The sequence below is a fragment of the Bidens hawaiensis genome, unplaced genomic scaffold (assembly GCF_021521415.1).
Source record: "Bidens hawaiensis isolate Kalapana, Puna unplaced genomic scaffold, B.hawaiensis_p1.1 tig00017942_1, whole genome shotgun sequence".
Lineage (NCBI taxonomy): Eukaryota > Viridiplantae > Streptophyta > Magnoliopsida > Asterales > Asteraceae > Bidens > Bidens hawaiensis.
This window is the reverse complement of record NW_027492707.1, coordinates 1-71,191: the sequence shown is the minus strand read 5'-3', so window position 1 is coordinate 71,191 and position 71,191 is coordinate 1. Positions and strand designations below refer to the sequence as shown.

General features: G+C 38.1%; 4 protein-coding genes across 4 annotated transcripts in view; 1 reads left to right on the top strand and 3 right to left on the bottom strand.

Annotated features, from left to right (window-relative positions):
- Positions 1–2,447, bottom strand: part of LOC143554996 (synaptotagmin-5-like) — a 7,648-nt gene extending 5,201 nt beyond the window's left edge. Inside the window, exons 1-3 of the mRNA XM_077044638.1 lie at positions 2,296–2,447; positions 306–410; positions 165–215 (exon numbers count right to left, since the gene is read on the bottom strand). Of these exons, the coding sequence (XP_076900753.1) occupies positions 165–215; positions 306–410; positions 2,296–2,400 (261 nt within the window). The 5' untranslated portion in view covers positions 2,401–2,447. The remainder of the gene's footprint in view (positions 1–164; positions 216–305; positions 411–2,295) is intronic.
- A 4,800-nt stretch (positions 2,448–7,247) lies between these two features.
- Positions 7,248–17,205, bottom strand: LOC143554995 (calmodulin-binding receptor-like cytoplasmic kinase 3). Its single transcript, XM_077044637.1, has 8 exons — positions 17,085–17,205; positions 15,746–16,106; positions 14,805–15,029; positions 14,247–14,509; positions 12,924–13,089; positions 12,740–12,829; positions 8,461–8,759; positions 7,248–7,671 (listed from the first exon to the last, which is right to left on the bottom strand). The coding sequence occupies exons 2-8, from the start codon at positions 16,005–16,007 to the stop codon at positions 7,462–7,464; spliced, it is 1,515 nt and encodes a 504-aa protein (XP_076900752.1). The 5' UTR covers positions 16,008–16,106; positions 17,085–17,205; the 3' UTR covers positions 7,248–7,461.
- Positions 17,206–43,968: 26,763 nt separating this feature from the next.
- On the bottom strand, positions 43,969–46,478 carry LOC143555004 (uncharacterized). Its single transcript, XM_077044646.1, has 4 exons — positions 46,385–46,478; positions 45,954–46,342; positions 45,414–45,880; positions 43,969–44,986 (listed from the first exon to the last, which is right to left on the bottom strand). The coding sequence occupies exons 1-4, from the start codon at positions 46,476–46,478 to the stop codon at positions 44,347–44,349; spliced, it is 1,590 nt and encodes a 529-aa protein (XP_076900761.1). The 3' UTR covers positions 43,969–44,346.
- Positions 46,479–70,079: 23,601 nt separating this feature from the next.
- On the top strand, positions 70,080–71,001 carry LOC143554994 (uncharacterized; the record flags this gene model as incomplete). Its single annotated transcript, XM_077044636.1, has 2 exons — positions 70,080–70,169; positions 70,237–71,001. Coding segments are annotated over exons 1-2 (855 nt in total), but the record flags the coding sequence as incomplete, so codon positions are not given.
- Between the last annotated feature and the right edge of the window lie 190 nt (positions 71,002–71,191).

Genomic DNA, 71,191 nt, shown 5'->3' with positions numbered 1-71,191 from the left:
TGATTATATGAACCCACCAACCCCCAAAAACAACACGAATTGCCAGTCTAAACCAAACTAATATCTTATTCCCCTGTCATTTTACAGCTGATTATTTAAATTAAAAGAACACTACACAACAAAAGCATAAATTGACCACCGAATAGTGAAGACAATCAACTGACCTCGTCAACATAAGGCCAGATCTTTGTAAGATGGGCATTAAGCCAGTTCAACTAAAATAAAAAACAAAAAACAAAATCAGTCCACAAAAAAATATTCAGCATGAAGTGAAAACAAATAACCATGAAAATAAATAAACTCACCTTCTGTCTCTGTGAGAAAACAACCCAAGACGGGTAGTATTCAGGAGCAAGCAACTTTTTTGAATCTTCAACCGTCATTCTTGCAAAAGCCGCAATCGTTGTCGCCTACATTACATAATTTAACACAAATTTAATTCCATCCAAAATATACAGATTACATAATTACAGATTACACATGTGAAGGAGTGTTGTAAACGTTGCGGATCGCGATTAGTCACGAGTAATTGCTAATCGGTATGCTGCCAATTCGATTTCATCTAATCGACCAACAAATCGGTAGTCGGTCAAATCCGGCCCAAATCATTCAACATCGGTCAAATTTCAGTCAAAATCGTTCAGATTTCGGTCAAAATTGGTCAAAATCTTTGAAGTAATTTATAAATATAAATTACACTTACGAATCCAAACTGATTAATACGTTTGAAAAATTATGTATAAAATTCTAAAAAACTTCGTATGTACATATATATTTGAAAAGTTACATATAAAATTCCTATCCGATTAATCCCTATTAGTCACTAGCCAGTACCCCACTGCCCAACTAGCGCCTAGCGAGGTCTACGGCACTTGAAGTGTGCTTTTTAGCACGTAATAGCACATTGTGTATGTGTGTATCTTAACATAACTTTAGCATACTGCATACCTACATCTAAACTTTTAGGTTACTCATACAATCACGCAATCATACAACTACTATCTAGTGGAGAATGATGATTTCAGCACCTCCAACATGTTTTATGGCACAAATTCAGGAATATGACAATACGCACATTGTGTGTATATATATTAGCATGGCTACATCTATCTTTAGAGGTTAATCATACAACCAGGCATTCATACAAGTACTAATTAGGGTAAAATGATGACGTCAACACCTCCATATATATTAAATTTGTATATATATATATATAATAACAAATATATATGTACATGTGAGAGTGATGTGACACCAGGCCCCACCACTCCCGTCCGTCTGCTCGTTTGAAGCCCCAAGCAGCCAAACCCCACCCACAAACGACCCCCACAACACCCTAGTTTGCCACCTCCTCACTTGTCCCATGCCACAATCAACAAACGAGCATCCACGAACCCTGAGTTGTGGATGCTCTTGGCATAAATGTAGCATACACACATCTAATTTTAGAGGCCAATCATACAATTACTAACTAGGGTAAAATGATGACGTCAACACCTCCAATTGCCTCTTTTACATACAATATTCAACACTTCTAAATCTAAACACACATCATATTGCACAAAACCTACGCTGAAGCTAGTAAAATTAACCTCTTAATTCGAAGCTCGATTAAACTAGATTAAACTACAAACTTACACAAATGCAACTTCATAAAATCAAATCAATTCAATTTACTGATTTAGTTCATTAACGCTTAAGAAGCATATTTCCCGGCTCAGCCGTGGCATGTAAATTCTCAAGGATGCCACTGACCCGTTTAATGGTATTCTCATGACCCGACCCTATGGTAAATAACCGGGCTAACCTGGTTTATGCAAAGAGAAAATGGTCAGACCCGTGAGAACCCACCCGGACCCGTTTAATGATATTCTTAGGACCTGGGAACTGACCCTGTTGTAAAAAAACCGAATTCGGGTCTCGCTAACCCAGTTTATGCAAAGAGACCCGTCTAATGGTATTCTCAGGACCCGGTACCCGACCCTACTGTAAATAACTGGGTCTGATCGGTTCGGGTCTAACCCAAAGAGAAAATTGTCAGACCCGACCCGGGAATCAACCCCATTTGTAAATAACCGGGTCGGGTCTTACCGGTCTCACTATGTTTATGGTCATCCCCACCCCTACTAAGTAGGGTAAAAAACGATGACGTCAGCACCTCCAGTTATGCCTCTTTACATACAATTTAACAGTTGATAAACAGACACATAATAATAATAATAATAATAATAATAATATCATATAGTGCGTAAAACTTACGCTGAAGCTAGCAAAATTAATTAACTGAAAACTTACGAGTGCAGAACGACGCGTAGATCTCGCATTCTCCGACTTGACGAACAAAACTATAAGTCCGATCCCGACCAATAGTCCGATCACCAGTCCGGCAACGAACGACATTCCGATCAAATTTCAAAAGCAGCAGCAACAATAAATATATTATTATTTGAAGCTTCTTCAATCTTCAAATCAAAGGCAGAATTAGTCCGTACAAGAGAAAGCTTTGTATGTAACAGTTTGTGTGTAGAGAGGAAAAGCGGCGACGGGTTGATTTGTAAATTAAGCCAAGATTTTGGGGCAAAAGAAAATTATAAGACTTTTTGTGTAAACTTGTCTTAGATTTTCTTTGTCAGAATTAAATTCATAAAAAATAAATTTGTTTAATCAAATATAATATAATAAAATAATTAAAACAATATTTATTCGGCCTGTAAAACTCAAGTGTTAATAAGACCGAGCGTTGTTGGTAAAACCCCAAGCGTTTGTAAAACTCGAACGCTACGACAATGAGTCGACACGAAATTGGTAGCATCGAATACGTTCGTTAAATCTATAAAATTCGAGCGTTGAAACCCGAATGTTGATAAAACACGAACGTTAAGACGACGTGTCGACTAGAATTCGATAGATATCGATTACGTTAGCTAGAAAATAAACAACATAAAAAAATAAAAGTACACTTATTTTGCATAAAAGAAAAGAAAAACTAAATTGTTCACTTAGATGTCAAAAAGTAGACCAATAGGATTCTTGCGGTATTAAAGTTTGATTGTTTTTATCTTATCTATATTATATATAATACATCAAATAAGGGCAAATTAAGACACCTATTTTTAAGTAATTTACAACACTTGAAGTATAAAGTACATGTGTAATTAAGGGTAAACTTGTCTTTTAAACACAATTCACTCAACTTACAAGTTTGCCCCCTCATCTTTATCCATATCATGTTTTTAGTTTCAACTTTAAACCAACTTCTCACCCACGATTTTTAAACAACAATAAGTTTTTCATACGTTAATATTTTTGTAAAAATATTGCACCATAAAAACGAGTATTTTATTCTCTTTAATTTGTATATATTATTATTATAATTTTTTCAGTTGAAAAAATTAATATGTTACGTATGGGCGTTCAATGCCGGTTTTGATTGTTTTAAACGAAAACTAAACCATTAAAAATTGAAGCCAAACTGTTATTAACGGTCTGGTTATGGTTTGGTTTAAGAGTTTAAGCTTTGATACTAAAATTTGCTTAAAATGATTATTAATATAACCGTATCATCAATTCCAACTAAGTCAAAATATGATACTTGAAAGGATAAAGGAAGTAAAAAAACAACTGAAAGTAAACAACCCAGCCGGGAAACCAAACCAATGACCAGTTTAAACGGTTTCAAGATTTTAAACCGAACCATGAACACTCATAATTGTTACGTGATTAATAGATTACGCGTTCAAAGACCCGCTACATCGCGCAGGCCCTCGTCTAGTGTAATACTTACGTCTATAATTGGTTTTTATAACATGATATCTGAATTACCCTAACGCAAAAAAACACTCTTTCAGCTAAACTAGCTTAACATGGAATAAAATCTTTATGATGAGACTCGAACCGATAATCTCTTACAAGAAAAGTTATTGTGCTACTGTTTAATCAATTAACCTTTGTTAGTTACATGGATATTTGAATATTATTCAAGGTGTTAATTATTTTATAACAGGACACGATAGTGTGTGCCGACAGAGATGGATTTGACTTTATTTGGAGGTGCCACGTGACACGGTCATCATCAGTGGGCTTTTCTTGATAGCAAAGAAATCTTTTTCTATTTTAATAATAACATGTTTATCAATTTTATATGTTTCAATCAAGGTTTAAGAAAATTAAATTAAATATTTTTTATTAGGTCTTCAACTTTGATTGTGGAAAGAATATAAATGTATTTGTATAGATTATGCTTTGAAATTTCAAGTCCTGGCATAATTGCCGTCTTAGACAAGTATATGTATATTTAAACAAGAATTTAAATATTATTAAAAGGTAATTAACAATCTTTGGTTTATTATTCTAAACCAAAGCTTCATATACTTATTAGCTACTCAACTTTATTAATGAAAATTTTGTCGTTTCAATTTATATGTGATTCATATATTTATTAGCTACTCAACTTTATTATTAAAAACTTTGTAGTTTCAACTTATGTATACTCTTTGTTTCCTTAATTTTGGTAATGAAAATTTTGTCACTGTACTTAAAAGTGAGGAAGTTTTTGGTTTTAGGATTACGGGTCATGAGAATAGTATCCGGGCTACGCTAATTGAGGAACAAGAGCGAATCGATATTTATTAACTTTTTTTATGACATTCTTGATGCACGAGAGGAAAGTTGTGTTTTATTACATTATATAATGGTGGTAACTCTTCTGATGAAGTGAAAGTTTATTCCTTCTTATGGGTGAAAAACCGCAACATGGTTTCGTTCACTTTATGTTTGTAAGAGTGGTTGTGGTTCTTTGTTGTGTATTTTAGGTGTTCCATTTTGTACTTTGGGCATTTTGCTTCTTGCTCGAGGTTCCTTTTGGTTTTTTTATAAAACTTGGACTTTAAAAAAAATTATAGCTTTACAACTTATTCCGCCATACTTTTGACACAAAATTGTTAGTCTTTCAATTTTGGCCACAAAGTTTCACCTTTAAACTTTTATTTCCTCTTTGACCACACAAGTTTTAGACTTTTACAATAAAGCCATTCAGACTTTCAACTTTGATCACAAACTTTTACGGTAACAAATCGAACCAATACTGGACAACTACTCGTTGCAACACACCGTAACTATTAAAATTTTATATAAAAAAAAAAAGAAAAAGAAGAAAGAGCCTAATTGAGTCGAGCTCGAGCTCAAATTATCAGTTCGGTTTGAAAACGGAGCGGGCCAGCCCAGCTCGGCTCTTGAACTGCCCATAACCATCCCACTTGTTAATCGAATTTTTGGTATCGCATGGAATGGGTATTGTTCCCCCTCGCCTTAAGCATATGTACGTAGTGTTAACCATATATAGCGGCCTAGAGAAAGAGACGTGGTTAGGCCACGTGCAAAGGGCTTGTAGAGCTCTAATGATTGAGTTCATTCTCGTCCATCAGTCCCTCACCCCTTCTTCTCGATGTTTTTGCGTTGACAAGTCAATTTTTCAATTTAGTATCGGTATCGTAACAAACTTAACTCATACCAACAGAATACATGTAAATACACTGTTACAATGAGACGGGTACAAACCAAGTACCTTAGACAAATTTAAATTACAAATGTCACTAACATATGTCATACAACTTCATTTATATAATGTTAAAACCTTGTTATGTTCAAACTTCAAAGTTTATTACTATTTTTTACTGAATTTGTCAAAGTCAATTATCCATTTTCCACAATATGAGAACACAAAGGCAGCCTTCCTCATATGTAACTCAAATATATATGTCTATATAAAACACAAATATCATGACACATTTCTAACACAAAAATGGATCACTTCACCAAGAATTTATTGCTTATCTTCCTCATACTAACTAACATTCTTGTTTGTTTTTCCACCGCGAATAACTTCCTTAGCGACCGGTATACCAACATCTAGTTCATTTTCATTATTCCTTTCCGTCACGTTTATAAAAAAATTATTCTAACATGTCATGTGTCGGAAACATGCAGAAAGAAGGGACGTGAATTGCTTCCTTCGGGTATAGTCGCGGGTCTGGTTAAAAACTTGCCTAAAGTCGAACAAGTTGCTTATAAGCTAGAGGAGAGTATAGCAGAGCATTATTTGAAAAACTTTTTAAAGTCCGTTGCAGGGAAGTTGTTTGGATCGGGTGGTCAACGTGGTTTTGGTGTCGGTTGGAAAGCAGGAAAACTGTATTATTCGGTTGCTGACAAGTGTGAAAACCGTACAACTGGTTTGCAGTGTGAGACTGCTTCTTACCCTTGCAACAATACTTGTGGAGATAGTGAGTCGGTCGCATGTGTTGTATATTGTGTCGTTGAAGTTTTAAACGTCACTGGTTTAATCGATAGTTGCTTTGAGAGTTGTGGTGCGCCGATAGAAACCCCGTGCTCGTATATGTTTAATGATACTAGTACTTGTGAACCACAAACCTCTTGTAGTAACCTCCCTAATGGTACTATCACTTGTACAAATAATTAACTAATGTAAAAAGTATACATGTCAATGGTGTTTTTTATTTAGGTGTGTTGTACAAAATATACTATATATAAGTACACATGTCAATGTTATTATTATTGTATTTTGATTTAAGTGTGCTGTATCGAATACGCCATATATGATGGTGTGTCGTGCGATCATACCCAATCCGGTATCATAGTGCCATACCGCCATGCACGAGGTAACAACGGTATGTTTGTATTGACCAATAAAATGCGCAAATAAGTTAATCTTCTCGTACCTATTTTTATTTTTGTGCACACTTGTCAACCTAGGGCGGATCTAAGAGGGTCCGGAGGGTCTGTTGACCGACCCTAGCTAGTAGCCAAAATTTGTTTAATTGTTTGTCCATTGATATATTATTTTTAACAAAAACATAAGTTGGACCCTTAGTTGTAACCAGTAGAGATGTCCCGACTAATTTCTGGTACAACTGCTAAGTTAACCTTCTAATATGAATGTACCAAGCGTCATTCCCAAACTCGTAAAGTTTGTCTTGCCCTAATGTAGAAATGATTATGGACGCACATTTATGGTTAGACGTCTTTACATAATGTTTTATAGGTTTATTTTGCTCTATTGCGTGTACATTTGTTACCAGCAGATAACACTGTCGTCGTATGTTTTACTTGGCACCTAAAACCAAAATCGCTCCGCTTGAGTAAAGTTCACATCTAGTAGAAATGAGTGTGCCATCCAAGATTGATCTCTACGCTCACAAGCACCGTCTTAATCAATTTAACAACCAAACGTAATCGACCCATGCAAAACCCTAAATGTAACCGTATATTATAACAACAAAATGTAAATCCATAATACATAATCTATATACACGTGTTACATATCTTTAACGCACAAAATAAACATAAAATGTTTCCAACGAACGAAAATCCAAATCCAACCATCTCCAATGAAAACTCGTACCACATGCATTAAACGCTTGCCACCATACACCAACCATGCATTGTTCATCCTCTTTTTCCTTTTCTAAGATAGTCCATTCTGATGACCCATAACTGCTCTCCAACCGACTTCATGTCGGGCCGGTCGGCTCGTGTGGGGGCCGCACATTGAAATGCTAACTCGAGCATCTTTCCAAAGATTTCACCGTCCAAATGTTCTCTCATTTGCGGGTCGACCAAATCCATAGTTTCGCCTTCATTGTACTTCCCAAATGCCTGAAATTAATCATCAAAACGGGTCAAAACAAGTCGTTTTCTAGTACGGGCCCGAAACAGGTGGAGTCGGGTTTTGTTGACCCGAAACATTTTTGCCCAAGTTATGAAGCTTTTTCAAAAGATTCTTTATAAATAAAATGTTTTATAGAAGGGTTTTAAATGTTAAAACTATTCACTTTGGGGACTATTGACTAGAGGTGCACAAATCAGGTTTCGGGGTCACAACTGGATTTTGGCTCAAACCGGTTCGGGTTGTACCGCTTTATAAGGAGAAACTGGGTCATAACAGGCAGGGCCCGCCCCGAGGATTTAAATACCCCAGCCGAGCCAAAATAAAAAGATTTGTAGGCCCTACCGAGTTCTTTGATTATTATTTTCTTTTAGTTTTCAAATTTTGGTTGGGCCCAAGTGCTTAAATGGATTATAGATAAAAACTAAGTTTTGGGCGCGATATATTTAAGATGATTAAAAATCCATACGTATTTTATATAAAAATATTTTTACTATATAATATATAAAAAATAAAAACAATTGGCCCCCGAAAATTACGGGCCTCGGCCGGTTGTCCGGCTCGCACTACCCTAGGGCCGGCCCTGATAAATGGGTCAGTTCGGTCAAACCTGGTCACGTTGGGTTTTGGCTCAAACTGACTACAAACCTACAGTTCGGTTGGGGTCCAAATCAGGTTCTCTCGAACAGATTTTCGACTCGGTACAACAATCAATGCACAATGTACAACTCAATAATGCACATGCAAATAATTTGAAAAAAAAAGAACACGAAACTTACCCATCTTACAGTCACCTTCTCTTCAGGAGACCTCTTGGACTCGATGGGCCTACGACCCGTTAGAATTTCGATAAGTAAAACTCCAAACGAGTAAACGTCACTTTTCGGGGTGAGTTGATACGTTCTCATATATTCCGGGTCAAGATACCCGACCGTGCCCCGAACTTTGGTCACAACATGTGTTTTATCAGTCTCTGCATCTCCAAGTCTCGCAAACCCGAAATCGGCCACTTTCGCTCTCAGTCTCTCGGTTAGAAGAATGTTGGATGACTTCACGTCCCGGTGGATAATTTGTTTTTCTGTTCAAAATGAAATGAATAATAATTAAGGTTGTAAACAAGCCGAGCTGAGCCACTCGTGAGCTACTTGGGATCGGCTCGATAGAAGCCAAAATCCAGTGGAGCTTAAACAAAGCTCGAGCCTGGGCTTAAATTTGAGCTCGTTTAATAAACGAGCTCGAACCTGAGCTTCGTATATCGACCTTGAATAGTTGAATAGGCTTGTTAGCCTAAAAGAACCTATTATTATTATTATAAATAGAAATATAATCTTTTTTGTTTTTCCAATTTAATACATATATATGATTACATAACAATTATTATTTTACGTATAATTATGATAAAAATAACTATATACTATACACTATGTTATTATTAATATATATAAATTGTAAATATAATATTATATATATGTGTGTGTGTGTGCGCGCACGCGTGTATGTGTAAAATAACTATACGTCTATATAAATAAAAAAACATAAATAATAATAAACAAGCCCAAGAGCCGAGCTTGAGAATTAGAAATAGTGCTCTAAACGAACTGAGCTCGAGCTTGGCTCGTGTACTCATGGGTGGATCTAGAGAGTAAATAGGGGGTTCACGGGAACCCCGAGTTTCGAAATAATAGTGTAAAGTTATATAGAAAAACTATAGTGAAACCCCTTATAAAATAGGAGTGCACCACTTACAAAACTAAACAAGTGGTGTAGCGGGTAAGGCATTCGATTAATAAATTTGTTGTCCAAGGATCTAGTTTTATCTTGTCAATTTTTCGGAAACCTTTCACTGATTTTTTTTAAAGTGATGGCACTTCTTGTTAATAAAGGTTAGATGAATGTTGATTTTGCTTAAACTTTGAAAGTGTCATTAGGTTTGAAATTTTAGATTGAGAATGTTAGGGGTTTGAACAACTCTAATCAAAGTTGGTTTATTGGCGGTGATATTATTTGTCGTGTCTCAGTACTTGAAATCACTACTAATTAGCTTCATTATATGGGTATCTCACTCTAGGTTGCTTGCGGTGCGCGCATATAATGTATATATGTGTGAACCCTCGGGTGGGCAAAAGTGAAATTGCACTAATTTTTACGTTATTTTACTAATCTCGTGAAAACAACGTTAAAAGTGGCGGAAGGTTAATCAGGCATCATGTGGTGGCATTGATAGCCGAAAGACAAGGGTACTTGCACCAATCGGCGGTGTCCCGATGGTTGAGTGTTATGTGCCTTATGTCCAAGGCTTGATGCAAAACTACTATCGAGTCGGGGGTCTCACCGGAAGCAGCCTCTCTATTCCTAAAGGGTAGAGGTAAGATTGTCTACATCTTACCCTCCTTAGACCCTACCATAGCTTTGCTATTGGTGGGATATACTGAGTACGATGATGATGACTCTAGGTTATATATATTCTTTCTATGAGAAGGGCCCTATATTTTTTCAATTCGCTTTAGGCTTTCAAAAACTTCCGACCGCCTTGTGATGAACCTTACTGGACCCGTACCGTCGAACTGACCCGAAATTTTATTTTGACCGGGCCTATAAAAAAGGAACATCTAAAAAACAGTGAACCCCTTGAAAATTTTTTTTTGGAACTGACACAGTGTGTACTGGAAAAGAAGAGAGACGGCTTGTGACATTGAATAAAAGCTGGGTGGGTAATTTGGTATTATTAATTTTGTTTAGATTTTTACATGTTATTTGGTTTTTTTTTTGGAACGACCAACTAAGTAACGTCGGGTACTCCGTACGCGGCCCCCATTGGCTAAAGGTAGCCCAAGCCGGCCACGAGTCCGTACGGACGGAGCCCCTAGCGGTCCACCTATTGAGGGATTCCCCGGATAAAACCTGACCCCCACGCCCGCCAAACGGCACGACAGCGAGGAACCGGTATAACCGGGTGAGATCAGGACTCGAACCCTGGCAAGCCAGGGTCATCCCTCATATCTCCCATATAAATTGTTGATAGTGAGGTTTGAACCCCCTACCTCTCACTAGTAAAGTGAGTGCTCTACCATTGAGCCACATCCAATTTATATTTAGTAGTTGAATGCTATGCTATGCATGGTTCATTGTTAATTTACTATCCTTTGATTTTATTAAAATATATTATATAGATATATAGATGAGTAACCGACTCCTGACGCGTTAAAAAGTGCTGAACGCGCAATAAACAACGCACATGAGGCACGTTACTGGCGCCAGGCGCGCCTAACGCGTTACCAACATCAGAAGCGAAATCGACGTAACGACGATGATTATGCGTAAGCGGCACCGGGCACATAAGAGGAGTGTGACTTGTTACCAGCGCGGGACACATTACTGACACCTGGCATGTAATCAACGTCATATGCCAAACGCGTAATGGCGCCGGAGACGTTTCTAGCTTTGGGCGTGTAACCAGCCCCGTGTGCCGGACGCGTAACCATCGCCGGACACATTATTGACATCTGGCATGTAATCAACATCTTATGCCAGACGCGTAATGAGCCGGAGACGTTACTAGCTTTGGACGTGTAACCAGCCCCGTATGCCGGACGTATAACCATCGCCGGACACATTACTGGTGCTGAACGCGTAGTGTCGTACCGCGAAGTTGGCAATGGCTCCCGCCAAACCTGTGAACCGAACTCGCCAAACCCATTAATCACATTAACCGACCCGTCCCTCAAGGTCCGGGTCACGGGTTTGATATTATCACTCTCACGGGTCCGGTTTCCAGGAAAGTACATACTCGTGTTGTATTATCTCTCCTCCGTTTACGGGCTCCCGACCATATATGAAACCACGACACCTCTCGATTACCTTTCGAGTTTTTATTCGAATGTTAGAATAGTCAAAGTCAAACTGTTAGCTTATCAGCTAGTCGGCTGTTAAACTACAATCCGAAATTCTCTCAAATCTTAGAGCCGAGGGTCTCTCTGGAAGCCACCTCTTTATTCCTTTGGATAGAGGTACGGTGTGCCTACATCCCACCCTCCCCAGACCCTACCTATAGCTCTGCTGTCGGTGGGATTTTACTGGGTATGATTGATTGATTGATTTAGACGTATAAATGCAAGGCGTAAAAAATTAAATGCCGCAGAGTTGCACGGGAAGATATGGCGTCAAAATTCAAATGCAAAGAAAGATGAAAGCGAACAACGAAAACTTGAACAAGAAGATGAAGCGTTTAACTCAAAGCTTATAAATTACCTTGACAACGTGGCTAGTGCTATCGTAGAAGCCAATAAAATATTTGATAGAGCTTATCATCACGAGTACACAGGTGAGGAAATATATAAAGAATTGGAGTCCATGGGTTTGGAACCCGATGCAATACCGAGAGCTTTAAATTTATTTGGCTAACAATCAAGCAAAAGCAAGGATGTTACTTACTTGTCCTCTTAAGATACGAATGGTTGTGTTGAAAGGTATGATGAGTGAGGTAACTAAGCGAGTTCAGAACACGGTAAAAGGATTACTCTTATGCATTTATTTAGTTGCGGTTTTCTTTTTTCTTTTGGTAATTTCGGACAAATATGACATTGTTATTTCTTTTCTTGGATTGTTTATTTTTCGGTTATGGACGTTGAAAACAATCTTTGGTTAAGGGATTAATATTCTTCAGAATTTTTTTGGTGTTGAATATATGTGTTGGTGTTTAATAATGTTGACAGATTTTATGTATTCCCGGGTTGAAAGGAAAAGAAAAGAAAGTTTCAATTTTAAAGGGTATATTGGTAAAATTGTACCTTTTTTTTATTTTTTTAACTCAGGAAAATATGAAAATTTGAATTTTTTCCCAATTCCTTCGTACTCGGGATCAGAGTAGTAAATTATATATTTCTCCTCCCCTGTCTTTTTTCTCCTTAATTCACTTTCCTTTATTTTCTATCATTTATTAAACTCGGGAACATAATGGAAATGATAACTAAAAGAACTCAAAAAATTATAGCAAGTAAAATATTGGATATAATTATATAAAGCACATAAGTACATTATGGTTAGGGTTAAAAGTATTACCGGCATATAGATGGAGATACGTTAAACCATGAGCAATATCGATGCAAATTTCAAGCCGTTGACTAAAGTCCAAATAGTTTGCATGAACACCTTGAAACAGGAAACAACTATATTACTATTTTTTATAAAGTGATATATATGTATGAATAATATTATGGTGTTAAACAAAAATGAAAAGACTTACCATCCAAATGTTCTCTAAGGGTACCATTCGGAACGTATTCTGTAATGATTAAACGCTCGTTGCCTTTATCAACATAGCCAAGAAGCTTAACTAGATTCCGATGATCAATTTTTGCAAGAAGCTCAATTTCACTTCTAAATTCACTTCTTAATGCATCAAAGTGTTCCTACACAAGTTTCTCACGCTTAAAACGGGAAAAGTAAAAAACGAGTGTGGATACTAACATATAAAAAATGTGTGTTGAGTTAGTGTCACTCAGTTGTCGGATATGTAAATAACACATACAGAACGACTGTCAGATACTATCTACCACATAAAGAATAACTAGCGGTGCTTGTTTTTATAAGCATGTCTCACAATCGCATATCCGTTCTTCCCATAAAGCAAAAATATCGCATGACACAGAGTAATTAGGACAATTTAATAAATTTAAATTTTGCCTACCCTAAATTGTGAAAAGAAAGGACTATGATTTGACTTTTTGAGGTCAAACAGAATGATTTTGAAATTTTACACGACAAGTTAGCGACTGTACAAACTTCAATGTAGTTATTAAATTTTTTCTAGAAAAAGAACGGTCAAAAATCATGTATGTAAACTCTGCAAACCTGCAATTGACAATTAGTCGGGTTGACCTAAAAAGTCAACAGTTTTTGTTTCTTTATGAAATACAGGAAGTACTTGCATATTTAATGTCATATTAAATGAAGCCCATAAGTATAAATACTAAATGACAAGGAACGGACCAAGAATAAAGTTGACGTGCACTTATTTTGGCTGCCGCAAACTATACTGCTTTGACTTTTGAAGTCAAGCATATAGCTTTCAACTTCTTATACGGCGTTTATGACAAAATAATAATGTCCACCACTGATTGCTAAAAACCTTAATGTAGTCATTAATTATTTCTAGAAAAAAAATAATCAAAGACCAGATATGGCAACAATGTCGTCGACGATTAGTCTGTTTGACCTAAAAAAGTCAAACCTTTGCTCTTTTTATGGAATATACCATTTAAACATTAGACCTTACCGTGTATGCATAAGTAGGCCTGTAAACGAACCGAACAAACACGAACGGAGACATGTTCATGTTCGCTTATTTAACTTTAATCGAACACGAACAATTAATCGGACGAATTTCTTGTTCTTGTTCGTTCATTAAGAAATGAACATGCTCGTGTTCGTTCATTTTCGTTTGTTAAAAATCTACACGAACAGTTCACAAACGTAAACATACACAAACGAACATAAATGAAAATAACTGAACATTTATAAACGAACACAAACAAAGTAACAAACATAAATGAACAAATGATATTACCTTTTTTGCTCGTTTTATGGCCACAAGTTGACCGTCTGGTAGTTGAGCCTTGTACACGGTTCCAAAACCGCCTTCACCCAACTTTAATGCCGGTGAAAAATTTTGGGTGGCTCTTGCCACTTGGTTCATGGTCAAATGAACCGACCCGATCCTATCAAGTTTTGGAGACATTGAGAATCTATGAGGACTCGGTGGCACGCGTAGTGGGCTTGCCGGAACCTTTTCTGATGCCGAGTTCATTTCTATAGATGAAGTTGAATCCACTGCAAAAAATATATATATTTAGTAATCCGATTAATCAACCAAAATGCAAAAAAATGTAGCTGATAATTAAAAGTTTTGATATAAATTGTTGGCAATGAGAATGGTTTCTACTTAAATTATGTCATAATAATAATAATAATAATAATAATAATAATAATAATAATAATAATAATAAAGTGTAAATTACACTTTTCGTCCTTTAGGTATATAGCACATTTCAGGTTTCGTCCTTTAACTAAGGAAATAACATAAGTCGTTCTTTATGTTTAAAAAATAATTCATAATTTATCTTACTTGAATTCGGCTCCTTGGCAAGAACAGTGTGTGCCATATCTTTCTTTCTAGAACGAAAGCACGGGCAAAGAAAACCGCAACACAAAACCAAGATCCCGACTCCACCCATCACTAAATATCTTGATTTAAATTTGGAATCTTTGTCATCTTTCGTTTTCTTTGACTCTTTTACCTCTCCTTCTAAACTTCTATCATTAATTAAACTCTGCAAAAATCTCCTTCCACCTGACCAAAGATATAAATAAAAAAAATTTAAATCCCACAAGTTCACAAAATGTATAACATAAAACATATAGAGAACTGCAAAAGTTCCTATAATGGAACATTGTCGTTGTCGAATGATGATGCTATTGGCTTGTGTCACAAGATTCATGTAGGTGTGATAACGGTAGTTTTTAGGCATATTAGGAAAAAACAACGATATACAAAAAATGTTTACAACTTTCTTTGTATAAATCAAGATTACAAGACTGAATTCAGCATGAAGAAAAAGACTCAAAAGATTAAATAACATTTTGGCGCATTATAATCGCTAAAAGACAAAAATGTTGACTTGGTCACATGAATCCTTTGTGTGTAACAAAGGGGTTAGATAATTGACAAATAGTCAAAGAGTCAACTGTTAAAAGTTTTCATGGTTGTGTCCCATAAGTAGTATCCAAATTATTTTTTTTTCAATTTTCAAGACTTTTAATGATAACTGCAAATTTTCCTTCAATAGGAAGATCTTAAGATAAAATTACGTATTTACCCTCATAAGTTTATCAGAAGGTTTTTTACAAAAATGTTGCAACTACTTTCATATGACGGATCCGAGAGCGACTACATGCATCTCCTCTTATAGAATGTTCAACAATTTTTTTATAATTTTCTAAGATAAAATTATGTAACAAAGGGTATTTAAGATATTTCACAAATCATCCAAATGTTGCAGCTTTTACCTGAAAAATGATCTACCTCGTAGCAATGACTCCCGACATCCCTATTAATGAAGCAATGATTTGCACGATACAACTTGATGGACTTGCAAAACAAATCTTTGCTTACTGATTTCCCGTTCAAATAAAACAATTTGCTATTAGAATCACTCGAATAGTTGATATGATAAGTCCCACAAGCCTTCAAATGCAAAACTCCCGAGGCAAATATGATTGATGATTGGATCAACAAAAGAACGCTCAACAAGATCACTCCCATTCTCATTAATGAACATAACTATTTCATCTTATCGATAAAGAAGGTTTAACGATTCATTCAAGAATTATGAATCACCTTTTGAAGTCAACTTTTAGTCTTCCACACCTATTCACAAAATGGACAGATTATTTATTGATCTAAATAATGAGTTTTGAATATTAGAATTTATATAACCTAAAAACAACCGAATATACGTATTATAGTTATTTTGCCTTTAACTCCTCACAATTATAATCAGAAGTTGTTATTACAATGTTAATCAATCAACACTTTCACTTAAATTATGGAATCTTATTACATGATATCATATAAAATTCCCATAAATCAAAATCCCTAAAATTCTGAAAACCGAAAAAACCTAAAATTTGTCAAACTTTATCCAAATTCTCCAATGTCATATAAAACATCCTATGATCATCTATAAGTTGTTCAATCAAGATTCAAGCTCCCCCTTGCAAGATTTGCATTAAAAAAATAATAATAATTATAATAAAAAAATACCCTTAATTTCAATTTATTTCTTCACAATTTAGACAACCCCAAGTGACAAATCAAAAAATAAACAAAACCCATCATTGGAAACTCCTTCAATTGCCATTAAATTCAAAAATTAAGACAGGTAAGATTAAAGAACAGTGACCAATCAAAAATTTCATATTATAAAAAAACCAATCTTTAATCAAATTCATCAATGTTGAAACACACCCAGATGACAAAACAAGAAACTAAACCAGACCCATCATCCAAGCCATCTTAAATTTCCATAAAAATGAATCTTTATCAAGAATTACATATTATAAAAAAACAAACTTTAATCAATTTCTTTCAAAATTAAGACACACCCAGATGATAAAACAAGAAACTAAACCCAACCCATCATCCAAACCTACATAAATGATACATTGCCATAAAAAATTAAAAATAATATCATAAAAAAAAAAAAAAAAACCTTAACCAAATCCATCATCCAAACCACCTTAAATTTCCATAAAGATCACAAAAACACACTAAGCCATATCAACAACTATGAATCAACTCAACAAGATTCAAGTCAACATACATAAAAATGATAAAAGTTCAAACCTTTATGAAGCCAGCTGAGTAAAAAGAAGATAAGGATTAAAGATTAGGTGAGTAAACTGCTTAATATGTTTGGTTTCTTGGTAGACTTTGATGAAGGCGTTGGGATGACCGGCGAATTTAGAGAGATGAAAATGAAATGGAGGTGATAAAAATATATTTAATTAAAATATTAACTTTTGTTTTCATAAAAGACCGAATTACAAATTTTGTCCTTTAAAATTTAACGAATTACGGTTCGTGTCCTTTTCTAAGTTTCCTTGCAGGCGGTGTACTTTAAACTTTTTTTTCCTACAAGTTTTGTCCTTTACGCTAACTGGGTTAGAAAAAGTCAGTTAAATCCCCTCACGTGAGGCGTATGTGAGGGCATTTTGGTCTTTTTGCCTACCCTGCAACAACTTCTTCTTCATTTTGCAGATCTTAAGCTTCTGTTTCTGTATCTAGGGTTTCACTCAAAAACAACAGCTTTCATCCTGAGTCGTGGACCTCCACTTTCCTCTTTCACCGGAAACCCACCACCACCACCACCAGCGATGGACTTCCGCCACCACGCCCCCGGCGGATCTCCTTCCTCCTCTTCCACCTCCTCCTCCTCCTCCCAAACCCACCACCGTAACGGCAACCACCAGATCCTCAACACCACTACTACTACCAACAACAACAACAACGCCGATCCAATGCAATCCTGGTGGGAATCCATTTCCAAAGCCCGATCCCGTATCCAGTTACTCTCCACCCTCTTACCCATACCCGAATCCGAACCACAAGATCCTAACCCGATCTCCTCCTTGGCCGACTCCGACAACCCGGCCCACTCTCTACTCTCCTCTTTAACCGCCTACACCGCCGTCTCTCTCTCCTTAACCTCCTCCGACCACTCCGGCTCCGGCGACGACAACCTCTGCAACTGGCTCTACGACACCTTCTTCTCCTCGGACCCAGACCTCCGTCTTGTCGTCCTGTCCTTCATCCCTTTAATATCCGGCCTTTATTTATCCCGTATCCATTCAATTTCCCAAACCTTAACCCCATCACTCTCCGGCTTCGAAGCGGTCATTCTCGCTTTATACTCCTCCGAAACGAAATCCCGAGGCGGAAAGCCGGTTGTCGTTTCCATACCCGACTTATGCCGGAGATGGAGCGTTGGCTGGTGGCGGAGCTATTGGGCGGAGGGTGGTGGTCCAGTGGCGGAAGAGGAGGAAGTGTGCGGAGGAGTAGATGGTTAAGAAGATGGAGAAGAAGAGTGGGAGGTATGGTGATGAAATTGGGATGGTGGGATCCATTGGTGAAACCCTAGATTGTTAATTGATGAATCCAAAGTATGTGTGTTAATAGATACAGAAACAGAAGCTTAAGATCTGCAAAATGAAGAAGAAGAAGTTGTTGCAGGGTAGGCAAAAAGACCAAAATGCCCTCACATGCGCCTCACGTGAGGGGATTTAACTGACTTTTTCTAACCCAGTTAGCGTAAAGGACAAAACTTGTAGGAAAAAAAAGTTTAAAGTACACCGCCTGCAAGGAAACTTAGAAAATGACACGAATCGTAATTCGTCTTATTTTAAAGGACAAAATTTGTAATTCTGTCGTTATAAAATTGGTTTGTAAGTTTGACCAAATATGGAAAATTATTGAAGGTGACGTCACACCCTATGTAAGCAAAGTGAGCTGGTTTTGATGTTCATGTAGTTTGATGCCATCTTGCAGTCAATCGGGTTGACCCGACAATGTTTGCCTCTGTCCATTGACCCATCGCAAGTGATACGGGTTAATGAAATTTTATTTTATCAAATCTATAATTAGAAATTTGAAATTTTATAGTTGGGTTTGGGTGTTATAAATAAATAAATAAATTGTATGCTATGAATTTTAATATGGATAAATAATCTATGATGTTATGTTGTTTAGGCCCAAGGGTATAGATAAGTGGGCATCTCTAGAGGTGTTCAAAAAAACCGGTTATAGAACCGGTTTGGTCGGTTTAACCGAAAACCGGTTAATAGAAAAACCGGTTATTAAAAAACCGGTTAGACCGGTTATTGAACCGCCGGTTAGTACTTCGGTTATTCATTCGTGGACAAAAACCGGTTATTGAACCGGTTAGTAAAAAAACCGGTTAAATTTAAAAACCGGTTATTAAAAAACCGGTTAACCTAAAAACCGGTTAACCGGTTAACGGTCAAAAACCGGTTAACCTAAAAACCGGTTAACCGGTTTTTGACCGTTATAAAACGGCCATATGACCGTTTGGGTCCTTTTTTGCCCGTTTTTTCTTGATTTCTAGCCGTTTTTTTTAACATTTTACCCCCACAAACAACTATATATAGTTTAGGTTGGGTAGGTTAGCTCACACTCGATTATACAACTCTACTAGCTCTAAACGTTTATTTCATACGCGATTATTTTGTTATCTCACACTCAATTGAGTGAACTTGATTGTAGGGGTGCACCTTATTTTGATATGGGTGTAAAAATGAAAGAAAAATTTAGAAAATATTTTCAACAACTACCCGCTGTTTTGACATGTGCTGCTGCGTTAAACCCTTGCATCAATGTTGGTGGTGTTGAAGCTTTAATAGAAAAAATTTGTGATGAGCTTGGGTTAAACGACGATCAAAACCCCTATTATAGCCAAACTTTAAAGAATGCTTTCAACACCACCTTGTCAAACATGTATGATGTCTACCTTACAAAATACGGGTCGTCTTCCCAAATTCATGACTCGTTAAGAGCTGTTGCCCAATCCCAATCCCAAACCGACCTTGAAATGGGGATGTACTACATGATTTGGGAAGACGCCGGTAAACGTCAAAGGGTAAACACCCCAAGCAGTGAACTTGGAAGGTATGGTGGTACCAACTTTGTGAAACACATGACTCCGGATGAATTTAGAAGTCTTGATTTGCTGGCTTGGTGGAGAGGTAAGGAGGATGAGTTTCCGATCCTCGCCGCCATGGCCAAAGATTTACTAACGGTCCAAGCTTCCACGGTAGCTTCGGAGTCTGCTTTTTCTGTTTCTGGCAGGGTTATATCGATTAGGAGGACTCGACTCACTGCACCAGCTATAGAGATGTCGATTTGCTACAAGGATTACTTGGACTCTTTAGATAGGGCACAACATCAACGCTCACTCGAGGGGGAAATGGAGTATGAAGCGGGCTTGTATGAAGACGAGGTCAATGAAGGACACACTCAACCAATGACCGATGAAGAAGCCGCGTACGACGATTACCTAAGAAATAGCTCGGGATCGGGTAGCGAAGAAAATTAGTTAAAGAAACAGCAAACATGGAGGCAAATCATGAGTAAGAAACAGCAAGTTGTTCATGTAATCGTGTCTAAGCATTCTTTTTCCTAATATGTGCTCTTATTTACTTGTTGATTTGGATTTTTCTAATTTAGTTAAAGAAACAGCAAACATGGAGGCAAATCATGAACAAACTGCGATTGGGAACAACAGGAGCATCTGCTAGTTCACGATTTAATGTTTGTATTTTTGAGTTAAATCATGAACAACACTTCTTGGCAGAGATTTCTTCAGTGTTAATGATTTAATGTTTGTATTTTTGAGTTACGAATATGCGATAACGATTTAATGTTTGTATTTTTAATGTAAAAACTATAAATGAAAGTTATGTGTTTTTAATCTTTGGTTTGTTGAAAACACATTCACCAACACACACTCATACTCATCTTCCAAGCAAAGAACCCTAACAACGAAAGCAAAGAATGGCTTCGGTCAGTCCGTTTTGCCTTGTAGTTACCGGTTTGCCTTGTAGTTACCGGTTTGTTTATACTGTGAAAAAATAATGGTCTTCATTAAGTACAAAATATAAAAAACAAATATTCGTATTTGAAACCGCAAAATTTAAAAAAAAAAAAAAAAAAAAAACCGGTTAATAAAAAAAACCGGTTAATAAAAAAACCGGTTTATTAACCGGTTCTAACCGGTTTCTAAACCGGTCCTAACAGGTTAGACCGGTTAGGGTTTTGACAGAAAAAAACCGGTTATTAACCGGTCCGGTTATTAACCGAACCGGTTTTTTTCCGGGCAAAAAAACCGGTCCGGTTAATAACCGAACCGGTTTTTTTAAAAAACCGGTTTGTGCACCTCTAGGCATCTCCACTGATGTGATACGACACATTCCTCACTTAAATAAGGTTAGTGAACACCGCCCTCTCCCGTCTCACTTCATTAATGACGTGAGGCCACTGATGATGGTCACGCATATTAGTAGCCACTTAATTCTTTTTTATTTTTTTTCAATTGCTTATAATATTAAATAATGAAATTGTGGGAATGATCCATAACCATAGTTGAAGGGGGAAGAAGAATGAGGGAGGCAAAGCTGACATGATGAATGTCAAGCCCCGATCAATCTCTCAAACCCTAACTCGATTTGACTCTTGAAGAACTCTAACTCGGTTACATCTAACTCACTCTATAATGTCAAACTATTCCTCAGTTTATATAGACTAACCTAACTTGTTAGTTAATACATTATCAATTATAATAATTACAATAATAAAACAATTAGGAAATATGTTGTAATCAAACATAACCAACTATGACCGATTTGTCAATATCCGCCCCTCAAGTTTACCGACTTGTGACTTAGAGTCTGAAATTACGTCCAACAGAATAAGAGGGAATGGTTCAAATGGACCATACCCACTAGCAAAAAGGAGTAAATTAAAGTACACTTATAAACTAAAGTGTAAATACTTAAATGAAGAACAGATGCAAAGTTATAACCTAAGCATATTGAAATAGAAATCAAAATCATATATGGAAACCATGTACTGATCGATCTTTCAATTGATCATCCTCAACAATGAATAAGTAAAAGGGAGGATGATGAAAGAGGGCAAAGGAGCACTAAACAAAGAAAACCTGCAATGAAGATTTGTACATACAACTTTAAATTTGTACCAAACAGCATAGACATGTGTACGTCGTGTGGATTTGTGCATTAAATGCTAGTATTAAGAGCAAAAATAAGTACAAAGTTGAAGAGTAAATATGTGAAGGGGAGTATTATCGCAAAATATATAAATAACTAGCGCGAATTTACGGTTTGTCTGACCTCTATCTATAGCCATCTTAAGTTTAAATATAGAACGTGTGCGTGACGGCGTAACCATTAAACCGTATCAAAACAGACTTGAAAACGTCAAATCGAATATAAATTTAAACCATAAGAGTATGTTTGGTTGGAGGTAATAGAATGAAGGGGGGAATGAAATGGAAGAAGAAATTAAATGAACAAGAGAATGAAATAGATAATTACCATTCCTTTATATTGTTTGGTTAAGAATGTAATGAAATGAGTTATTAAATGATGTTGTTTGGTATCCACAAAATTATAGGAATTAAATAGAAATGATAAAAATACTCTAATCCAAAAATAAAAATAAAAAATTTGCAATGTTGGTGGTAGCTCCGGCAATGACCAGGGGCGGACCCACATAGTGTGGATCGGGGTCCCGGGACACCAATGTTTTTTAAAAATTTATTAGAAGCGGTATATTAAATTTTTTGAGGACCCCATAAGATTTAATACTTGGAACCCATACTATTGATGTTGATGTGGTCTGGTGGAAAGTCCCTTGTTTTATCTTTGAAAGGTCATGGGTTCAAATCTTACAAAGCTCAGTTTTTGGTTTTTTGTGTTAATTTTTAGTGTTAATCAATCATTTGATTGCTAATGTTGCAATGATAACTTTGGAAACATTCAAACACCTCTAAAATACATATCATTGTTTTCAACTTTATGCATGGTTTTCTTTAGAAACATTCAAACACTTTAAAATATCAGTTTTATTTTTCACTAGTTTAAGTTAATGGTTTTCAACACATGCTTATGAAAGGGTGGATCTAGGTTCTATCTCAAAAATGTTTAAGAAAGGGAAAACAAAGTGTTTATGTGTCAACCCGACCCATTTTGACCCGTTCAGGTAGTGATGATTGAAAAGAAAGTTTTATTATGATATTGTTTTTTATTATGTTCTTCGCCTCGACCCGACCTGAACAACGACCGACCCGAAAAATTTGAATACCAAAAATATGGGACCCCATTGGCAAAAAATCCTGGGTCCGCCACTGGCAATGACAATGGTGTGGCGGGGGCGACGGTGGTGGTGGTTGTGGGGGTCAAGCGGCATGGAAAGTAGTTGCGATGGCGATGGTGGTGGTGGGGGTGACGGTGGTAGCATTGGTGGTCAGGTGGTGATGCCAAGAGTAAGGTGGCGGCGATGTTAGTGGCCGCGATGGTAACGTTGACGGTGGCGATGGTAGTAGTGGTGGTGATGATAACAGTGGTGACGGTGGAGGTGGTTTTAAGGTGGTAGCGGCGACGACAGTGGTGGTCGTGATGGTGGTCAGGTGGTAGTGGTGGTTGTTGTTAAGTGGTTGTTGAGAAAGTATGGTGAAAGATGAATGTAATGAAAAAAAAGAGAGGGGGAGGGGGGGGGGGATAAGAAGGAATGATTTTGATGGATAAGATTCCATTTGTAATAGTTGATTTCATTTAATTAAACAGCCAAACACTATTTTTTTCATTTCCTCACAATAAACCATTCAATTCTCATGTCAAACATTACCTAACTGTGGATATATATGTAGTGAACTAATGTGAACTTGTAAATTCCTTTGAATTAGTTTTTATCATATACGCATGTTAAAAATAATTTTGTTGATAGAAGAAAGTTAATTAAATTATACTATATATTAATTTGCAACTTCTTATCATGATTCTGTGCATCAACTGTTGTACTCCTTGCTTATAGGGTTGTGAATTATGCTTTAAAGGTTGTAATTGTGGTTTCTTCTATTGTACACTAGGTTATAAACCCGTGTGATACACGGGTTATGTATAATAAATTAAGAAATTAAGAAAATTTTATAATAAATACACACGCATTATATTTGAAAGTCAACTTGCAAGTAATATACTAACTTCAAAACATTAAATAACTTAATAAATTTCTTCCATGTAAGTCTTGATTCAAATGAAAACTAATTCATGTTTCATGGCCCAAATAAAAAACAAATGACCAAGCTCATTTCAGTTTACTTTTATAGCCATAACTCATCTCATTTATCCAACCCATAATTGTTAATTAGGCCTGACAAATAATAATTAAACCATACCCAAAGTCTTTCACCATGGTTCATATCCACACAATATCACTATATACCAGCCCAACAATAACAGTACCCAAAGGTACAAAAAATCGATTAATGTTCTGTATATGAATCAATGAACAAACAAATGAAACTTATCTAGTGAATGCACATTAATTTTGCATCACATTCAATCAGCCATATGCATAAACTTATCTTGCGAGCTTGTTTAAGTTTGAACTTGAGCTAGCATGACTGCATGAGCTTAAATGTTGACTTCAGCAAGCTCGAGTTAGAACTTGATCATCTGCATCCTTATTTTAAACATCTAAAAGAACAAATTTATTATTCATACTTTAGTCATCTTGACTGGTTTCCTGAAGGACATTTGTAGAACTAACATAGTATGCGAATTACATTCATTATTCACCTACGAATTGTCCCTCCTCTGCAACACGCCTGCAGTGGCGGGCCTGTTCAAACAACTTATATTCATCTGTATAGTTAAAATCTATAAGATGTATACATCATTAACTCATAAAGTGCATATGTGGTTGGTAAAACTTAAAGGTTATTCCAAAACATTATATGGTAGTATAACAAATATTATTATCTACCTAATTAAAGATTGAGATCCACAAACCAAGACACCGTATAAAAATCAAAATGTGACAACTTTAACTTATTTACTCGATCCTAGTAAAAGGACTGCACATAATCTAAACAAATGATACTAAATGGAAATAACACCTTTTGATAAAGGTTAACTATAAGGATCAGATGAAAGAAACCTGCTACAAGCGTATAACACAGCCAAGCGATGTGATCTTTTGTATCAAGTTTTGACATTATCTCCATTTATTCTTCCAGTACCAAGAAGGACCTATGTTATATATTGACATACACAGTTAAGTCGCATACAATAATGAGTAACAAAAAGACATTAATGTGCAACCATAAATCAGAAATGCACCAATTATGTGTAAACATTAGAACTTCAAAGAAAGAAAACATAAACATAACAGTTTTAACCTAAACATTCCGAACTTCAAAGAAAATACTCCAAACCCAAAAAGAAACATAAACATAACAGTTTCCACATGCTGCATTATTGCCCCACGAAGCCTATTAGGATAGTATAATCGATGCAAGGAAATGAAACAAACTAAATGGCATTATTATCCCTGTAAGCCTCAACTTTAATGACACCAAAGTTAACCAGGTTAGATGGAAGGACCATCATTATTCTATCCAAGACATGTTTCAGTTGACCACAAAATATTAAACTATTGAAAAATGAAGAAAAGGCCAATTTAATGCCACCTTACTAAAACACCAGACAATATCTTTCCATCTTACCCAACGTGAATTTGTTCAACTTGAACCAAAGACTAAATCTTTTGATATAAAACAAATCCGATCAAATGATGTCCATCACAAGTTTGAGATAACCCTACGCATTTTAAAAATCAAATCTAAGAAGCATTCATTAGAGAAATAAAACCTTATCGTCTGATCCTATGCCGGAAGCATTTGACGAATCGAGTAAGAGAATTGGATAAACATTTGTAGTTGTTTTTGTTTGGTCCTAATTTTATTTCATTTTTGTAGTTCATAACTTTCATCTTTTCTCCATTGTTTTGTTCAATAATGTGTGAATGTCTTTGTATTTAGTTAAAAGTCTCTAATTTACAGGTGTGCATCTGTATCTGTGCCTGAAGAATTTTAATTTTCATCCTAAGGTAATGCCATATTTATTTCATTTTCTCAATTTGTCAATTGTTTGTAACTGCTAAACTAAAAAAATAGTTAAAAAAGAGATACTTCAAATGAATTCACCAACTTGAAAGTTGCTGAAAGTGTATTCCAAAAAGCATAATCTCAAAATCACTATATTATAAAATCATATAATATAATCTTTTTTAAACATATGACACTTTATAAAATAATCTAAAACCTTTGGACAAGTGACGTAGTGTGTCAAAAGTTGTATTTGCCATTTAGATTTGCTAATTTGTTTAACTTTTTAACATCAACTCTTTTTCTAACTATTGTATTTACTTTTTTGCTTAATGCAGCTGCAATCATGGAGGGAACATTGCCTCTCATAGCTTCAAATGAAAGTCATCCCCATCTCAGACCTCTGAGCTTGGCTAGGTTGAAGTGCCTCAAACTGCTGAGAACTTGGCTATGTAACTATGTTGAAGTTATGAGACTCAAAACATATTATAATTTTGGAAAATTGGATTTAAATAATCCCACCGGGTAATGGATTGGCCAATAATAATCTCACATCCGGTATTTCCCGCTGGCAGTTTCACCTTTTCTAGGTTTTTTGTTTTATGATCCCCGTTAAAAACAATTAACGGGGTTAAGTTTTTGCTGATGTGGCGAGTGACATGGCTTTTTCAATATCCTACATGGCTTTTCCCTTTATATCCCCTCCCCCCCCCCCCCCGATTACTTACGTGTAATACTCACCATATAAACCCCAAAATTAACTATTAAGCCCTAATTAGCTATTGAATCCGATTGAATCCTCACCCACGACAAGTGTCCAACCCGATCTCATTATACATGCAAACGACCATATTAAATCATTTGAACGTAGCCTCATAGTCCTTGTTCCATCGCTAAGAAAACCCCCGTATCAAATTGGATTATGTTCATCCGCGCAACGTGTTCTTGTTGAACTTCTGTCGTCAGCAATTTATTCTAATTAACCATTCAATTAACGTATTTTAAGGTAATTATTTGTATGTTTCTTGTCGCCTTGATTTGTTATACAAGAACCCTAACCTTAATTGATCAAACATATAGCGTTTTATCAGATTGAATTTCTAGGGTTCTTGTATAATTTGGGTTATCTGGTCTGCAGGTTATAACTTATCAGTATTGATGTTTAGTAATATGAAACTTTAATAAATTATTTTAAAATCTTGATTCCAGTCAATCTCAAAAATAATTAGGTTCAATAGATAATTTTGGGGGTTAAATGGGTGAGTATTACACGTAAGTAATCGGAGAGGGGGGGGGGGGGGGAATAAAGGGAAAAGCCATGTAGGATATTGAAAAAGCCATGTCACTCGCCACATCAGCAAAAACTTAACTCCGTTAATTGTTTTAACGGGGGATCATAAAACAAAAAACCTTGAAAATGTGAGACTGCCAGCGGGAAATGCCGAATGTGGGACTGGAATCACCCTGCTGTTCCCAAAAGCAGTGAGTTGTTTCTTTTAATGCTTTTTAGATTCTAATTTTAATCATGATAAAATTAGTTTTTCTAGCTTTTATTAGTAACTTAATTTTAGGTGTTTAGGGTGGATTAGTCTTAAATTGTTTGAAACCTGAGATGATTTAAGATGTTGGTCCAACCTAGAGTGTGTTCTTATTCTGCAAAACATCAAACAAAATAAAGCCAAAGATAATGATTTATTTTTCTTCTACCTTTTGTTTATGTAACATAAATACAGTCATCATGCAATACAATTAAAGAGTTTTAGTTGATGCGTCAGGTGCTTTGCTTTATTGTGTAAATTGTGATGTGAAAGCTTCAAGTCAACGGTGTACAACTCTGCAGTATGCCATGTAAACGAAATCCATCCAAGGACCGGTGGCTGTGGTCGTTTCTATGTCGGCGCCTCGGCAGCGGATCCGTGGTTTCGAATTGAGTGTATGTTCTTTTGAGGTAATAAACTACTTTTTAAGCACTACAGTTAGATTTCATTTAGTCTTTAACAAGAGGCTTTGCTATCATATAATCCCAGTTTTTTATTTGGAACCTTTTACATGCTGTGTTGTTTACTACAAAGGGTTTGATGCTTGGTTTAAACTAAGGGGGCGGCGATCATTGGATGCATGTTGAAGAGGTATGTACCCGCCTTAACATCGAGCGGGGCGGGTCAACCCACAAGATATAGACAAGAGGCTTGAAATCAAGATATCATGAAGGCACAAAGCCAAAACCTATGCGCACGGCGCATATCACATATGCTCACGCATCACATATGCTCACGCGTATCACATGCTCGCGCACCATATATGCTCACGCATATCACATCTGCGCGTGGCGCATCTGCGCGTGGCGCATATCGCATGCTCACGCATATCACATCTGCGCGTGGCGCATATTACATATGCTTGCGCATATCACATCTGCGCATGAAACATCTGCGCGTGAGAATAAAGAGAAGACTTCGCGCATCCTCAGGATAGGCGCATATCACACGTGCACATAATCAACCTCGTCCTTATCCAAATCAGGATAAGGACAACCTTGATTGTGCTCGTCAGACAACCTTCCAGAAGGTATCCTTTAAGGAATAAGAATATGCTGATGTTGACAGCTGCCAATGAAAGGTGGACAACTCAGCAAAACCCATGTGCTACCACGTGATTGCACATGGGTCAGGTAAAATGCCTGGGTCAGAGAATAATCAATGAAAAAGCACCAGGTGTCCTAAGGACACGTGGCGCAAAGCAATAGGAGGAGGCCAAAAAGGCCCTAATGGGATCTGAGCCCAATCATTGGAAACCCTAACACTATAAATACCACACCACCTCCACAAGGGGAGGTAAGCAAGAAAATACATTCCAATTCCTTAATCACTCTCAGATTATTATTATCTTCTCCTACAATCTCTTATTCTCACACCGGAGGGTTACCCCAAAGAGGACCCCTCTGTCCCTTTCTGAGGGGTAAGTTCACGGTGCTGCTCGTTTTGTAGGTGGAAGAACTCATACTCCGGAAAACCATCGGTGAAATAGCATACTCATACCCGAGGAAAGTTGATCGTCTACCAGTGAGCCGATCCACGTTTCTTCATTGGCGCCATCACCTGTTACAACGGCAACAAAATCTCATCAGTTCTCTCTGAAAAACTTCACCATGGTTTCTGGTGTTCGAAACAGTGATCAAGTTCTGGAGGATATTGAGCGTGAGGATGTTAATGAGGGACAGCAGTTTCTGAGGGTGCCGCGTGATTCTACGCGCACCACCAGTAACCATCCCTTCATCACAACTCCTCATAGCCAGACTGAAACTCCTCCAGACGATCTCACGTTCCAAAATTTGACCGGCGCGAAACAAAAAGGACCAATGGGTCCAGAAGATGAAACAAATGACCCTAAAGAATGGTTCATAAACGAACAACGGCGTTTAATGGACAAATACAATGAGCTGGTCAAACACAAAAAGTTAGCCGACCTAACACAAAGGCTCGCGTTTGATAAGCAAACCATTCAAGGAACAACAAAAAGGGCGCGCGCGCCGGAAGATGGTCACTCTGTTCACACTGAACACGCTGATTTTAGTGATGAAGAAGTGCACAGCATGAGGAAGACGCGAGATACTCATGCAGGAGGCTCACAGCTCCGCGCGCACATGAACATGGCGCCTGGAGCCAAAGCCGATCTGGATCTGTACACACCGTACAACCCACCAGCGAGAGGGCAAGTGGACGTAACCACACCGTACAGGCCAGCCATCTTGGTGAAGCATTCAAAATTCACTGAGTGCATCGCGAAGGCTCCCATTCAACACAAAACCAAGATGCCAAGTGGGTTGGGCAAGTACGATGGCACAACAGATCCAGACGATTTCTTACAAGGTTTTTATAACACTGGAAACCTAGAAAGCTGGACGATGCCAACATGGTGTCACATGTTTGCTCGCTGCCTCACGGGCGCGGCGCGTGTCTGGTTCGAAAGCTTGCCGACTTGGCAAATCGATGGGTTCGAAGAGCTATTGGAGAAGTTCCAAGCTCACTTCGTACAGCAGCGCAGACACACGCGCGACCCTGATGACATCATGCACTGCGTGCGCAGGAATGATGAAACGATTGAAGACTACATAACTCGTTTCAATCAGGAATCTCTTGCAATTGGAGGTATCACTGAGCAGCTCTTGCGCGTGGCCTTTATACAAGGTGCGCGCAGTGATCAACTCCGCAGAGCTCTCGTGAGCAGAGATGGCATGCCAACCACTTGGGCTAAGCTAATGGAAGCATCGCGAGTCTTCGCGCGAAATGAAAAACAAATTGCCCAAGATAGAGCAAGAGAAAGAGGGCACCAAGCAGAAGCACCGCGCAACAACGAAAGGAGGGGCAAACAAAACTCTGTATGGTCCAGGTTGCTACAAACCAGTTTTTCTCCCGCAGAAAAGCAGGCGCAACCAAGCTCACCCCAGCCCCAAAAAGACAGTCGTAATCACGGAGAGGGTGATAAGAGGGAGGGGGGCAGAGAGCCTAACAGACCTCTACCAAGAATATGGACTCCCCTCACTAAAACGCCTTCATAAGTGTTAAGCACAGAGAATGTCCAGTTTAAAAGCCCCAAGCCACTACACTATAAGGGACCACCAAACAGTGGCAAGTATTGTGAGTTTCACAAGTCCACAGGGCACAACACCGATGCATGCCACCATTTGAAGGATGCGATTGAAAGAGATGTGAAATCAGGCAAGTTGGCTCACCTGGTGAAAAACCCAAGACCAGAGAATGAACAACCAGATGGAGCCTCAGCCAGCAAAAAGTTCAAAAGAATCTGTGTAGCCGAGGGAGGAAGGCAAGGGCAAAGATCGAGAAAGAGAAGCGCGCAAGTCTAAGGAGATTGGCGCGAGCAACAAGTAATCTTCCCAAGAATCAGGGGAGGCCCTTCTATCAGCAGTCCTCTAGTCATCACTACACACATTGCTCATTATGAAGTGTCAAAAGTCCTGGTGGACACTGGCAGCGAATCAGACATCATGTATGAGCAATGTTTCAGGAAGTTGGCTCCAGCAGACCAAGCAAGGCTCGAAATTGTGAATGCACCAATCTCGGGTGTTTCAAATGAAATCATTCACCCCTTAGGTCAGATACAATTTGAACTAACTATGGGGGATGAGAAACACAAGCGAGCTGAAATTGTCAACTTCTTGGTCTTGCCCACCACTTCATGCCACAATATGATCTTGGGTAAAGGAACGATTGCCCAACTCAACGCCATACCGTCGCCAGCGCACGGCGCGTTGGGGTTCCCAACACCAACAGGTGTAACATTTGTATACCGAGATCATTTGTGCGCAGTGACAAGTATTCCGCGGGAAGGGAGAATGAAACTTCCAATGGCAAACAACGCGCCAGAGGAATGGATTCTCAACCCAAAATTCCTAGAGCAAATAATCACAATTGGAGCTACGATATCAGACGACACAAGGTTGAGAATGAAAAGATTGCTCACAACGTATATGTCGGTCTTCGCGTGGCAACATTCCGATATGACTGGGGTTCCGCGAGACCTGGCGCAACATTCTCTCAACACGTTCAAGTCCGTAGAGCCAATTGCTCAAAAGAAGAGAATCTTGGGGGATGAGAAGGCAAAGGCCATGAATGAGCAAGTAGAGGATCTACTGCGCGCAAACATCATCCGCCCAATACGATACCAGACATGGGTAGCCAATCCTGTGATGGTAAAGAAGAGCAACGGGTCATGGAGGATGTGCATTGACTTCAAAGACCTCAACAAAGCATGTCCAAAAGATTTTTACCCCCTCCCAAACATTGACGCGAAGGTGGACTCCGTGACGCAATTTAAGCTCAAATGTTTTCTGGATGCCTATAAGGGCTATCACCAAATTCAAATGGCACCACAAGACGAGGACAAGACTGCCTTCAGAACCGACAAGGGTGTTTTTTGTTACACAAAAATGCCCTTTGGTTTGAAGAATGCGGGAGCCACCTACCAAAGACTCATGGACGCAGTTTTCAACGAGCAAATTGGAAGAAACCTAGAAGTCTACGTGGATGATTTGGTGATCAAAAGCAGGGAGGAAAAACAAATGCTCAAAGACATCGAAGAAACCCTTTGGCGCCTAAAGGAAGTAAACATGAAGCTCAACCCGAGCAAATGCACATTTGGCGTAGAAGAAGGGAAATTTCTCGGTGTAATGGTCACCAAGGATGGTTTCAAGGTGAACCCAGAGAAGGTGGAGGCTATCCTTGACATGCCCTCACCATCCACCATAAAAGAAGTTCAAAAGTTGAATGGTAGATTGGTATCAATCAACAGGTTCCTAGCGAACCATGCAAGCAAATCTACCCCATTCGTTAACACATTGAGAAATTGCCTAAAGAAAATCCAATTCAAGTGGACGCCTGAGGCCGAGCAAGCTTTCAGTGAGATAAAAGAATGTCTGATAAATCTACCTGCGCTCACAGCTCCACTTCCTGGCGAAACACTAACATTGTACCTATCAGCAGGAGAGCGCGCCATCGGCGCAGTGTTGTTGGTGGATCGCAAGGGAATCCAAACACCAATCTATTATGTGAGTCGGGTGCTGACAGATCCTGAGACGCGCTACTCCATCATGGAAAAGTTAGTTTTGTCACTAACACACGCGTCGCGCAAGCTTCATAGATATTTCAATGGTCATCCTATTGAAGTTCTGACTGGTTACAACATCCAGCAAGTCTTGCGGCGTCCCGCGCTCTCAGGAAGGCTGACAAAATGGGCGCTGGAATTAGGAGAGCACACGATCGCCTATAAGCCCCGTCCAGCAATAAAGGGACAAGTCTTAGCTGATTTCATCGCAAAAATTCCTGAAGGAAAAATTGAAGAGGCTCAGCGCGAGGTAGACCCTCCGCGAGCCAATAATGAAGAAAATGTTTGGAGATTATTCACTGATGGAGCTTCAAACAATGAAGGGTCCGGCGCAGGCCTCAAGCTGGTGGATCCAGAAAGTCATGAGTATACTTACGCAATCAGGTTGGATTTCAAGAGCACCAACAATGAAGCTGAGTATGAAGCCCTGCTGGATGGTCTGCGCATCGCGCACAAGTTCGGAGTTAAAAAGCTAGAGGCCCATGTTGATTCATACTTGGTAGCAGCACAGGTCAATGGCCTTTATGATGCCAAGGAGAACACCATGCCTCTGTATCTAGAGCAGGCGAAAAAGCTCATCGAGCAATTTGACTTCTTCAGAATCATACATATTCCGCACAGTGAAAACAAGTCTGCTGACGCGCTGAGTAAGATGGCATCAACCAGCTTCGATCACTTTGGCAAAGATGTCAGGGTAGAAGTAATGAGCAACCCGTCGGTGGGAGCGAAGTCTGTCCTTGTAATTCATACAACCCCTTCATCATGGATAACTCCAATAATGGAATTCTTGAAGGAGGGAAAGGTACCGGACGATCGCGCACAGGCGAGGAAGATAAGACACAAGTCGCAGAACTATGAACTGCTTGATGGTACATTATATCGACGCTCTTATCTTGGACCGCTCATGAAATGCCTAGATGCTGAGGAAGCAAGCTATATGATCAGAGAGATACACGAAGGAATCTGTGGAATACATGCTGGCCCGCGCATGGTGGTTGCCAAGGCAATGAGCGCAGGTTACTATTGGCCAGGCATGTACTTGGACGCGTTAAAAGAGATCCAAAAATGCAAAGCGTGTCAGAGCTATGCGCCAAACACCATGCGGCCAAAGAACAACTTGATTCCGGTGACCTCCGCATGGCCTTTCCACAAATGGGCAATCGATATTGTGGGTCCCCAACCGCAAGCGCAAGGGCGAGTAAAATTTTTGGTAGTGGCAGTAGACTATTTCACAAAATGGGTTGAAGCCAAACCACTAGCAAAAATCACAGCCGAGGCGATGAAGCAATTTATCTGGAGCCACATCATATGCCGTTTTGGCCTGCCCATGGAAATTGTGAGCGACAATGGCAAACAATTCACCGACAGGAAGATATCCAGCTGGCTCAAGGAATTGCGCATCAACCAAATCTTCACTTCAGTATACCACCCTCAGGGGAATGGCCAAGTGGAGCGCGCGAACCAAAGCTTGCTAAATGGGCTGAAGAAAAGGTTGGAGGGAGAATCCCATTCATGGGTCGAGGAGCTACCTAATGTCCTGTGGGCGCACAGGACATTAAGCAAAACCAGCAATGGCGAATCCCCGTTCAGCCTAACCTATGGAACGGAGGCTATGATTCCAGCAGAAATTGGATGCCCATCCCATAGAGTGCTCATGATGAGTAAGATTGATAACGAGCGCGAAAGAAGGTTGGATCTCAACTTACTTGAAGGGCGCAGAGAAGCGGCTATCATCAGTGAAGCCAAATACAAGAAAAAACTAGAAAAGTATTACAATCAGCGCGTGAAAGAATGCCACTTCAAGAAGAATGATTTTGTCCTTCGAAACAATGAAGCTAGCCGCGCGATACCCCCGGGAAAGATGTCCCCCAATTGGGAGGGACCTTATCAAGTCTCGGAAGAATTGGGAAAAGGCGCATACGCTTTAAAAGATTTGAATGGAAAGAAGATCCCGCGCGCATGGAACGCAGCACAGCTTAGAAAATGTTTCATGTAAAAATTGTCAAGTTTGTAATCAAGGCTTTTTAAGCCATTATGAATAATGATACGCGCTATCTTCTCTTAATGTGTGTTCTATTACCTTTTGCATACATGTTTCACACTTCCCTTTATTAATTTTGAGCAATATGACAACATTGTATTGACATCAAAACAAAAATAAAACGAAGTAAAACATACATGCGCGAGCTTCAAGCTCAAACGCGTTAATGAGTTTTAACTCTAAAACGTCAGGGCCTTAGCCCAATAATATGAGCCTTAGCTCAGGGCCTTAGCCCAATAATACGAGCCTTAGCTCAAATCACTCACAAGATCCCTCCTACATGCTGCGCAGCTAGACCATAAAAATACCTAAGCACAACTAAGGCAAAGCACATGCCAAAACATAGTTGTTAAGGTCTCAGGTCGAGGTCGCGCATGGAATTGTAATGGATATCAGAGTAACACATACTGACACGTAAAGGCTAAAAAACTCATAATTCCCTATAATAAATGCGCGATAACGTCGCGCAAAAGAGGAATAATGAAACGCCAAGGCACGTGTCAACATAGTCAGGATATTGCAAAATCACTTAAAATATGACAAGGATTAAGTAAAATAATTTCCTTACAACCTTGTTCTTATTTCAACGTGCAAGCATATCTTATATTCAACAAGCAAACATGCAATATAAAGAGATGAATGGGGAATGCGCAAGATGCGAATAAGGGAAAAACAAAATTTCATTCTAAAACATAGAAGGTTACAAATTTACAAAATGATGAGATACAAACTGCAAATAAAAAAAAAACATGAAGGGCTTCTCAAGTCTCTATGTCGACGTCAGCCTCTTCATCGCCCTCATCATTACCTCCCTCAGCATCTGGCGCAGCCCGCTCCTCGTCATCTCCAAACTTGCCATAGTCAAGCTGTTCGTCTTGAATGGAGTAGTCTTCTATCACAATAGTGTCAGGAGCGGGTCCTTTGGCCACGCCAGAGCCGCTAGCAGAGGCAGCATTGCCCGCGCCATCATCGCCGCCACTAGCCCCTTCACACTCGTCAAGTAATTTCTTTAGAGCGCCGAGATCGGGCTGATCAGCAAGCAAGGCTATCTGCAAAGCATAAGGAAAAGTGTGAGTACAAAAAGACTAGGAAAATAAGTCAAGGTAAACTCATTAAGGTTAAAATACCTGCTCAAGGATGGGAATGGGAGTATTCAAATACTTCTCCCCCACCTCGGCCATGTCCGCGCAGATAACGTCGAGCTGATAAGGGTAGTCGGATGGGTTCTTCTTCAGCATGCTATATTCACAGCCATCCTTAAACCCTTCAGCTCGACCCACCAAGTGCGAGGCAGCGTTGCAATCCATCACAAGGGTCTGAAACTCGTCTGAGTATTTCATCGCATAAGCGCAACGAGTCATACCCTGTGAGACTAGCCATTGGCGATCCTGCGCAAGGGAAGAAACAGACGTCTCAAGAGCAGGAATCTGAGAGTTTAACAACTCAACAGTTTCCTTGGTCTGTTTCAGCTCCTCTCTGTCGGACGCTGCTGCCGCCAAGGCCTCTTTCCTTTCCGCTCGCGCAGCATCGAGCGCTTCTTGGCTAGACGCTGCCGTCGCCAGGGCTTCATCCTTCTCTGCCCGCGCGGCCTCAAGCTCCTTCTTCAGGCGCGCAACCTCACTCTCTAATGAAGATTTGTCAGTGATAGACTGCACAAGCGCTTGGTCACGCGCCTCTGCATCCAGCTCCAAGTCGCGCACTCGCCGCGCATACTTGGCTGTGTCCGCCTCTGCTGCCTGCAGCTTCTCCCGCGCAGCCTGCAGCTCATGCCCGCGCTTCACGAAGGCAGCGTTGGCACTTGCTCGGTTCTCGCTGAGTTCTGCTTGGAGTTTCTCAGCTCTCTCTCGAGCGTCAGAAAGATTCCAAGCAGATACCTTAGCCTCTTGCTTGGCCTCCGCAAGAGCATCACGCACCTTTACATAATCATAGCGAAGCTCTTGGGAGGCAGCAAAGAACGCTGACCCAGCGAAAAGATGGTTGTTGAGCAAGTCCACGCGGGCGCGCTCCTCCTGAAACCTCCTTTCAGCTGGAGGCACGGAGTGAGCCCAGAAGTCTTCACACACCCCCATAGACTGAAATGAGCTATCCTCAGTAATATTCCATCTCGGGCGGTATATGTGATCGGCTTCCTGCAAACACAAAGCAACGTTCTAGTCATCTAAACACTAATATGGAAGTCCACGCAGCGGAGCAAAACGAACTTATACCTGCGGGGAGCAAGCAGAAAAGTCAGCGCCAGCCCCATGAGAAGACTGCGCCACGAAATCTCGTGGCGCTACAGGGCTTGCGCGGCCGCCATCGGAGTCTTCAAAATGGGCCTCCTCATCTTCCTCTGTAACAGGCCTTTTCTCCTGCGACCTGGAAAAATCAAAACCAGTCTCGCGAGGAGGGCTGCGCGCAGGAGGAGGTGAGGGAGGTCTCGACGCCGCGAGATCAGCGCGTAAAACAGCCTCCTGCTCCTTAGTAATTCCAATGAGGGGAGATTCAATGCTTGCAGGAGCAGGAGCAGAACCAACGGCGCTGGCGCCGGCGCCAGCAGTGCCGCCAGCAGCTTGTATGCCAGCTATAATGCCTATGAAAAAACCAACAAAGAGAAATGATTCAAGACTTGATCTAAAAAGAAAAAAGTCAGAAAATAAAAGCGCAATATATACCTTGGCGCACCGTCGTTCGCGAGTTAAACATCGCCATGAAGTCCATTCTCCCCCTTTTTGAGGGCAAAACAGGGGACTTCAAAGTAACCTTCGGCGCAGCCTCGGTACCTTGTTGCGCCTGAGGTTGATCCACCAAGGTCGCCGGCTCTACAAACATTTGAGTGAGCAAAGATTCATTAACAACTCTATCGGAATCACGCTCATAAAACCATAAAGTATAAACAAAGTATACCTGTTGAAGAGGAAACAGCAGGCGCAGCGCTGCTTCCCTTTTCCGCCGTGCGAAGAGAGGAGGTGGCGGCACCATACCTCGTGTGGACAGGAGGACTGCCCACACCTTGAGGCAAAGAAGACAAGGAAACCTTGGAGGTAAACCCCTTGGTTTTCTTAAGTCCCTTCGCCTGAGTAGGAGGATCCTGAGCAACAGGGGCATCATTTTTCTTCTGTTTTTTACTGGCACTGCGCCAGTTTTCCCTTTAGCTTTACGCTTGAGTTGTGGCACCTCAGCTTCCTCCTCCACCTCTTCTTCCGCGAGCTCCAGCTCATAGTTCTCGAGCGCATCTACAATACGTGCAACAGAAATGTTAACCAAATTTGGTATTCTAAAGGCATAAGCATAAGTACAAAGGCCTACCAGGCGCATCGCTGTCAAAGCAAAATCCCAAATCAACAGGGATGAACATATCAACGAAGTGATCGGGGAAGCCAACTTCCCCAGCGCCCAGCGCGACAGAGCCACCCTCCATATGCTCATCATAGGCGGCGTGGACGTACTCCTTGCTTACTGCATAAAACAAGACAAATGATATCAGCAAAACGAATTATATTCGCGCAGAAATAATGTAATGAGCTAATAACTCACATAATCCATCAACTTGGATAACAGGCTCAGTCGCGCTGTCGGCCCACCTCCTGCTCATGCCAACCCCCACCAGCGCCTCCTCGCAAATATTCTTGGCGGGGGATGGTTCAGCAGTCAACTTATTAACCCATGCGCCAGTTGGGTTCTTAAGAACATTCACATCCGCGGGCGCAGAAATGATCGCGCGCATGGTCATGCGGATGGGAATCACACCAGCCTTAATATAGAAAAATTTCTCAGACCAGTCATGAAGGCTCTTGAAGGAAACAGTGCAGCACTTGACCTTCTGACTGCGAGGAACGAATGAGAACCAAGAATCTTGGATTTTTGGCTTATAAAAAAATTGAAAGCGCCGAGGGGTTGGCTCCTCGCGCTGAGCTTTGCACATGAACTCAAAATGAGTCATGCGCACAAGTCCAAAAGGATGGACTTGGGATATGTGAATCCCATAAAATTGAAGCAGCGCACCCATAAACCTTGTCATCGAGAGACGAAGGTTGCAGTGAGTGAAAAAATGGCAATATAAGAAGATATAGCTGGTGGGCGGATCTGCCGCCGTTTGCCCGGCCGCCGGAAGCATACAGCCATACTCAGGGAGAAAACCCTGAGAGGCGATGAGACTGTCAAAATCAGACTGTCTCAATTTACAGGGAATCTCATCCCACCTCTTTACTGTCTTGTCCTTCCCCACCTCCTTTGACGAGGCCTCAGCAGCCCGTTTTCCCTTGCCGGTCTTCTTCAAAGTGGACATGACTAATGATTTTACACGGCGTTTGCTTGGGGAGATTGTGGTGTCTGGGTTATCAGACATACAACTGTGAAATCAAACAGAGGTTATCAGATTGTGGTGTGTCGTGGTTATGGACTATGCAACGGTCGATTTGTAGCCAAAGCTGCTCTCTCATGTACTCGCTATTCATCTGAATTATCCAGTACACACTTCACTTTTAGGCATTCAACCTTAAATACATACTTATCTGAATTGATGCATGGAATGTGCTGATTTGGTTCGGGACAAAACAAAATGGGTTTGAGTTAAACGGTTCTGATTAAAGTGAGTTTTTCAAGTGTAAGTGTAGTTGATCCCGGGTCATTGTGGCTTTGCGTGAATTCAAATATCTATTGGAAATATGATGTTTCAAATGTTTTTGCCACGTAAGTGTTTGTAATGTTCTCTCCTTTTGTACTTTTTAATGATATTGAAGCCGAATATTTTTGTTTGTGGGTTCTTATATTAGACCTTAAGGTTGTATATTGGAGAAACTGATGGTGTTGGAGTAAAGGTTTTAGATATGGTTTGTGGGTTCTTATATTAGTTTTTGTTTTTTTTCTATTCAACTATGGTTTCACAAACCCCTGCAACGCGGGGTCCAGATACTAGTTACTAAAAAATAAGGAAATTAATGATAGAAGTTAATTAATTAAATTAGTTAATTTTGTTAACAAAATAATGAATTGAACATAGGGTGAGTCCAAGTTAAGCATAAAAGAGCCAAAATTGAAAATTGAATGTGTGCATCAAGCAGTTGTAACGAACAGTTGAATATTTAATGTGTGTATCAACCAGTTGTACAACGTGCTTCAAATCAACAAACAGAGTTGAATAATAGATCTATCTCACAACCAAAAAATTTCTATTTAATAGAATTTGAATGTAATGTTATTCAAATTGTTTAAAAGGGCTTAAAATGTATGATCTGAACCATCTTCTCAAATTCCCTTACACAAGTTGCCACTTCTTGAGGATCAAGACACCCGACAACAATTAGTCTTCCTATTTCGTTGTGAGTGAAAACAGATTCAACACCCGCTGACCCGCAACACTTGATACAACCTTCTCTATCTTATCCCTTTCACTTTCATTACTGAAGTTCACTCCCAGTTCAACTTTCATTTTCTGAAATTTAAAAATAATGGAAATAAGAAATCTTTACATGCATAGAGAAATTACTTGTATCACTGACAAATAATGGTGATTAATGAGAAAAGGAATGAAAGGTACCGTCCGCTCGGGATTTCTGAAGCTATTATTCTTTGGCACTGCTCCTGACTGACGAGGTGCTCTCCATCTTCGTAAATCTATGACAATATGTGATATGGGTATTTTGTTGGGAATTTAGAAATAGCAACATGGATAATTCAGAGAATCGTATGAAAACTTTCAGATTAAAGATTATTTTGTTGGTTCTCCAAAATACTCTAGTCGGATAAAACTCTGAATTAAGTATACTTTCGTGAGGAAGAACAACCAAAGATTGATCAATTGAATAGGGCGCCAGCCGTTAGGGTAAAGATGCCTCCAAATTAAATACTTATGATTATGTGTGGCATAATCATAAATTAAATTTCTAATGAATTTTTAGTGAAGCAATATTATTGAAAATAACATTTTTCCAAGCTAGTGGCTCTGCCCCTTGGATCCCAACCTTGCTTGATTTTTATTATGATTACATTGATCGGGCAATTAATCCAATTACGTACACTAACATACCAACATATTAATCATTATGTGCAGCTTAAAAGAAAGATACGTACTATACTTATGGTGAATGTTATCACCAAACAACCATTTGAAGAATTCAGGAGGGGTTGACTTTAAGTTATCACATCGGCAGAGATAGTAGCCTCCTTTTCTTCCTCTTTCATCTGTTCATCTCACTTTTCTTCTTTCTCTGCTTTATCATCATCATCTATATACACAAGGCTCGCACCGCACTCTCTTACAAACATCACTCTTTTATACAGAGAGACATGAACATGAACTTCATTATCAACATCTAACATGTCTCCGATTGGCCAATAACTTAACCACACAACACCATTATCAACTCTTGGTTTGCAATACACCACAGGGTTGTATACCCAAGTTAGACCCTTGGTTTTGTTGTTGATTTTGACGAGCACAGGAAAAGTACGTTTTTCTTTGCTTGAAGATGAATTGTATAAGATGGTTATATTTAATCCTTGGATCCTTTGATTCTTTGGATTTGGAGGCACACGAAAGGATAAAAATTCAGATGATGATATATATTCATGTGATGCCATGCTTTGATCCTTTATGCCTTGCAAATATGTGCTCCTTATACCGTATTCATACAACATCTATGTTCCAAATACCAAATTCAGTTACTTCATCATTTACTAAAAACAAACCGGGTACTTTTTTATAAACTAAGAGAGAGAGAGAGAGAGAACCTGGATATTAAAAGTCCTGCCTTTAGTAATGGCATCACCAACGAGGTCCACCTCATGATCTTGATACGCTTTAATCCATTGCATATGTCCTAGATCTGCTTCATCAAGTTTTTCTATGGACACTAACTTAAAAAGGCCTTGAATCTCACACAGTTTGAAACAACCTTCATACTGAAACACTCGCAAAGTGAAACGAGTTGATTGGAATGTTATAGTTTCAAGAGATGTACACCATGCTACATACAACTCCTTTAGCATACCTGGGAGACATGTTAAAGACTTGAGGTTTGGACAATTACTTAAGTAAAGTCTTTGAAGCATTTTAAGGTCAATGTGACTTGGCAGGATCTCAAATAGATTGCCACTTAAACCCAATGTTGATAACGATCGAGGTAAGGAAGTCAACGGTTCGTCTCGAGAAACAAATAAAGCTTTTAGCCTTTCTAGTTGATTTACAAACATCCATTTAGATGAATCCTTCCACTGTTTAGTGCACTGTGACAATTCCAAGTAAGAAAGATTCACAAGGTCACCTATGGTTTTACAAACATGAGTTAAACTGGTATAATTCAAGAGGTTCAAAGTCTCAAAGTTTAGGTAGTCGATAGAGATTGCAGATGCTGACAAGTTTGTAACAGCCTGTAAGATCTAGAAACTTGAGCGAATTAAGAACCTAATCAAAGAATAACAAGCTGAATTTAAATAAAGGTTGGCTAAAACCGAGAAGCTAAATGGTCAAGTGATAATATATATATTTTTCATACCATGGGCTGTGCAAACTTATCCAAGTCTCCGAAACGCATATCTATAGCGCACCAACAAGCTCATCATTAGGCCTGTGGGTATTGTTTTCAGATTACTTTCGCGCCACCTCAACCATCTTAACTCTGGAAAATTCTCGAAGGACCCAGTGAGTTTCACAGCTCTGAGATGAAGAAATTTTAGGTTCATCTTTACAAGGGAACTTGTTTGAAATGCCTGCAAATTTGGCATGATATATATATATATATATATATATATATATATATATATATATATATATATATATATCATAACATGCCTCTATTTGAAAAGTTAACACTGAGACCCTAACTACTCACCAAATTAATGTTTTAAATCAACTTTATCTCTCACAATCCAGCAATGACATACAACCCCTAGAGGAGACACTAGAGTTTGTAACCCCGGATTCAAAATTTATTGAAATTGAAAACCCCTTGTTGTGTCTGAATTATGCCTCTTACGTAAATACTGATTGTCCAAATTCGACAAATTAACCACAAAGCGAATGAAATACAAATTTGTTTTCTTTGTTATGGATTTTGAAATTATGAACAACAAATAGAGAAAACGAAATCAACATCATGAGGCACCGTTATAGTTACCAGCGCCATCTATGATTTAGATCATGCCGATCTCCATACAGGTGAAGAAATGTTTACTTTGGTGGTCTAAAGATTTGTAAGCAATGATCATGGAGTCATTAACGTAAAACAACTTCTTTCGCTTCAATCATGAAACTTCCCCGCTGGTTCCTAACATCTGAAGGATCAACGCCATAAAACACCGCTAAAACGAAATGACCATCATTCCTCCTTTGCTCGAGGATCAACGAAAGCTCATCAAGGCACCAACTTGAATTTGCAAAATTTTTTGAAAATTCAATTATTGAAGCCCTCGATTCAATTATTGATCTCTCGATTTCTGGCTTCAATTCTTGACCTTCATGGATTTCATTGTCATCCCTGAATGTCCTAATTCCGGCTTGACATAACGCCTTATAAAGATGATCAGTAAAAGAAGTACGCGTGTCTTCACCTCTAAAGCTAAGAAAAAGACCATACTTTTAATTGGTTGGCGTAGATGTAGAAGACGACGAAGTTGAAGCCATTTGAATGAAATTAGACAAGAGGTTCTGAAATGTAGTAACATATTACGTAAAACATTGTATTTGAAACTAGATGGAACCTGTGTGACTGTTACGGACTGAAACCATTGCAAAGTATGAGACTTGTCCCACATCGGTTTTATGGGCAACTGATGTGGGGTTTATAAGCCATATGAGTTCCCTCACCTATCATACTAGTCTTTTGGGTTGAGTTTTTCTGTTTGGTTTGTAACACTGGTATCAGAGCCAACCTCGGAGTGGTGGCACACGGAGTGGTGGCCTGGAGTGAGCCAGCCGTGACCAACGAGGACGTTGGCCCTTGAGGAGGGTGCATTGTTACGGACCGAAACCATTGCAAGGTATGAGACTTGTCCACATCGGTTGTATGGGCAACTGATGTGGGGTTTATAAGCCAAATGAATTCCCTCACCTATCAGACTAGTATTTTGGGTTGAGTTTTTCTGTTTGGTTTGTAACATCTGATGTAGTTCCAACCGATAATCGATTTACCAAAGAAATAAGAAGGAAACCATATTAGCAAATAGAGAGAAAATTCAAACTTAATTCATATCTTCATTCATAATCCTATTCGAGATACTGATGGCTTTATAAATAGCCTTACATTTACCCATGTAATTAGTAAACTAACTAACCCACTAACCTACTTAATATGACCCACTACTAGAATGAGAAATACTTAAAACAAAGGGATAATATCACAACAAACCAACCAACTTTATCTTTTTGCTCACAAAAGTCCCTCAATTTAAATTTCGCATATAAAAGTCCCTTAACTTGTTAAATTTGAACATAAATGTGATATGACCTATAATAGACTATCCATTGCTGATGTGGCACACATGTAAATATATCATTTTGAGATGGACAAATTATATATCAAAAATAGACACATAAGCAAGTTATATGATCATTTGATTTTTTTTTCTTTTTGTTTTATGGTTATTCTTGGATTTTTTGTTTCTCGATTTTAGTTCCCTTATGACCATAAATACATTCTCGCAAACAAATCATAAGATAACAAAAACAACAATCGCAATCAAAATAATCTTGGTTCCGCAATTTAGATATCGTTTACAATTTATTAAACAAAAAGTGGAAAACATACTTAAGCCATTACTTTCTAATTTGTATGAAACGGTTGGAGTACTTGGTTTTCTTCATCGAATATTTGGCTTTCTTGTTCAATATGATGTCCCCTCCCACCTCTCCTACCTCTTCCACCTCTCCCACGTATTCCAATGGTATATTCTCTTGTCATCCTTGTTCGAGGCCTCCCTTTTTTCTTGGGTTCTTTCGGCGGTGCTTGTTTTTTCTCATTTGTGCATGTTTTCACATTATGTCCTATCTCCCCACAGTTACCGCAAGTTATGTGTCTTCCAGTAGCTGATACTGTTTTATACTTCCCTTTCTTTTCAGTTTTATGTCTCTTTCTTTTAATCGATGGCCTACCGGGCATTCTTCTCTCTTTTGGAGGAAGTGGCTTAATGTAAGATGTTGACTTCCACATCTTGCTTCCATTTACCGGTTTAATATAGTGTTTGTAGGTCTCTTTGAACTTCTCAACCTTAAACCAATCACTTACGTATTTCTCCGGGTCATTGTTGGTGTAATATATAGCAGTTGTTGAATGCAAACAAGGTATTCCTGATATTTGCCACAACCTACAGCTACACTCTCTATTATCAAGATCCACAGAGTAGGCTTCATATCCATCTCGTACCTCAAACATATTTCCACCACTCGGGATAACAATCCACTTCCTGGATATAATTAGCATACAAAAAAAGTTAAAAACTACAAAGTACAACAAATAAACAGCCCAAAGTTGCAGCAAGAAAGCCCAAAGTGCAGCTAAAAAACAAGAAAAAGTCTCAAAACAGCAAAAAAAATGCAGCCCCAAAATTACAGCATATAATCAGCCTAAATGCAACCTAAAATTACAGCAAAAAAAAGGCGAACAAAAAAAAAAGCAGGTACCGAACAGCAAACAAACAGCCTAAAATTACAGCAAAAAAAAGCCTAAAATACAGCACAAAAACATCTAAATACAACAAAAAAAATCAGCATATAAAGCAAAAAAAATTCAGCAAAAAAATTCAGCATGTAAAGCAAAAAAAATTCAGCAAAATAGCTCTTATCTTTAACTGACGGAGAAAAAATCAGCATTAAAAAAAAGAATCAACTCACCTTGAATTTTTTGACCAGTCTCTTATCTTATCCCTTATAGCCGAACATACATTACCTTCCCACTTCAATGATTTTTTGCTCATTGTGTAATTCCTCTCCATAATAAACATTCTAATCTCTTCCAACATGGTGATAATTGGTTTTCTTCTAGCACTCATAATGACAGAATTAAAACTCTCACTAAACCCATTCTCAACAGATTCACATGTTCTACCAGTTTCAAAGAAAGCCCTAGACCATGTATTTGGGTCTCTTTCAATTAGATGATCGTACGCCTCAATACTAATAGATTTAATTTTATCCAATATAGAGAGAAATTCATGCTCAAGAGTCGTTTTGGATGTTGCCCAAAATAGATTCCTAAATTCTGCCCCATTATGTTTCTTCTTGAAATTAGCAGATATATGTCTTGCACACTGCCTATGTTCAACATAAGGAAGCAAATCCTTTACAGCTTCTACAAGTCCCTGATTACACAATAACATAGAAGTAAATAAGTAGATTTTCAAAAGATGATTGTATAACTTAAAACAATTGTACCTTGTGTTGATCGGATATAACTGTTAGACCCCTCCCATCAGATATTCCAATGTCATCTTTTAAGCAGAACCACTTCGAATTGTCTTTATTCTCTACTTCCATAACAGCCCAAGCAATGGGATAAATCTGGTTATTTGCGTCCCGACCCGTTGCTGTTAGAAGTTCTCCTTTACATAACCCTTTTAAAAATGTTCCATCTAAGCCTATTACCTTCATACATGAAACCCAACCTTCTTTTAAAGCTTTGAAACATATATAAATTCTTCTAAAAAAATTACTTCCATCTGGCATACCATTCACTCCCACTTTTACAGAACTTCCAGGATTGGATCTTAAAATCTCGTGTGCATAGTCCCATATCCTAGCATAGTGTTCTTTCAACCCACCTTCTATTTCGTCATTCGCAATAAGTTTTGCCCGAGTACATTAACCTCTACTAACTTTGACCATGTAGTCATGTAATACATCTGCTTGCATGTCTCTTATTTTAACGAAAGGTTTTGCAATGAGTTGTCTAAGGTACATCTTAGCAATCCATGAGGCTGTTACTAGGGAGCCTAAACTGTAATTCCTACTACAATTATGATTATCATTAAGGCTTTTTAATTTGAAAAGATGTCTCACTTTGCATCCAAGATGCCCACAATCTAAACGGACAAGAATAACCTACATCTTTGTTTCCACATACAACCAAGAGCCTTTTTGTTTCATTTTTTTATAACTTAAAAGATATCCATTAACTACTCCATAGCAACATATAGCAAACTTTAGTTGTGCAGGATTTTCATACCTATCCCCAAGAATTGGTTTCATGTCTTTCCAATTCATGTTTGGATCATGAATTGGATAAAGTTTCCCCTTTTCAACGTGTTGCGTACCTTCATTATCCTTATAAATGTTTGGATCATCTTTTCCCTCAACCAGTGTCTCACCTACATCGTCGTCAATGTCATTTTCATAATGGAGTCGCATATTCTCATAACAAAGTTTATTCAAAAAAGGATCATCATTTGTCCTATTTAAAGTAGAAACAAGATCCTCATCTTCAAGGTCCATTGACAACGAATCTGACAATTCCTCTTCTTCAGTACTTGCTTCATAAGTAGTGTCACTAAAAGCATCATCTTCATCATTCGAGTATGACTCCATTCTATAAAAACATGTACATCCATTGTTTAAAAAAAACCAAGTTAAAGATATAAAAGACAATCTAAGCAATCTAAGAACTAAAATAACAGAGAATTACTTTGATGGAATACAATGAATAATTAATAAACATAAGGCTCATAAGCATTACATGTGGATGATATTGTTTATAAAGAAAAACACTTGATATGAAGTGCCATAATACTCTAAAACTAAACTTGATATCTAAACTTGATATGTGGACATAATCAACGGCACCTCACAAAAAACATAAGAATGAAACATATGTGAAACAAAGCCACGATCGAAATCAAACAATAATATTAAACAACGATGATTTTATTCCAATTGCATACCTCAAATCGATCGTCGTGGTGTGGGGAAGATTTAAACTATCGTTCATCGGTATCTGTGAATGTGAATGTCGCTTCGGTTTTTTTCTAGGGTTTAATATAAAAGGCTTTCTTTAATAAATAAAAAGAAAAAATAACCGGTGCAACCGGTTACTGGTTTTATTTTTTTAAAATTTCACATTTATGTTCAAATTTAACAAGTTAAAGGACTTTTATATACAAAATTTAAATTGAGAGATTTTTGTGAGCAAAAAGATAAAGTTGGTTGGTTTTTTATGGTATTATCCCTAAAACAAACAACTACTAATGCATGCGAATGTGGAGCCTGATGAGTTTTGATGTTACAGAGCTTATATATAAAGGTTGTGAAATTAAGTAAACACTTGACAGAGAAGAAAATAAAGACATAAAAAAGTTAAGACTTAACCTTTTCTTTTATCTGTCGGTCACACAATTAGCCAAATGACAATATTTTATATAACGTGTCCAAATTTTGATGTTACACTTAAATATAAAACGCATGTATAGTTCAAGTTTCAGAATAATCTAAATCCAAAATTGCATATACATTAATCTCAATTGTAAGCAATTGTATTAATTTATCACGTCTAAATTTATATTATTATGAATATATGAAGTAAATAAACCCATCAGCCCAACCTATATAAGACTTATATACGTATAAATATTTGTAAATTGTAACTTGTAAGTTATTTTCTTGACAAATTCATCGCATTAAATATGGTTGTCATGTTTACACAACCCGTTGATATAACCTATTTACCTAAAATGTCAAATGACCTTAGTTGCACAAATGAGATGCATACGTGCAATCTTTCTTAACTTCAAATATCCAATTGTCTTAATATTTGCAGGTGTAAAAATGAGGTAAAAGTATGTAATGTTTCTTAACTTCAGGTAATCAAACTAATTTGTCTGGACATATTCGCATAAACGCACCTGCACAAATTAACAGAAGGTGTATTGCTGTGATTCTTTCATTTCATGCTTTCCATAGTTTTATAAAACTTTTAGTTCATGTTCTTAGTTTGGTTATGTACTTCTTATAAATTATAATAATAGGTTACTGAAGAGTGGAAACTAATGCTCGCAGTCCGATAAGATCCAAGATTGAATATAGGCTGTTCGATAAGGATGGATTAAAAACGGTTATCTTTCATCACATACTAACTACCTCACTAACCCATTTACATGGATAACCACCCACTACTTAACATAATTATATAAAATTGGTTATCTTTTATCACATACTAACTACCCCACTAACCTATTTACATGGGTAACCACCCACTACTTAACATAGTTATATAAAATTTTAAGCTCTCGTTATGCATGCAACCATATTACAGTTTTAGTTTTGATTTTCAACTTTTCTTCTCACACAACATGTCCACTATCTCCTACAAAGTTGGGAAATTGAGCTTTAACTATTATGGTAGTGGCTATGACTCTATATATTGAATTCTAGATACCACAAATGCATTGTTTATTTTGTTGTTAAGTGAATCTTATCATGGATAAAGAATATAATCATCACACAACTCTCTATGACGAGAAGGTACGCCAATTAATTTCTTTTTTTTCTAAGATTGTAGGATCTAATCGTCTAACCATTTATCCCTTTTTACTTGTAGTTTTCGTCTATTCTTGAAATCGATAATATTGTTGATAACATTCCCGTGAAGGTAGGCATGTTTAACTTATTTCGGTTTGTTTTTGTTATTTTGCTATTACAATAATATAAACTTGTGACATATGAAGTTTGCTAACCTAGCAATGTGTTTGAATACATGAAATTTCCGTTGAAGCTCCCAAACAGTACCCACATGTACGTTGATGTTTTTTTGGTTTCGTTAATTGTTAGGATGCAAAATGTAATTGTTAATGTTGGTTTTACAAGGATTTTCTAACTGTTTTGTTTTGTGGTTTTAGCTGCAGCAAGCTGTCAAGGTTGAAATTGAATCGTCCCTTCTTCAAAAGGTTATAATATACGTAGCTTATTTGTTAGTTAGGCTACCAAAATCAACTGCTAACATATTTTCTATTATACAAATTACAGAAAACATATTCTTTTTCCAACGTGTTGGACTCCTTGGATAACATCCCTTTGTATTGTTATGTTTGCAAAAAGGACGTTGACCTCAAGTTTAACAAGGAGGTACCTATTTGATAGTTGTGTTTGCTGAAATTATTTAATAGTTGATTAATATATTTTGTCTTAGGTTGTCAAGGCTAACAGAATCAACAAACGCTACAAGGCACTTGATAAATGGAAATGAGAGGATGTTATAGAGATTGTTAGCTCTGAAATAATAATAGAGGGTGTCATGCTCAATGTTGATGGTACGGGGAAATTTTATGAAACTGCCACATTAAATTCCTACCCACTTTGTTGGTAGTTCCTGCAATAATAATATGGGTTGCAATGACATAATAAAATATTTAACATATTAGTATATAAAAAATATTTAAGATTTAAGAAATTATCATAAAGTACCAAAAGTGGATCCTCAGGATTTTCAACAACGACAAAGAAAGATTTGGTCATGCTCACACATTTTTAAATTAAGATGAAACAAGTGTCTTGAAGGAGATCAACGAACTGATTTAATTGTTGTTGTAGAACCAATTAATAGATTTGCATTCTAACCGTTGTAATTTATATCAACAACTTTTAAAGCGTTAACTACTTTGAGAAAATTGGGGGCACAAACATGGGCATATTAAAACGTGTGCTATTGACCATGTCAATTGTTTATTATATCAAAATTAATCACATGTTATGCGTGTATAGATTTATATGTGCAAGTGTGCAACATTCAAATAATAAATCTTTTTGTTATTCCTAACACCCACCAACCCCATCTTTTTGTTATTCCTAACACTCACTAACCCCATTTTACATATAACCCAAGATTTCCCATAAAATAAGGGAACATATACCGTTTGTTAGCATGCTATAATTTGGGTTTTCTTTTCAATTCAAGATTTTATAAATTTCTATGATAATTGTTTCATATCTATATTATATATTAAGGTTTAAACATGATATGGGGGGGGGGGGTGCATTTTTTTTACAAAATACCATTAATACCTAAAACAAAGCTTACATACAACACGAACGCTACTTATAACCTTTATTACGTTTTCATGCACAATGTTTGCACTTATTGCCTTCATTGAAATAATTTAATTTTAAACTCTAAAAGAAGGAAAGCATTTTGCATCATGTTGAAGCAATACAATTATATTTTATTTGCTATTCTCGTGAAACCGTAACTCCCAAAATATGTTGTAAAGTAACCAAACCGTCACATTTGTTACTAAATTAATTAATGTAATCACATTTCTAAGTTGATATTCCCGTCCACCGGACGGGTCAACTACTAGTTTAAAAGAGTTACATTCATCTCTAACCAAATTTTCTAATGCACAAAACCCAAATGTATAGAAACACAAAATACCATAGTGAATCAAACTAATATCTAATCAAAGATGAAGTAACAGTTTTTATACTTAGATATAAAATAAAATTTTAATCATAAGCCAGTGTGTCACCACCGGATTCGGATTTGTTCACTGTAACTTACTAATTATTCTATATTTGTTATTTTGTTTTCAAACAATTTTAACTTTTTTAAAGACATTATAACCCAAGCCAAATCACATAACTTCAAAATCATTACAAACATATTAACATATGCTTTATCATAAATAGACTAACAACCAAATAAAAATCTAATTAAAGTACTCTATACTCATAACCATCCAAAATTGAAATCCAAATGCCAAAGAAAAAATGGTGTGTCCACACACAAATGCCATAAAGAAGTAGCTTGTGCCCATAAGAAATCGCAGAGCCGTTCATTAATAGTAATAGAATATTGCGCAAAGTTTCCTCCCGTGATATGAGTTCTACTCCTTGATGGCTTATACTGCCCAAAACATCGGATTGCATTTTCCAACTGAAATGAAAGGTTGATCTTGAGCCGCCATCCAAGCACAATTACTTTCGTTTAAGAGATTATTTTTGGTTTAGAAATCAAGTTCAAAATCTTCCGCCGCGCGAATTTCTTGATAAACAAAGTTAAGTAAACATCAACAATACATAGACAGTCTAAATCTTGTGATTTATATATTGTATTATAACTATAGTTAATAACTTATGAATTCATACATCATATTTTGATTTTAAAAGGTGATATTTGGACGTCTATATATTTCTTGATTTCATGGTTCCTGCTTTTCAAAGATGCTTAAGATTGTCATAGTACCCTTTCAAGAAAGTTGACTTTGACTTTTAAGGTAAAATAATGGTTTCTAAATTTAAAGCTTGTTCAGTTATCCTTTCAATGTTTCACTGATTGTATAGCTATGTTATGAATTTTACAATCTCAAAAGGTGAAAGAATCACTTAAAAAACTTAAACTCCAGAGGTGGTGTTTTGACTTTGACCTCAAAAGTACACAAAACTCAACATTTCATATCATACAAACTAGGGATGAGAATTTTGTCCCAATTACCCGTACTCGTACCCGTACACGTACCTATACACGTACCAATTTAGCCTATTCGGTACGAGTATTGGTACTCAATTTTGTTGAATTTTGGTACATGTACAATAGGGTATATAGGTACAGGTACATTTGGTATTTTGTACCTGTTTAGAGTATATAAGGTTTAATTGGGATTCTTCATATTTAATATATCAAATAAATTTTTTAACCATGTTGTTATAAAACAAGTACCAAACGTTTCTTCAAAATTAAATAATATAAAATCCATGATTCGAACCAACAAACAAATCACTTAAAGTCGGTGACCGAATTAGGGTTCTTCAATATTACCTTATCATTAAATCGATACCCAATTTGAAACATGTACTAATTTGGTACTCATCACGTACCTGTGCAAGTACCGATACTCGGACTAATTCAGGTCGTTTGTTACTCTTACCGGTACCGTTATCAAGATCGTCGAATATTTAGAAATAAAAAGGCAACGTGGTACAAAAACGGGTACTGTACCAAAATACCCGTACCAATACCCGTACTCGTACCATACCGAAAAATTTGGTACGAGTATTGGTACGTGTTTTTATGGATTTTTGGTACGAGTACAATCGGGTACAGGTACGGGTACGGATACATGTACTGTCCCACGCTCATCCCTAATACAAACAATATGAGGTTATATACCCATATGACTTTTGTAAAGAGGTCTGCTATAGATACACCACTTAAGCAATTTACACACCATTCCCCCATCTAATCATAGGCTTCATACGCAACATATGCTGACATACGCAACGTATAGAATAATAACTTAAGTTAGTCAAATCAAGGAAGCCATACGATCATATGGAAAACCATACGAGTCATATGCTATAGAAACTATACGAGCCATATTCTTTTGTATACAGTTTGTATTATAAGGAAGACGAAACGTATAAGATTTCATACGAAGCATGTAAATCTAACATAAACATATGAACTGTATAATAAAGAATATAAATCGTATGCATGAAGGTGTTTGAAAAATCATGAAAAGTAATCTATACGAACTGTATAAGAAATAATACAAAACGTATGACGAAGAATCATTAAAATTGTACAATTACTTTTGCAGGAAGCGTGAAACGTGTTTCAACATTTAATCTGTCAATATCTCACTGATATTTATGTGTAATCGATTCTTTGACCATATTGTAAGACAAATATTAGGTATAAAAAGAATCTCTCAACCATATAAATTGTGTGATCTCATAGGGTTTTTTTACCCACTTACTTCTTTGAATGAGATAAATCTAACAATGAACTCTGTGTATATTTTACTCACTTCATTCTCCCCTTCATCCCTTCCAAATGTTGTTAAAAATATTACCAACCTAAATTTATTTTCCAACCACATTGATAAATTTCGTTGATGAAATGCATAATTTTGAAGAAAGTTTTGTGGAATCCTATGAATCATTCGCCACCGGTTTTGTGGAATCTGGTCATTTTTTCGCAACCGAACAGGTATATGTTTTCTATTCATGTTTGTATTACGTTATCCTGTTATTAACAAAAATGAATCTTATTTTAGGTGTTTATGTGTTTCGATGAGTTGAAGCAATGGGCGTACAAAAACGAAATTAACAATGGCTACGTGATAGTGACCCAAAGGTCTAAGACAAATGTTGATGGCGACAAGAACAAGGTGTTTCTTAGATGTGATCGTGGTGGTGTATACAAGGGGAAGGCAACTGTCAGACTCGTTGGTGGTACCAAGAAAATCAACTGTCCATTTCAGTTGATTGCAAAGTACCACAAAGAGGAAGATGGTTGGAAACTAAAAGTTGTGTGTGGTACACATAATAATCCGCCTGCTATATATATGGAAGGTCATGAATTTGCAAAGAGGTTGAACCCTGCGCAAAAAGTTTTCGTTAAGGATCGGACAAACCAGAATGTGGATCTCCAAAACATTATATCAATAATAAGAAAGAAGGACCCTCGTTGTGCGTCTACGGTAAAAAACGTATACAACGAACAACAAAGGCAACGAGTATCCCTCCACGGTAATAAGTCTCCAATGCAGGTTCTTCTCACGCTCCTGGCTAATGCTGGTTACCTTCAAGAGCATGAGGTAAATGAATCCACTCACAAGTTGGAGAGGCTATTCATCGTTCATGAATTATCGTTCCCGATTTGGCGCGTATTCCCGCATATGTTGTTCATAGATGCAACATACAAGACAAACAAGTACGGTTTTCCATTTGTTGAGATTGTAGGTGTAACTTGTACCTGTAAAACCTTTTGTGTAGCTTTCGCTTTTATAAGTGACGAAATAGAAGATAGTTACACGTGGGTCTTAAGCCAACTAAAAAGGACGCTAGACAAGTGTATGAAGCCACATGTCATACTAACAGACATGGAGTATGCTTTGATTAATGCATGCCAACGTCAATTACCAGACGCTGAAATGTTACTGTGTCGATTTCACATATATTAAAATATTACCAAGCACCACAAGCAAATTTTTCCACTTGAAGAAGACTGGGAGGTCTTCCTCTGTAAGTGGAGAGTGTTACTCAATTCTCCCACCAAGAAGTCGTACCTTTACCATTGCCAGCGACTTGAAGAAAAATACTCTTCAAGACACCCAAGTAAGTCTTAATTCTATTCACCGTGTTGTTTACATGTTACTGTTAATTGAGGCGTGACCAATTGTGTTTACAATTACAGGACTATTTCCTTACTTGTATGATACATGGTTAAAGCCTAGCAAAGAAAAATTTGTGTCTGCATGGTGCGATAAACATCTTAATTTTGGTAATCATACAACCAACCAAGTGGAAAGTCAACATTCTTTGTTAGAGAGACATTTGAGAAACTCCAAATCTACTTTAGAAAAGTTTCCGATAATCATTGATCGCATGGTGATGTTGCAAGTCGCTAATATAAAATCAACCTTTGAACATAGCCAAATCATTCTCCATCAACACTATAAACGTCCAATCTTTAGTCTATTGTTACGAAAGATTTCTAGAGAGGCTTTAGATTTAATAGTTACAGAAATTGGTCGGATAAATGCTTAGCATGGGAGACCATGTGGTTGTTTGAAGCAGTCGGGTTGGGGTCTGCCGTGTGCTTGTTTCATAAATGATTGTATGAATAATGGAGTACTGATTCCCCCATATTCCATAAATGCGTTCTGGATGAAGCTTGATCTTGGTCCGTCAGTTGCTCCTCGGTATTATGATACATGCATTGATGATGTACTCGACACATTGAAGCACTGATATAACGTTCTCCCCAAAGTTCAGCAGAAGAGTTGGATGAATAAAATAAGAGCCTTATGGAACCACGGTGAAACGATCATCGAAGAGCCAGAAATTTTATCCAACACTCGTGGTTGACCTACAAAGGCTAAACAAAAGAAGAAACAAAATCTTGTAAAACATGGTTCGTTTGTGGTTCCCGATGAGCCCCCAATTCACAGTTCAGATGTGAACACCCAAGATATTGATGGCATTCAATATTCTGCAAGACACGGTTCGTATGTGACCACACATGATACTGATTACATTCAAGATCCTGCAAGGCACAGTTCATACGTGAACACACATGATACATATTACATTCAAGATCCTGCAAGGCACAGTTCATACGTGAACACACATGTATATATTACATTCAAGATTTTGCAAGGCACAATTCTTTCATGAACATGGGTTTATCTTTTTCTCTATGGGATCAAGGGGTGATTTACAAAGTCCATGCAAGTATTACTCTAATGCTGGTGGCCCTAGTGCATTCGGGTATGAAGAGGCTTGTACACAGAGTTCATTTGGCCACAATCGGGATAATACGACTGTACCGACCTACGAGTTTATGGGTTTATCCCAAGATAGCACCTACAACCATGCAAGTGTAGCCGACAACGACTTCATCGGCTTGACCCAAAACAATGTTTCACATCAAATGTTGCAAGATACAGACGAATGTCTTCGTAATATTCATGAATTCTTCCGTCAGTATGTTACACGTATAGATAACGTTTTTTCATGGTAAGAACTTGGTATAACAAAATGGGGTATCCCCATTGTTATAAAACTCAATAGCGTCTCTTGACCAATTTTTCGTTTCTAGATTCGAGTGTGCAACAACAGGAACATTTTCAGTCATAGACGAAGACGACGCTGGCGTTTTTGAATGAGGCTTCTTTAAACGCCTCCAGACTCCGTTCATCCATCTTGATGTTTTGGGAACTGGTTGAGAGAAATTTTTTTTCTCATTTTCATTTTTATCCTTGACGTGAGACATTTAAAAGAAAAATAATGGTCTTAGAGATGAAGGATCTTGTGAGATAGAAAAGAACGTATTACTGAAGAGTGGAAACTAATGCTAGCCGTCCGATAAGATCCAAGAATGAATATAGGCCGTTCGATAATGATGGATTAAAAACGGTTATCTTTCATCACATACTACCTACCCCACTAACCCATTTACATGGGTAACCACCCACTACTTAACATAGTTATATAAAATTTTAAGCTTTCGTTATGCATGCAACCATATTACAGTTTTAGTTTTGATTTTCAACGGTTCTTCTCACACAACATGTCCACTATCTCCTACAAAGTTGGTTTGTGGAGTTTTAACTATTATGGTAGTGGCTATGACTCTATATATTGAATTCTAGATACCACAAATGCATTGTTTATTTTGTTATTAAGTGAATCTTATCATGGATAAAGAATATAATCATCACACAACTCTCTATGACGAGGAGGAACGCCAATTAATTTCTTTTTTTCTAAGTTTGTATGATCTAATCGTCTAACCATTTATCCCTTTTTACTTGTAGTTTTCGTCTATTCTTGAAACAGATAATATTGTTGATGACATTCCCGTGAAGGTAGGCATGTTTAACTTATTTCAGTTTGTTTTTGTTATCTGCTATTACAATAATATAAATTTGTGATGTATGAAGTTTGCTAACCTAGCAATGTGTTTGAATACAGGAAATTTCTGTTGAAGCTCCCAAACAGTACCCACATGTACGTTGATGTTTTTTTGGTTTCGTTAATTGTTAGGATGTAAAATGTAATTGTTAATGTTGGTTTTACAAGGATTTTCTAACTGTTTTGTTTTGTGGTTTTAGCTGCAGCAAGCTGTCAAGGTTGAAATTGAATCGTCCCTTCTTCAAAAGGTTATAATATAAGTAGCTTATTTGTTAGTTAGGCTACCAAAATCAACTGCTAACATATTTTCTATTATACAAATTACAGGAAACATATTCTTTTTCCAACGTGTTGGACTCCTTGGATAACATCCCTTTGTATTGTTGTGTTTGCAAAAAGGACGTTGACCTCGAGTTTAACAAGGAGGTACCTATTTGATAGTTGTGTTTGCTGAAATTATTTAATGGTTGATTAATATATTTTGTCTTAGGTTGTCAAGGCTAACAGAATCAACAAATGCTACAAGGTACTTGATAAATGGTAATGGGAGGATGTTATAGAGATTGTTAGCTCTAAAATAATAATAGAGGGTGTCATGCTCAATGTTGATGGTACGAGGAAATTTTATGAAACTACCACATTAAATTCCTGTAACATCCTAAATATTCTAATAAATAAAGAAAGTTGCGTTAAATTGTCGTGCGTTTAATAATATTAACTAACGTCTAATATGGAAAAGATCATGGACTTGGATTTAATTAAGATGGATTAAGGGTAATGGCCTTAGGTCCATGAGCCTTAAGGGGTATAAATACCTCCTTAAAGCACCCTTAAACCCTAAACCATCATTCATTTCCATCTTATTCTCTATACATTCAAAACACACACACATACACCACCACATACGGCCGGCGGCCGAGAGAGAGAAACGAGCAAGATCCGAGAGAGATTAAACGTTAGTTGGTATTAGATCTTTATTACACGAGATCTAGAGTTCCCAAACAAGCTAACCAAGATCGAACGAGCACAAAAGGTATGTTCTTGACCTTTAAAGTTTACGTTTTATTGAACGTATAGCCTTGAAACTTGAAACGATAATAGATCGGATCTAAACGAAGCGTAAAGTAGCGAACTTGATGCTAGGACGAACCTAATAAACCCATAAACATGTACGGTTCGTTTAAGATAAACCGTAGATCTTGTATTGAACGTCCTTAAGCTTAAAGGTCCAAGCTTTATAGTATATACGGGATATATATACAAACGAAAATGGTTAGGGAACGTTAGTGGGGGATGTCGAACCATAACAAGGGTATTAAAATCGCCAAAATGCTTGATAAAAAACCAAACCCGTAGCTGAACTGAATAACTTCGCCTGCAAAGCTTAACTTCGCCTGCAAAGCTTAACTTCGCCTGCAATGCTTAACTTCGCCTGCAAGCTCAACTTCGCCTGCAAGCTTAACTTCGCTTGCAAGCAAGTTCGCCTAAAGCCAAGCTCGCCTAACTGTAACTTCGTCTGGTGATAAGTTCGCCAATGATAACTTCGCCTAAAGCTAAGTTCGCCGAGCCTTAACTTCGCCTGGTGATAAGTTCGCTCAATGCTTAACTTCGCTTAATGTTAAGTTTGCTTTCAGTAAGTTCGCTTAATGTTATGTTCGCTTAACACTGAGTTCGCCTACAGTAAGTTCGCTTAATGTTAAGTTCGCTTAATGATAAGTTCGCTGGAGTTAGCAAATTAGAAAATAAATTAAAAACCTAATGAAAAAAATGTGTTGAGACAGCTAATGGAAATAAAATTTTTCCAAGCTGACCTGACAACTCGACCCCAGCCAGGGGCTCTGCCCCTTAGACCCTGCTAGGGGCTGCCGCCCCTAGACCCTGCTGCCAGGGGCGCTGCCCCCGGACCCCCTTTCGTTGTGGGTTATATAAAGATAGAAATACAACATGAGTAGTAGTAGTTAATTGAAACATGTAAATATTATACAGTTAGCCATGCACAGCTCAAGAAGGGAATAACGATTAACGGAGAGCGTAACAGGATTCAGGTGAGTTTCTAGCCCATTTATGTGTTCTGTTTTCGGGGTTGTGTGCATACTCAATATGTTTGTTAATACGCTTATCCTAAGAGATAAGTGTATGCCTTATGTGAATAATGTGAAATGCATGAATGATTGCTTGATGGTACGTGAACGATCTTCGGATATTGCACGTACTGTCAGGTTGTAACGCTATGTATAAGGTAAGTATGATATGTATGCTTATGTGTATGAATGTGATAAAGTTAATAAAAGAAGGAAAGGATGGTTGTATGGTTGTATGGTTACGAAGAGGGTACCGGGCCCTAATAATACTCGAGGTATGATGTATGGTTGTATGGTAACGAAGAGGGAATCGAACCCTACTAATATTCGAGAACTAGGGAACCGAACCCTACTAATATTCGAGGAAAGAGGGTACCGAGCCCTAATAATACTCGAGGAAGGAGGGTACCGAGCCCTAATAATACTCGAGGAATGTAGGGCGTAATGCTCTTTATAACGTAAGATATGAAAGCAAGTTAATACAAAAGAAAGTATGAAAGTATGAAAGTATGAATGAAAGAATATAAGTTTGTGTGTATTGTATAATGTATGATAAACTAGAACTTACTCAGTGTAGCTGACTTTTAGTATGCACGCAGGTGAGTAGGATGAGGCAGCTCGCTTGAGGAGACATGTGGCACTGAATAAGAGGCTGGCATCGGAAGACTCAAGACGTTTAAGTTTAATGTTTCGGTTATTTTGAAAGACAAGATGATGTTTTAAGACAAGATGTGTTTTGTTATGAAATGTTTTATGAAAGCTTTTATATTCCGCGAATGTTTTAATTAACTCTGATATTTAGAACTGCGTTTATGAGTAAATCCAACACGAAAGTAGGGCTACCGGTAACGGGGCCTTACAAGTTGGTATCAAAGCAAAGTTCGAGAGATTTAAGCATCCTACATGCTTAGACTCGAACAGATAATGGGATTTAAGTAAGAAAAGAAACAAGATGCCAGTTCAAGAATGCCATGTGTCGCTCAAGCAAGCTCAGTAAAGGTAAGATGCACGATTAATGATGTATGTTAAATGATAAAGAAAGAAAATGTGAATGATAGGGACAGGATTACTTGATCATTTTGATTGACTAACTGTTTAAGTAGAACCAGCACAAATAGACTCATAAAGGGAAGTGTATAGGACACGGAAAGTAACGTGATCAGCTAATCACAGCTGGCCACTGTTATTACCTGTTAGCCTTACTATCCTTGTACTAAATAGTTCCTTGAGTGATGATGTTTGTGTTTTTCCTTTTAGAATACGATGGCTGGAGCTGGAGACATTGCTGGAGCTGGAGGTCGCACTGGACGACGCGGCAGGCCTCGTCGTGTCCAGCAACCTTCGGTTGAGACAGCTTCTAACACCGGAGATGAAGGGAGTGCAGCTGGAGGAGGTCTGATCAACAACGAAGGGGTTCAACTGGATCCCGCAATTCAAGCAGCTATTGTTCAAGCTGTAGCCACTGCTGTGAAGAATATTACTCCGGGAGGGTCTGCTGGAAGCCGTGAAAGAACTGTTGAAGGGGCAGATGGTAATGGTAGGAAAGATGATGAGAGGGAAAAGGGTGATTCAAGTGAGGTAAGGTATGTGAAAGTTGATGATAGGAAGAGGGGCCGAGGCGGTTGCAACTATAAGTCCTTCAAAGGTTGTGACCCGCCTAAGCTGACTGGTTTAGGAGACGCAATCGCTACTCTTCAGTGGATAACCGCCATGGACAAAATTATCCGAATCAGCGAGTGTCATCCTGACCAAGCTGTCGGTTATGCCACCCAATCATTTGAAGATGAGGCTATGTATTGGTGGGAGAGTGTGGAGCAGAGGAAGACCCGTGAAGAGATCAAAGCGATGAAGTGGGAGGATCTGAAGGAATTAGTGATGAAGAAGTTCTGTGCTGACGCCGAGGTTGAGAGGGCGGAGATGAAGTTCTTGAACTTGAAAGCTGGGACAATGACACATCGTGAGTACACCACCGAGTTCAATCGAATGTCTAGGTTGGTACCCGATATGGTCAGCACTGAGGCTAAGAGAATCAAGTGTTATGTGAGGGGATTACCACAGAGAGTCCGCATGTTAGTCAGGACAAGTAAACCTGCTACTTTCGATTCTGCTGTCGAACTCGCAGAGATGGTCTACGCAGACCTGGCTGCGGGTGATGTGGTGGTGGGAGACGAGAAGAAAGAGAAGAAATGGGTCGCTCCTGCTAAACGACCCGGTACCAAGATGTGGAACCCTAAGAACAAGCAGCCGAGAGTTTGGGAGAACAGGTCGTGCAAGACTTGTGGCAAGGCACACAATGGTGAGTGTAGGTGGGGAAAGGGTTCGGATACATGTCATAAGTGTGGAAAGATGCATGCTGGAGAGTGTAGAGTTGGGTCGAATGTTTGCTACAAGTGTGGGAAGGCAGGTCATTATGCTCATGAGTGCAGTTCTAAGCCTGCATGCTACAAGTGTGGTAAGAAAGGTCACTTTGCTAGAGAATGCACCGAGGGTGAAGCTGGAGGTAGTGGAAAGAAGGATGCCGATCAAGCTAGGCCAAGAACTAGAGCCTACATGATGACCCAAGAACAAGCTAAGCAGATTTCGGATGTCGTCACAGGTACGTTTCTAGTGAACGGTGTTTCCGCTTCTGTATTATTTGATTCGGGCGCAAACAAAAGTTTTGTAGCCACACCATTTAGTAAACTAGCTAAAATGAAATGTTGCCGAGTGTCTGAAACTCTTATAGTAGAAACCGCTAGCGACACTTCGGTTGAAATAATAAAAATGGTTAAGAACGCTAAGATAGAACTAGAGGGACATGAGTTCCCTGTTACCTTGTACGTTATGACCTTGGGAGGGTTCGATGTGGTTTTGGGTATGGATTGGTTGTCTGAGTTTGAGGCTCAGATAGTATGTAAGAGTAGGATAATAAGGTTAAAGTCCTTGGATGGTAGTGCGATGACGGTTTATGGTGATAAGGAAAGTTATGGGCTTAATGTCATTTCGATGATAAAAGCCGTGGGTTTGTTAAGGCGAGGGTGAGGTGCCTACCTGGCGTATGTTGTCAATGCTATGGCCGAGACGAAAGAAATGAAAGATGTTCCTATTGTGTGCGACTACCCAGAAGTATTCCCTGAGGATCTTCTGGGGTTGCCACTGGAGCGGGAGATAGAATTTCATATAGATTTAGTACCAGGAGCCCAACCTGTCGCGAAAGCGCCTTACTGTCTAGCACCGTCCGAGATGAAAGAATTGATGTCCCAACTGCAAGAACTCCTCGACAAGGGTTTTATCAGACCGAGTGTTTCTCCGTGGGGCGCATCAGTGTTGTTCGTGAAGAAGAATGATGGAAGTATTAGAATGTGCATAGACTATCGTGAGTTGAATAAGCTTACGATAAAGAATAGATATCCTTTGCCAAGGATTGATGATCTGTTTGACCAACTGCAAGGTTCAAGTTGGTTCTCACGAATAGATCTCAGATTAGGCTATCATCAGCTGAAGGTGAAGGAGGCAGACATCCCTAAGACAGTGTTCCGAACGCGGTATGGACACTACGAGTTCCTCATAATGTCATTCGGTCTAACAAATGCTCCTGCAGCATTTATGGACATGATGAATAGGGTGTGTCGGCCGATGTTGGATAAGTCGGTTATCGTCTTCATTGATGATATATTGATTTATTCAAAGAGCGAGTCTGACCATGCTGAGCATCTGAGAGAGGTATTGGAGACTCTGAAGAAAGAGAAGTTGTATGCTAAGTTTTCGAAGTGCGCGTTCTGGTTAAGAGAAGTGCAATTTCTAGGTCACGTGATCAATCCTGAAGGGATTACCGTGGACCCAGCTAAGATTGAAGCGATAACGAATTGGAAGACTCCGCAGAATCCGACTGATATACGAAGCTTCCTAGGGTTAGCTGGCTACTATAGGAGATTCATCGAAGGTTTCTCCAAGATAGCCGCACCGCTGACCGGTATGACCCGAAAGTCGATAGTATTCAGTTGGGGAAAGTTTCAAGAAGAAACCTTTGAGGAATTAAAGAAAAGACTCACACAAGCTCCAATCCTTGCTCTACCTGATGGTGACGAGGATTTAGTAGTTTGTGCTGATGCCTCGCATCAAGGGTTAGGTTGCGTGTTGATGCAACGAGGAAAGGTGATAGCTTACGCGTCTAGACAGTTGAAAGTCCATGAGAGTACTTATCCGACGCATGATTTAGAGTTAGCAGCTGTAGTGCATGCTCTTAAGATATGGAGGCATTATCTGTACAGTACTAAGTGTACTATCTATACAGATCATAAGAGTTTAAAGTACTTCTTCGAGCAGAAAGAATTAAACATGAGGCAAAGAAAATGGTTGGAGTTGATTAAGGATTATGACTGCGACATTAAGTACTACCCCAGTAAAGCTAATGTGGTCGCTGACGTGTTAAGTCGTAAGAACGAGGAAGTCCTTGCAACAGTAAAGTCAAACAAGTTGATCATGAACCGAAGTCTTTTTGAAGAAATCATCAAGGTGCAGTCAGAGGTGTTAGTATATGAAGGGTTAGTAAAGAAAGAAAGGATTTATGGCCAGCAAGATGAGTTGATGGAAAACACTCATGGAGTTAAGACTAGGTTCGACCGTATGTGGATCCCACGCCATGGTGATCTTAGAAGTCAAATCTTAGATGAGGCTCATAAGTCAAGATATTCGATTCATCCAGGAGCTACAAAGATGTATCAAGATTTGAAAAGAGATTACTGGTGGCCTGGAATGAAGAATGATGTAGTGGATTATGTTAGTAAGTGCTTAACTTGCTTACAAGTCAAAGCCGAACATCAGAAGCCTTATGGGAAGATGCAACCGCTAGAGATACCTGAGTGGAAATGGGAGCACATCACCATGGATTTCATAACTAAGCTACCTCGTACAGCTAAGCATCATGATACTATCTGGGTGATTGTGGACCGTTTGACCAAGAGTGCTCACTTTCTGCCCATACGAGAGGCCATCTCATCAGAAACGTTAGCAAGCTTGTTCATTAAAGAAGTTGTAACCAAGCATGGAGTACCGCTATCAATCGTGTCTGATAGAGATACACGGTTTACTTCGAGGTTCTGGAAGAAATTCCATGAAGCTATGGGAACGAGGTTGAACATCAGTACGGCGTATCATTCTCAAACCGATGGACAGTCTGAAAAGACGATCCAAACCCTTGAGGATATGATGCGTGCTTGTGTTTTAGATTTTGGTGGAAGTTGGGATGATCATCTGCACCTGGCAGAGTTCTCCTATAACAACAGTTACCATTCAAGTATTGGTATGCCACCGTTTGAGATGCTTTATGGTAGACGATGTAGAACCCCGGTGTGTTGGGGTGAGATTGGTCAGAAAGAAATGGGAAGCCTAGAAGTGGTTCAAGAAACGTCTTCAAAGTTCGATCAGATCAAAGCAAGAATGAAAGCCGCTCAAGACAGACAAAAGTCTTATGCAGATAATCGGCGACGACCAATTGAGTTAAACGTTGGCGACAATGTGATGCTTAAGGTCTCGCCTTGGAAAGGAATTATCCGTTTTAGAAAGAGGGGGAAGTTGAGTCCGAAGTACATTAGACCGTTTAAAATTTTAGATCGTGTGGGGGAAGTAGCTTATAAGCTGGATTTACCCGATGAGTTAGAAGGAATTCATTCAACCTTCCATGTTTCTCATCTGAGGAAGTGTCTAGCTGATGACACGTCTCACGTGCCATTGATGGACATTGAGATTGATGAACAATTGAACTACATCGAGCAACCGATAGTGATCGTTGATCGCAAGGAGAAGCAGCTTCGTCACAAGGTTATACCTCTGGTAAAAGTGATATGGAAACATCGCAAAGGATCGGATGCTACTTGGGAAGCTGAGGATGAGATGCGCAAGTTCTACCCTAGTTTGTTTAAGTAATAGTTAGGTTTGGGGACGAAACCTCTTTAAGGAGGGAAGACTTGTAACATCCTAAATATTCTAATAAATAAAGAAAGTTGCGTAAAATTGTCGTGAGTTTAATAATATTAACTAACGTCTAATATGGAAAAGATCATGGACTTGGATTTAATTAAGATGGATTAAGGGTAATGGGCCTTAGGTCCATGAGCCTTAAGGGGTATAAATACCTCCTTAAAGCACCCTTAAACCCTAAACCATCATTCATTTCCATCTTATTCTCTATACATTCAAAACACACACACACACACACCACCACATACGGCCGGTGGCCGAGAGAGAGAAACGAGCAAGATCCGAGAGAGATTAAACGTTAGTTGGTATTAGATCTTTATTACACGAGATCTAGAGTTCCCAAACAAGCTAACCAAGATCGAACAAGCACAAAAGGTATGTTCTTGACCTTTAAAGTTTACGTTTTATTGAACGTTTAGCCTTGAAACTTGAAACGATAATAGATCGGATCTAAACGAAGTTTAAAGTAGCGAACTTGATGCTAGGACGAACCTAATAAACCCATAAACATATACGGTTCGTTTAAGATAATCCGTAGATCTTGTATTGAACGTCCTTAAGCTTAAAGGTCCAAGCTTTATAGTATATACGGGATATATATACAAACGAAAATGGTTAGGGAACGTTAGTGGGTGATGTCGAACCATAACAAGGGTATTAAAATCGCCAAAATGCTTGATAAAAACCAAACCCGTAGCTGAACTGAATAACTTCGCCTGCAAAGCTTAACTTCGCCTGCAAAGCTTAACTTCGCCTGCAAGCTCAACTTCGCCTGCAAGCTTAACTTCGCTTGCAAGCAAGTTCGCCTAAAGCCAAGTTCGCCTAACTGTAACTTCGCCTGGTGATAAGTTCGCCAATGATAACTTCGCCTAAAGCTAAGTTCGCCGAGCCTTAACTTCGCCCGGTGATAAGTTCGCTCAATGCTTAACTTCGCTTAATGTTAAGTTCGCTTAACACTAAGTTCGCTTACAGTAAGTTCGCTTAATGTTATGTTCGCTTAACACTGAGTTCGCCTACAGTAAGTTCGCTTAATGTTAAGTTCGCTTATTGTTAAGTTCGCTTAATGATAAGTTCGCTGGAGTTAGCAAATTAGAAAATAAATTAAAAACCTAATGAAAAAAATGTGTTGAGACAGCTAATGGAAATAAAATTTTTCCAAGCTGACCTGACAGCTCGACCCCAGCCAGGGGCTCTGCCCTTTAGACCCTGCTAGGGGCTGCCGCCCCTAGACCCCGCTGCCAGGGGCGCTGCCCCCGGACCCCCGTTCGTTGTGGGTTATATAAAGATAGAAATACAACATGAGTAGTAGTAGTTAATTGAAACATGTAAATATTATACAGTTAGCCGTGCACAGCTCAAGAAGGGAATAACGATTAACGGAGAGCGTAACAGGATTCAGGTGAGTTTCTAGCCCCATTTATGTGTTATGTTTTCGGGGCTGTGTGCATACTCAATATGTTTGTTAATACGCTTATCCTAAGAGATAAGTGTATGCCTTATGTGAATAATGTGAAATGCTTGAATGATTGCTTGATGGTACGTGAACGATCTTCGGATATTGCACGTACTGTCAGGTTGTAACGCTATGTATAAGGTAAGTATGATATGTATGCTTATGTGTATGAATGTGATAAAGTTAATAAAAGAAGGAAATGATGGTTGTATGGTTACGAAGAGGGTACCGGGCCCTAATAATACTCGAGGTATGATGTATGGTTGTATGGTAACGAAGAGGGAATCGAACCCTACTAATATTCGAGAATTAGGGAACCGAACCCTACTAATATTCGAGGAAAGAGGGTACCGAGCCCTAATAATACTCGAGGAAGGAGGGTACCGAGCCCTAATAATACTCGAGGAAGGAGGGTACCGAGCCCTAATAATACTCTAAGAAGGAGGGTACCGAGCCCTAATAATACTCGAGGAATGTAGGGCGTAATGCTCTTTATAACGTAAGATATGAAAGCAAGTTAATACAAAAGAAAGTATGAAAGTATGAATGAAAGAATATAAGTTTGTGTGTATTGTATAATGTATGATAAACTAGAACTTACTCAACGTAGCTGACTTTTAGTATGAACGCAGGTGAGTAGGATGAGGCAGCTCGCTTGAGGAGACACGTGGCACTGAATAAGAGGCTGGCATCGGAAGACTCAAGACATTTAAGTTTAATGTTTCGGTTATTTTGAAAGACAAGATGATGTTTTAAGACAAGATGTGTTTTGTTATGAAATGTTTTATGAAAGCTTTTATATTCCACGAATGTTTTAATTAACTCTGATATTTAGAACTGCGTTTATGAGTAAATCCAACACGAAAGTAGGGCTACCGGTAACAGGGCCTTACTATTCCTACCCATTTTGTTGGTAGTTCCTGCAATAATAATATGGGTTGCAATGACATAATAAAATATTTAAGATATAGTAAATAAAAAATAATTAAGATTTAAGAAATTATTATAAAGTACCAAAAGTGGATCCTCAGGATTTTCAACAACGACAAAGAAAGATTTTGTCATGCTCACACACTTTTAAATCAAGATGAAATAAGTGTCTTGAAGGAGATCAACGAACTAATTTAAATGTTGTTGTAGAACCAATTAATAGATTTGCATTCTAACCGTTGTAATTTATATCAACAACTTTTAAAGCGTTAACTACTTTGAGAAAATTGGGGGCACAAACATGGGCATATTAAAACGTGTGCTATTGACCATGTCAATTGTTTATTATATCAAATTAATCACATGTTATGCGGTTATAGATTTATATGTGCAAGTGTGCAACATTCAAATAATAAATCTTTTTGTTATTCCTAACACCCACCAACCCCATCTTTTTGTTATTCCTAACACCCACTAACCCCATTTTACATATAACCCATGATCTCCCACAAAATAAGGGAACATATACCGTTTGTTAGCATGCTATAATTTGGGTTTGCTTTTCAATTCAAGATGTTATAAATTTCTATGATAATTGTTTCATATCTATATTATACATTAAGGTTTAAACATGATATAAGGGATGCATTATTTGTTTTACAAAATACCATTAATACCTAAAACAAAGCTTACATGCAACACGGACGTTACTTATAACCTTTATTACGTTTTCATGCACAATGTTTGCGCCTATTGCCTTCATTGAAATAATTTAATTTTAAACTCTAAAAAAAGGTAAGCATTGTGCATGATGTTGAAGCAATACAATTATATTTATTTGCTATTCCCGTGAAACCGTAACTCCCAAAATGTGTTGTAAAGTAACCAAACCATCACATTTGTTACTAAATTAATTAATGTAATCACATTTCTAAGTTGATATTCCCGTCCACCGGACGGGCAACAACTAGTTTAAAAGAGTTACATTCATCTCTAACCAAATATTCTAAAGCACAAAACCCAAATGTATAGAAATACAAAATACCATAGTGAATCAAACTACTATCTAATCAAAGATGAAGTAACAGTTTTTATACTTAGATATAAAATAAAATTTTAATCATAAGCCAGTGTGCCACCACCGGATTCGGATTTGTTCACTATAAACTTACTAATTATTCTATATTTGTTATTTTATGTTTTCAAACAATTTTAACTTTTTTAAAGACATTATAACCCAAGCCAAATCACATAACTTCAAAATCATTACAAACATATTAACATATGCTTTATCATAAATAGACTAACAACCAAATAAAAATCTAATTAACGTACTCTATACTCATAACCATCCAAAATTGAAATCCAAATGCCAAAGAAAAAATGGTGTGTCCACACACAAATGCCATAAAGAAGTAGCTTGTGCCCGTAAGAAATCGCAGAGCCATTCATTAATAGTAATAGAATATTGCGCAAAGTTTCCTCCCGTGATATGAGTTCTACTCCTTGATGGCTTATACTGCCCAAAACATCGGATTGCATTTTCCAACTGAAATGAAAGGTTGATCTTGAGCCGCCATCCAAACACAATTACTTTCGTTTAAGAGATTATTTTTGGTTTAGAAATCAAGCTCAAAATCTTCCGCCGCGTGAATTTCTTGATAAACAAAGTTAAGTAAACATCAACAATACATAGACAGTCTAAATCTTGTGATTTATATATTGTATTATAACTATAGTTAATAACTTATGAATTCATACATCATATTTTGATTTTAAAAGGTGATATTTGGACCTCTATATATTTCTTGATTTCACGGTTCCTGCTTTTCAAAGATGCTTAAGATTGTCATAGTACCCTTTCAAGAAAGTTGACTTTGACTTTTAAGGTAAAATAATTGTTTCTAATTTTAAAGCTTGTTCAGTTATCCTTTCAATGTTTCACTGATTGTATAGCTATGTTATGAATTTTACAATCTCAAAAGGTGAAAGAATCACTTAAAAAACTTAAACTCAAGAGGTGGTGTTTTGACTTTGACCTCAAAAGTACACAAAACTCAACATTTCACATCATACAAACTAGGGATGAGAATTTTCTCCCAATTACCCGTACACGTACCCGTACCGTACCCGTACACGTACCTATACACGTATCTTACACGTACCGTACCCGTACACGTACCTATACACGTACCCGTACGAGCCATATTCTTTTGTATACAGTTCGTATTATATGGAAGACGAAACGTATAAGATTTCATACGAAGCATGTAAATCTAACATAAACATATGAACTGTATAATAAAGAATACAAATCGTATGCATGAAGGTGTTTGAAAAATCATGAAAAGTAATCTATACGAACTGTATAAGAAATAATACAAAACGTATGACGAAGAATCATTAAAATTGTACAATTACTTTTGCAGGAAACGTGAAACGTGTTTCAACATTTAATCTGTCAATATCTCACTGATATTTATGTGTAATCGATTCTTTGACCATATTGTAAGACAAATATTAGGTATAAAAAGAATCTCTCAACCATATAAATTGTGTGATCTCATAGGGTTTTTTTTACCCACTTACTTCTTTGAATGAGATAAATCTAACAATGAAGTCTGTGTATATTTTACTCACTTCTTTCTCCCCTTCATCCCTTCCAAATGTTGTTAAAAATATTACCAACCTAAATTTATTTATCCAACCACATTGATAAATTTCGTTGATGAGATGCATAATTTTGAAGAAAGTTTTGTGGAATCCGATGAATCATTCGCCACCGGTTTTGTGGAATCTGGTCATTTTTTTGCAACCGAACAGGTATAGGTTTTCTATTCATGTTTGTATTACGTTATCCTGTTATTAACAAAAATGAATCTTATTTTAGGTGTTTATGTGTTTCGATGAGTTGAAGCAATGGGCGTACAAAAACGGACTTAACAATGGCTACGTGATAGTGACCCAAAGGTCTAAGACAAATGTTGATGGCGATAAGAACAAGGTGTTTCTTAGATGTGATCGTGGTGGTGTATACAAGGGGAAGGCAACTGTCAGACTCGTTGGTGGTACCAAGAAAATCAACTGTCCATTTCAGTTGATTGCAAAGTACCACAAAGAGGAAGATGGTTGGAAACTAAAAGTTGTGTGTGGTACACATAATCATCCGCCTGCTATATATATGGAAGGTCATGAATTTGCAAAGAGGTTGAACCCTGCGCAAAAAGTTTTCGTTAAGGATCTGACAAACCAGAACGTGGATCCTCAAAACATTATATCAATAATAAGAAAGCAGGACCCTCGTTGTGCGTCTACGGTACAAAACGTATACAACGAACAACAAAGCCAACGAGTATCCCTCCACGGTAATAAGTCTCCGATACAGGTTCTTTTCACACTCCTGGCTAATGATGGTTGCCTTCAAGAGCATGAGGTAAATGAATCCACTCACAAGTTGGAGAGGCTATTCATCGTTCATGAATTATCATTCCCGATTTGGCGTGCATTCACGCATATGTTGTTCATAGATGCAACATACAAGACAAACAGGTACGGTTTACCATTTGTTGAGATTGTAGGTGTAACTTCTACCCGTAAAACCTTTTGTGCAGCTTTCGCTTTTATAAGTGACGAAATAGAAGATAGTTACACGTGGGTATTAAGCCAACTAAAAAGAATGCTAGACAAGTGTATGCATCCGTGTGTCATACTAACAGACAGGGAGTATGCTTTGATTAATGCATGCCAACGGCAATTACCAGACGCTGAAATGTTACTGTGTCGATTTCACATCTATTAAAATATTACCAAGCACCACAAGCAAAGTTTTCCACTTGAAGAAGACT

What these genes read in the sequence shown, in the direction of transcription:
- LOC143554995 (XM_077044637.1), bottom strand. Translation starts at nt 16,007, where the DNA reads ATGAGAATGGGAGTGATCTTGTTGAGCGTTCTTTTGTTGATCCAATCA. An exon ending in TGCCAAGGAGCCGAATTCAA is followed by an intron (nt 14,510 to 14,804) that starts GTAAGATAAATT and finishes TATTTTTTGCAG; the next exon opens with TGGATTCAACTTCATCTATA. An exon ending in GTATCTCCATCTATATGCCG is followed by an intron (nt 8,760 to 12,739) that starts GTAATACTTTTA and finishes CATTTTGAACAG; the next exon opens with AAAAACAAATTATCCACCGG.
- LOC143555004 (XM_077044646.1), bottom strand. Translation starts at nt 46,478, where the DNA reads ATGTACCTTAGACAACTCATTGCAAAACCTTTCGTTAAAATAAGAGAC. An exon ending in CATGGTCAAAGTTAGTAGAG is followed by an intron (nt 46,343 to 46,384) that starts GTTAATGTACTC and finishes ATGACGAAATAG; the next exon opens with AAGGTGGGTTGAAAGAACAC. An exon ending in GACTGGTCAAAAAATTCAAG is followed by an intron (nt 44,987 to 45,413) that starts GTGAGTTGATTC and finishes AATTATATCCAG; the next exon opens with GAAGTGGATTGTTATCCCGA.